The sequence below is a fragment of the Alexandromys fortis genome, unplaced genomic scaffold (assembly GCF_014885135.2).
Source record: "Alexandromys fortis isolate MF-2015 unplaced genomic scaffold, M_Fortis_MF-2015_v1.1 scaffold_7, whole genome shotgun sequence".
NCBI classification, from domain to species: domain Eukaryota; kingdom Metazoa; phylum Chordata; class Mammalia; order Rodentia; family Cricetidae; genus Alexandromys; species Alexandromys fortis.
In genome coordinates, this window is record NW_026067920.1 from 12,015,140 (window position 1) to 12,087,228 (window position 72,089).

The following is a 72,089-nucleotide window of genomic DNA, read 5'->3' on the forward strand; positions in this document are numbered from 1 at the left end:
TCATAACAGCAAGAAATTGGAAAAAACCTAGATGTCCATTAGTGGACTGTGAAAAACTAGCACATTTACACAATGAGATATTATTCAACTGTTAAGATAAAAGAAATTATGAACTTTTCATGTAAATGGGTGGAGCTAGAAATAATCATCCTGAGTGAGGTAACCCAGATCCAAATGGAAAAATACTCCATGTTTTTTCTTATATGTATGTATGATGATTTTAATAGGAATGGCCCCCAAAGGCAGATAGATTTGAACCACTTTCCAGAATAGGCCTCATTCCCAGGAGTCATTGGTCAATACCAAATGAATCTCATGGGTTTTATTGTAAAGTTTTGATATTTGGTTTGGATGGTGTTTATGTGTGTTTTTTCTTTGTTGTTGTTTTATTTTTGTTGTTTAGTTTTTCAGAGTCAGAAAATATGAAATTGGGTAGGTAGGGAGTTTGGGAAGAGCTGGGAAGACATTGTGAAGGGAAAGAATATGATCAAAATATATTACCTGAAAAGAATTTTTAAAAAAGTATAAGAAGTCATTTTTAAATAGACTTAAAAAGAAGAAAAATATGATTGGTTCTACTTTTTTAGTTTTTTAACTTTTCATTTATTTTTTTTGTGTGCATTCATACATGTATGTCATGTGTGCATGTTTGTATATGTCCATGTGTGTGTATGCTCATGCACGCGTATGCACACGCATGTTCCTTTGGCAGCAGAAGTTTCAGATTCCTTGGAACTGGAGATATAGGCATTTTGTGAGCCTTCCAATTGGGGTGCTAGTTTCTGACTTTGAGTCCTCTTTGAGAGCACATGCACTCTTAATCTCTGAGCCCTCTTTCTAGACTGTGAATCTCATTTTTCAGTCCAGTCCGTCTGCAGTACACTTTTGGGGAACTAAGATCGTTTACAATAATTTTATTAGTCAGCATTTTCTAGTGGAACATAACTAGTAGAATTAATTTTTATTATGGAAGAGTATGTATTACTTACAACATGTAAGACACACACCCACACCTTTTAGCTATAGAGAGCACACATCTGGAGGCCATGCAGTTATAACAGGGCTCTGAAAGAAGTCTGAGGTATAATTTAGGAATTGTTGGTGTTTCTTTCACTTTGGAGAGTCAAGAAGTTGGTTTCTGATGATGGCCAAGGATGGCAGTAATGACAGCAGCAACCATGGAACAGAGTAACTGACAAGAACAAGCAAAGGCAGATAAGCAAGCAACACTACATTTTCTTGGGGTCTCTTTACATCTGAATCCCCAAAGTGGAAGGTGCTATCCATTCCAAATGAGGACCAGCATCCAGTTGGACATTCCAGATTAACCCTTGCACATCCTCGTTTGTCAGTTCGATATGCAAACACACATTCTTTATGCAATGCTTGATTTTCAAATGAAGACAACAAGGACGTCATTCCTCCTAACATGATTTAACAATCAAATGTGCAGCCAGAACAACACCATTGTTCCCCGAGAATACATGGCAAGTCCCTTTAAGAATGGTTATGGTTAGTTTTCACTATCTCAGGACTCAATATAATAATATAGACTTAACAGCACTCAACAAACACAGTGGATGCTATGTTACATTGTAAAAAAAAAAGTAAGAGGAAAGGAAACATAGATGTCTGATTATTATGCCTATAAAAATGCACAAATAAATTATTAACAAATGAGGACAGAAACACTGGGCCAATTACAGTCCTCATTTCTGTAGCTGGTCTTGTAGCCTTGGCAGGTGTTTGTAATTTCCTTTCTCTACTACCCATTCCAAATTCCCTCTACCTTCAACAAAACTTCTGCTTGCTTGTATTTTATCTGGAGTGATGATCCACATCTTTCTTCCTGAAAGCACCCATCAAAGGTGCCTTCAATAGAGAGTGAATTCGATAGTGGATAAAATACCATGGTCCATTTTTTGGAGAGCAGTCAACCTCCTTCCGAGTCATCCCTGTTATTCCTAATGGGCCTATAAATAAAGTAGCCCCAGTGGAAGAGGGAAACTACATACGGGTTCATTTATCATCCTCACTGGATTGTGTTATAATTTACAATTGACCTTAATCTCAGGACATGTAACACTAGGGGACACTTTAAAGGATCTCCTGAATTCCAGAAATGTAGTCTTTACCTGCACCATAGAAATGCAGTCTAATTTTTTTTTTTCTTGATAGATTGGATCAATTTGTTGTGTTAACACTGTAATTCTTCCTTTGGTTTGATTCAAAGCATCAAAGTAAGTGGAATTTCACAAGGGGAATTATTAGCTTCTAGTTCAATGGAAAACTTTTCATTGCTCCTGACAGAAATACCCCACCACCAGAGAAACCAAGACTTGTAGATCATCAGCCATGGGGGAAGCTGTACCCTATGTCAGGTTCTGATATACTGCATATAAAGAATGCTTCTCCAGGCATCCACACTACTGTCATCTACCCAACAACCTAATGCCAACTTTAAAAGTCCTTTCTATCATTCTATTTGGTAATTGCTGCAGAGATCTTCCACATACTTCTCTAGGGTCTTGCCTGGTGAGTCTCGCTGACCCTCCCTATTCACACAACCTATCCAACTTGTCAGATCTATTCCAGGTCTCATATCCAGTTCCATGGCCTCATGTGGCTCTGTCTGCACTACAATTTCTAGGCTTCTGCCAACATTCTCCCTCTATAGCCTCCAACTCATGGGCAGTATCTATCTTTTTGCCCATTCAGAAATAGCTCCATACTGCAGGCTTGGATCAAATGGTGAATCCTGGGTACCAGTCTACTCTGCCTGTCCTCCTGACTTCATTCCATCTCTTACATTTTCAAAATCTAGACCCAACCCTTGCCCATACTCTCTTTTCTGCCCTAACCTGTTCTGTCCACATCAGATTTGCCAATGAGAATTACCTAGATCAACCTAGGGCTCTGAATTTAAAAGAACAACCAAACATTTTATTGAAAAATTCAAGGAGTTTAAAGAAGACACAAAGAAACAACTCCCTGAAATTAAGAAGAATGAACTTAAGGAGAACAAATCCCTGAAAATTCAAGAAAACACAATCATTAGACTGATGAAAATGATGAAGATGATCCAGGACTTGGGAAAGGAATTTAGTCAGTAGATAGAAACACTGGGGATACTCAGGCTGAACTGGAGAACTCAGAGAAAAGCCTTAAAAATGGAACTAATAAAACAAAAGATATAATATCAGGATTCAAAAAATAGAGGTTCCACATCAAAAAAGCAAGGAATATGAAAAGATATTAACAGCAAAAGTGAAGAATATATAGGAAATGTGGGACACCAATAAAACACCAAGCTTTCTAATTATAAGAATAAATAAGAGTCAGGAATTCCAAGTCAATAACATATACCAGATCTTTCACAAGACAACAGAAAAAAAGTTCCCTGCACTAAAGAAACACACAGCCATACAAATACAAGATGCACACAGGACACAAAATAGACAAGACTAGGAAATATAACATATTATAGTCAAAACATTAGTTATACAGAACTGAGAGAATGTAAGATACAAAAGAGAAAAACATGAAACATAAAAAAGAAAATTCCTCAGACTAACTGCTGATTTCTCAATGGAAACTTTAAAAGCCAAAATGGTAAAGAGCAATGCATCTAAAGTTCTAAATGGCTTTGACAGTTAGCCTATACTAATATGCCCAGCAAATGGTTGAAGAAGAAATAACTTTCTGTAAAATAAACTAAAAAAACAATTTAAGAAACCAAACCTAAAGAAGTTACAGGATGCAATATTTCAAGCTGAAGACAGAAATGAGCATATCCCAGAGACTATGCAAAGAAGTATGAAGATATACTTTGAAACACAAAGAACCACTGAGAACAATAACAGAATCAAGAACACAATGAGCATGATTGACACACACTTCTCTGATGGAGGTGGGTCTTGTATCTTATCTGTTGCTTTCATTGGTTAACTAATAAAGGAAACTGCTTGGCCTGATAGGACAGAAAATTGGGTAGGCGGAGTACACAGAACAGAATGCTGGGAGAAAGAAGCCGAGTCAGGCAGTCGCCATGATTCTCCCACCCGACACAGAGGCAGGTTAAGATCTCCCTGGTAAGCCACCAGCTTGTGGTGTTACCTACATTATTAGAAATGGGTTAGATCAATATGTAAGAGCTAGCCAATAAGAGGCTGGAACTAATGGGCCAGGCCATGTTTAAAAGAATACAGTTTCCATGTAATTATTTCGGGTAAAGCTAGCCAGGTGGTGGGACGCAGCCCACTGCTCCTCACAACAGAGTGGCAAGATAGCTGCTCCTTCTACACTTCTCAATAATAACTTTTAAAAATCAGTGGCCTCAATGTTCCAATCAAAAGACATGGACTGACTGAATTGATCAAGAAACAAAATCTATCTATCTATAGTCTACAGGAAAAACACCTTATCTAAGATAAGACCCACTTCAGAGTGAAAGGATAGAAAAACTGTTCGAATCAAATAAGACCAGAAAGCGAACAAGTGTTGCTATCCTAACATCTGACACAATAGCTATTAAACCAAAACTAATCAGAAGAGATAAAGAAGTGCAGCTAACCTAATCAGAGGAAAAATTAACCAACAAGACATAACCATCCTAAACGGGTATGCACCAAATTCTAGTGCACTCAAATTTATTTTTAAAACTGGATTTAAAAACACAGATTAATATCAATCCATTAATAGTAGATGGTTCTCCAATAGACAGGCTAAAAACAAATAGGGATGCATAGAACTAAGTCTAGTTACATTGAGAGATGCTAGTCAAAGCTTAATTTTTGTTGTTTATCAGTTGGTTAATTGTTTATTTTTCCTTCTTCTCTATTGGTATTGGTGGTTTATTTGCTTATTTTGGTTGGACATGATGGATTGTGTCCTAACTCTTCTTTGTTTATCAGTTCCTTTTATGAAACTGATTCTTTCTTGTCCTGTCATGATTGTGATTGTCTTTATTCTTCCTCTGGCTATAGCATTCCTTTGAATATCTTCTGCAGCATTCGCTGGCTTGGTAGTTACAAACTGCTTAAGTATAGGCCTGTCTTGAAATACCTTTATTTCTCCAGGATTTTTACGAGGTAGCTTTCTTGCACCTAGCAATCTTGGTGTACAGTTATTTGTTTTCAGGGCTTTAAATATATAATTCTTTACTTCATTGGTTTTAGAGTTACTGATAAGAGATCTGATGTTTTTCTTATGTGTTTCCTTTTGTCAGTGAGTTGACATTTTCCTCTTATAACTTTTAATATTAATAATTTATTTTTAAGTATTTTCCTTAGCACTTAGAAGTATATTTAGAGATATATTTCATTATCCCATCGCAAGATTTTCTTCTGGGAAACTTTCTAAATATTCAGCATCCTGCTTTATGGATTATTTGCATTTTAAAGCCATACTGTCTGATACAGGAAAATAATATCCTGTCTGTTGATTTTAGCATATCTCTTGTTTTCACAACTTTCTTCCTAAATGGTTTGGCCCAATATCAATCTGAGCTGGAAAAAGAGAGCTTCTTTATCTTAGATTAGAATTTAAACACTAGACTTCCAGTGTTTTGCCCTTGAGTACTCAATATAAAAAAAAAAGTATTTAGTTATTTATTTAGGGGCCTCTATACTTGGACACAATGTTTTACCCTACTGCATCTTACCAACAGTAGATATTTTAAAAACACAAAACTTGGAGCAAATCTAGTACATTCAAACTTTCTGGATGCCTTGCCTAAGGCACATTGGAAACTTGTTAAAGCAGTGGGACACAAATCTATTCATTCTGTCCACTCTAGCGTGTTAGGATTCAGTATATGGTTGGTTGTAGTTTGCTTTTCTGTTTTAGGTTATTTGACTCTTTACTTAAGAATGGAATAGGTTTCTAATGCCATTTGTATTGAACTTTAGTTTTCAAAATTATTAACTTTTAAAAAAATTAATACACCATTTTTTTATTGAACTTACTTAGAAGTGTTTATTTTTCTTTAACATGTGGCACACTGTCTACGACATTATGTAATGTTGGAGTTTTTCATAAAAACATTTTGATAATGATTTCTTTTTCTTTGACTGTAGATTGGTTTCAATTTATCTATTTTTTCCCCTGAATTCCTATAGTTTTAAATTTTGTTTATTGCACCTAAGATAGTAAATTAATGATATGAGAACATCTGTACTCAAAAGCAGTTCAGATATGGGCATGTATGGAATAGATTTCTTCAGTAACTATATATTTTTCTAGGAAGTACCTCCAGAATTTGCTCAAAGTCAGGACAAATATAGTTTTCAAGATGCAATATGAGCAAAAAGAGATCCCCTGCCTGAAAAATTTGCTTTTGATGTTATAAGTTTAAATCTTCCCAGGTGAAGAACAATGAGATTCCAAAAGGGAGCATACAATCTGTGAAGATCCATCCTTATTTTCTTATTCTAGAAACCCAAAGAACGTCTACCAATGAGATGCAGAAAAAAAAATAGTAGTATCATGTGTACCAATATTGCAGGTCAAGGTTGGCTTTGCACTGGGCTCAATGACATCATCACTGAGTATTAGACAGATTAAGTGACTGGAATTATAGACTGTTACAGAAAACCCGGGAGTATTATTTAGCCATAATAAAATGAAAATTTGTCATTTGCAGCTTGAATGGGCCTTGAAGACATAATGTTAAGGAATATAAACTAGACGCAGAAAGATATATACAAGATGATATCACTCATATATTTTCTCAAATTTTGTTCTGGAAGTTCTTAGAACTCTGCTTAGTAGATAGAGCCTAGAGAGAGACACAGGGAAGGAAATGAATAGAGCTTGGTTACACAGAAAGCAGTTGTGAGGAGAAACAAAGTCGGTTTGTAAATTTGGTCCAGAATAACATGACTATCAAAACTACTGTAAGCAATGCCTTTTCATGTTCTGAGTACAAAAAAATGCTGAATGATTAAGATGGTAGATAATAACCCTGATTGAATTATCACACATTATATGGAAATGAAAACATGTACCATACCCCAGAAATATATATAATTATTATGTGTTAATCAAAGAAATTAAAGCTCACAATCAAAAAAGAAAAACAGAAGACTCAAAGGAGTCTTGATTTTTCATTAAGAAAAATGAATCTATGGGTCATTATCTGTAGAGTTTCTTTTATTTGTTTTATAGGACCATTTTGTGATGGACTAAGACTTCTAAAAATATGAACCAAAATAAATCGTTCTTCCTTTCAAGTTGCTTCGGTGAGGTGTAAGTTAAACTAGCACGCTGTGAGGTGTGGGTTAGACTCGCACAATCAGTCAGCCCTTTCAAGTCTATCCTGTGAGGCGTGGGTTAGAATAGCACACTCAGTAAGCTTCCTTATTTTATTTCCAGTTTCATGGTATCTTTTTCAATTCTCTTCTTGCCTGTTATTAATTTTAAAACTGTAATCCTGATACTTATCTTCTGATGGATTTGAAACATGAAATCTTTGACTTGAGCAATATTAAAAATAAGACTATCTCAGAAAGCACAATATTCCCCAAATTTATGTGGAAACTTATTACTTTAGGTTTTCTCATCTCTTTCCACCAAAGATGCTATTTTATTGTATTAAATTTTTACAGATACATAATCTTGGTATCAGGTGTTTACTATTAAAATTTTATGTTCTACACAAATGAGATTATTTTCAGTTAATTTTACAAATCAAGGCTCATTATTCAAGAATGTGTTTCTCCCATTCCCTGAGCTCACATAGAGCAAAATTTCCAAGACTTTTCATGCACAGAAGCTGCCAGGGGTCTGATGTCGTTGGTGAATCTGTATTCAGTAAGCCTGGGCTGGGCCTGATCTTGTATTCATGCAATAACAATACAGCTGGATGGAGGATTGCCTGGGTCACAGCCCTTCCTGTTAAGAATTTTTCCCCTATTATTCATGAAGAGTTTTTTTCAATGGCTTCAAAACGAATTATGTGAGGGTGAAACTATTCAATAAAACCACTTAGGGGGATCTGTCATAATTCAGGCTTCATAGTTTTACAAGGTATAAACAAAGAGACAGCTGTGAGCCTAATACTGTTTCAAACTCTGAAGATACATATCAGACTACAATCTGTAGAAGAGAAACTCTTTATGAAGCTTAAAAATATCTTATAATTAATTCATTGGTTATAGAGTTGAAGATGGTTGTATTTATTTGGATGTTATTAAGAAGGCTTAGAAAACACAAACTACTACTCTTTTAGTCCTTTGGTTTTGTAAATAAACTTTTACAGTATGAAATTTACAGTTTCATATTGTAAAATATTGTTTATAAATTTCTCTGACTCCTTTTTGTCAGTGAAATTACATTTGATTTTTAAAATATTACATTTGATTTTTCCAGTTTACTTAAAAAACGTTTTTTTTCTGAACCATAATTTTTTGATGTTTAAACAAAGAAGTCTTCAGCTTTTTGTGTATGCATTTTCTATCACGCTTAGGAAACAGTATAATTCTGCATAATTTTTGTTACATTTAGGTTGTGTGAATTTTTTGAAGTAGTGTTTTGAAGCACCCTTAGAATTTAATGCCTACAGTATCAAATTACATCCTCTATTCCTTTCTGATGATTTTAAGCAATGTACTAATTTGCATTTATTATATCTTTTAGTCAGGGGATTAAACTTAGACAAGTTTTCCTGATGCCGCATGTGTTATATCATGAGGTCAACTAAATCAGTGCTCATGCTGGTGTATATGATCTACTAGTAAACCATACCTAATTTATAAATAAAAAGTTGAAAGAATAGAAATGTTTTAATCAAATGATACAAGGTTGTGCAGGACCTGGTTTCATTCTTTTATATAGAGACATACAGTTTTCTCAGCACTATTTGTTGAAGTTTTTTTTTTCTCTGTGTAATTTTGGTACATTAAAAATGAGACATTATAATTTTATGGACATATCCATGTCGTTTATTCTATTCCATTTATCTACATGTTTGTTTTGTTCCATTGTCATACTGTTTTCTACTATGATTATTGAGTAGAACAATGCTTCCAACATTTTTTAAATATGTTCAAGTTTCTGCCAGCATTGAAATATTACTATTAATTATTTTTGGCTTTTTATGAGAAAATAGTCTGTCCACTATTTGACAATATGTCCCCACAGTCCATTCTAGATGCACATGAGCTCCAGGTATCTTCCAGGACTTTTTAAACATAAAGTGGTTGCATGTACCTAGATTATTCCTATAGACTATTTTTTATATTTTCTTCAGAAGTAACATAAATATTGAAGAGTCCTTATGTCAGAATTTATACATGCTTAAGAAAGCTTTCACTTTGAATTAGAACAAATACTTTTTTCATTTTCATCTATTTTCTGTGCCATTTTCAAAGATTTTATCAATAGAGCAATTTCAGAAGTTATAGGGATATTTCAGTCTAGACAGCTTGCACTCCTAAATACTTTTTTTTTTGTTCTTTTGAGATAGGGTTACTTTGGGAAAATGGTCTTGTACACTGTAAAGATTTATCACTTGTATTGGTTTAATAAAATGCTGATTGGCCAGTAGTCAAGCAGGAAGTATAGCAGAGTGACCAGAACAGGAGAATTCTTGGAAAAAGAAAGGCTTAGTCTGTTGTTGCCACCCAGATACAATGGGGGCAAGATGAGAATGCCTCACTGATAAAAGGTACCAAGCACATGGCTAACACAGACAAGAATTATGGGTTAATTTAAGATATAAGTGTTAGTAAATAAGAAGCCTAAGCTTTTGGCCAAACAGTGTTGTATTTCATATACTCTCTGTGTTATTATTTGGATTTGGGCAGCTGGGAAATGGATGAACTGTCTCTGCCTAAACAGGGATTATCTGTGAAGCCCTATCTATCCTGGAACTCTCTCTGTAGACCAGGCTGGCCTTGAACTAACTCACTGAGATCCAGGGCCTCAGTACTTTTATCAGTGCTTTTATCACTTGTCATGGGAAAAAAAGAGAGCTAGAAGACCTTTGTTGAAGAATGTATATTACAATATTTGTAATAAATTTAATTTGAAAAGATTATAGAATTTAATGTTTATATGACATTGTATATTTTGTGCTTATTTCTTATTTTCAAAATCAGCCTAATAAGTATGTACTACATCAATTGAGGACTAGAAACCCAGAGAAATAGATAGGTTTGTATGTATATTTTTGGTGGACAGTGTTGGCTTTACAGTCAAGGAGCCTGATGTCCATTGTTTCCTTTTTCCCAAATAATGTGATTTCCCCCCATAACTCCTTTCTATAATGGCCAAAACAAGCTGTTTTGACTATAAAACTAGTCAAATTCTCAAATTCATAGTTTAAGCTTTATTCAACTAATGAGAGAGAATTCAGGCAGCTGGATTTCAGGTAAGAAAAAGGTCTCATCTCCAGAATGATCTTCATGGTCCCCAGGATTTTGTGACTGAAACCAGCAAGTAAGGAGAAGGAGTTTGTCTTTGAAGACATCAATTCTAAATTAGTCTTGACATGCAGAGGAGACCTCATTCCTATCTCAAGCCAACCACTCTGAATTCAGTCTTTCACTGGTAATCTCGCAGAATCTCTAATATCATACACCATCAGACAGTTCTATATGCTAGAAATGAGTATTTGGAATTTGTAGATAAGAAAAGTGAATCTCTATGTGGTTAGTGCTCCCACAGTGACTTCCTAAACATAAGTGGCTGAGTGAGAATTTGACTGTAGGACTCATGAGTGTGAAGGCACATCTTCTATGCCAACACGGCAGGTGGAGATGGTCACAGCAGCCCCATGGCTGAAGTTTGCCTCTGCTCCAAGTCCCTTCTTTATTATTCCTATGTGCTCTGCTAGTAAGACTTCTCTGATTAAGGACACCTAAACCACAAAATCGGGATTTGTCAAGCAGCTACTGATTGATTTTTTTTTTTTTTTTTGTTTCTGAAGCAGAAAAATGCATTTTCTCCTACCCATACGGATCTTGCAGAGGAGCTGTGAAGGTAATAAATTATTGGTGTATTTAGACTATCAGTGAGGGCTTTGCACCTAGATTCTGGGAGTGTTACAGACAGTCTTCCAAAGATGGGAATTCAAAGCACATTTGCTTTATCCTCCAGCTAAGGTGATACATCTTCATGCATCCTTATAATCCTGTAACAGAAACCCACAGAAAGAGCAAAAATAAGACTTGTAAATTCCTATAAGCTTAAATTTGTATGTGTGTGTGTGTGTGTGTGTGTGTGTGTGTGTGTGTGTGCAAAGAGCAAGGAGAAACTGCATAGCCTGCAAGTAGGGTGGTGATGAGGTTAACCAGAAGAAAATAGAGTTAAATATTTGAAGTCTTCTTTTCCAAAACCAGCCTGAAGTTTAGGGTTGCACTGATGTTGGAGAGACAGGAGAAGCCATTTCAGAAAACAGTGCCCAGTAAAACACTTGCATTTGTACAGAAAAGGTATCATTTTTCTCCTGTGTTTCTTAACAGGGCCTCTCAAATCTCCCTAATACAGGACTCTTTAATACAGTTTTTCCCATTGTGGTGACCCCCAACCATAAAATTATTTCTATTGCTACTCCATAACTGTAATTTTGATACTATTATGAATCATATTTTAAATATTTTTGTTTTCTGATGGTCTTAGGCAACCCCTGTGGAAAGGTCATTAGACCCCCAAAGGGGTCGTGACCTACAAGTTGAGATCCATTGATATAGGATCTTTTGCAAATACTTCTGTCCCCTTAGGGGAACTCTGCTAAGCTTTGCTGCCATTTTTACCTCTTTATGAAAATATTCAGAAGAAAAATATTTCAATGCCCATTACTTCTTCCTTCACACTAGAAAAAGAATAAGTACTCATCCCAGAATTCAGAGTGGAACAGGGAAGGCCCCTTTCCATGTGATACTTTTTGTTAACCTCTTCCACCTATCTTACTAAAGGCAATGAGGTTCTAAAGAAAATTTCTTGTATTTGTTTATTGACTAGTATGTTGAGACTAAGTCAGTCATGGTTCTCAAGGAAGCTGGTTGGACTAGTACTGGCTAGGCATGAATAGCCCCTGCTGGCTGGACATGACCTAAGAATATCCCACTAACCCTAAATATCTGCTCCACAATCAATTTTATCAAAGAGAGAAGGTTCTATATTGTGCTCATCCTAATTTCACTTTCCAGACTGGTCTTGTCATCAGCAATGATGACATTTTTATTCTCATTTGACCATTGTTTATACTTATTATTCAAACATTAAGGTTGCTTTGTCCACATTAAAGATTTATTTTTATCTATAGGTACCTCTGTGGATTGGGGAAGAAGGTATGTACACATTAATGCAGGTGTCTTCTGATGGTAAATGAGGGATAAGATCCCCTAGATCTAGGGTTACTGGAAATTGTGAGCTGCCTGACCTGATGCTGGAGTTAAATTCCTATTCACGGGCTTATTTATCTTAGGCACAATAAGCAACCAAAAAAGCCTATTTTAAAGCACAGATTTTTCCTATGGGTTGTTTCTAATAAAGATCTTTGTTTAACACAATAAGATTTTAATCACTTTTGTTATCCATTATAATAATAATATTTTTTATTCTTTCCAAAATGTTTTCCATAAATGGATGTGTCTTGGTTCTCCAAATGACCTTGTAAAGACAGATCAGACAGAATAAATAGATGGAGGGGACCATTTTAGTTCTGTATCCAACATATGCCACAACTTTGACTAGAACCCAGGTGCTTAGAAGAGTTAAGATTTTCTTTACCCATAAGGCCGAAGAGAGAGGGGGAGAGAAAGTGAGAGAGAGAGAGAGAGAGAGAGAGAGAGAGAGAGAGAGAGAGAGAGAGAGAGAGATGATATAAGGAGGAGATATTAGGAGACCCAATTAATGCCAAACTAGAGACTTTCCATAGCATCTGATATCTGATCCCAGGCATCCCAGCTAGTCTGTGTGTTTCTGTGCTGGTTAGGATCATATACGAACTAGATGGAGACTCAGCGTACCTGTATGTTCTGAGCACATCTGTGGAAAATGTTTTCAATGAGATTAGGATTTGAGTCAGCAGATGAAATAAAACCATTGCCTTTTCCAGTGTGAGTGGACCTCATTCATTCCACTGAAGACTAGAAGAGAACAAAAGACTGATAAATTGGTCTTCAATATGCCTCCATTTCTAAGCTAAAATATCTGTCTTCTGTTATCTTTAGACCTGGCGTTGATCTGGAACATAGATCATCAGCTGCATTCCTAGGTATGTGGTCTCTGATTGAAAGAAGACCTTTGGCTTATCTGGTCTGCCCTTAGCTGGATCCTCTGTCATTGTGAGCGAATTTACTCTCCCTCCCTCTGCTGTGTATTATAGAACACAGACTAATATCCCCACCATGCTGTTGTGCTTCCCACGAGAATCCTTCTTTATATTCCAAATCCTACTTAGCCCTAGAGCACACCTTACATCTGCAACAGTAAAAATCTGTCAAACTTTAAGAACCCTATCATGTTTCTGAAGTGCATTTTTTATATGTTCATTAGAAAGTGTCTTGTAATGGAGCATTCCTTAGAGTCTTGATTTACTGTTGGGAAAACCATATTCAAATTCTACAATGTAAGAATTCCTGAGGCATATCTGAGGACGCTTAGAGACTGAGTGTGGTTCATAGTTGTTCTAATTCTAGGTCACATTGTTTAGAATAGGTTCCATGCTGACAAGGAACATTTACTTTTTGTTTTTTCTTTTATACATTTAAAATGAAAATGTCATAACACACCTCCTTTTCTCCCCGAGCCCCTTTCACATTCCCATACTCCTACTCCTTCAAACATATCCCCTACTGTCACTCTCAAATTGACCAGGACTATTTTAGATACAATGCTCCCATCCTTCTGTCTTCTTTCATTTGCCTTCTGTAACATTTATGATTTTAAAAAACCGTTCCAAATCCGAATAATTGGAAAATTGCTATGAAAGGAATCGCTGTTTTTCCAGGTGCACAGCTTTAGCACAGTGCATTTAGAAGTGTGCTTTACCTTTTTTTTTTTCCCCATCTGATTTCTTCTTGTGGCTCACACTTTATTCATGATGTGTTAGTAAACGGCTAGTTCTGCAATTTGTATTTCCAGACCAAGGGTGGATATTGCCTTTAGCAAATTAAACAATACGCTGATGCACGCAGGCCATCACTGTTTGGAGGAACTAGGAGAAAAAAAGAATAAAAGGGCCCACAAGTTTATTTTACTTACTCTCCTGTTCCAGACTTTTAACTGTTTGCAATATGAAATTGTAAACTGTATTTCTGTATTCTTTTTTGCCTTTTTGTTTGTGTGCTCAAAATTTGGACGTGCATGCACACACACAGACGCTCACTTTGTGAAATTACACTATAATGAAACTCAGAACCTGAAAGAACTTTCCTTACTTCTAAAGCTTCCCGCTTGTTCTTCCTTTCTCCCCTACAGAGAAAAGCACTATCATCCATTTTATCTTAATTACCCTATTTTCTTTGTTCTCCCTCCCCTACCAGCAATACGTGCATCTCCAAGCAATCTATTGTTTGCATTTAGCAGGTTTGGGGCTTTTCCAAAGGAATCATACCGCGTGCATTATTCTGTAGCTTGGGTTTTTATTCAACTTGTTTTATAGATTCTTTTATATATTTGTCATATACACAAATTGGCCTCGAAACGAACAATTTAAAAATTGATTAGTAGTGGAATCATCCACTTCTAACTAAATGCACAATCCATATTGCCAGGAAAATTACCTGAAGCAACAAAAGCCTCCATTGTACTGTGCTAAAGAAAAGACTTGGCCAGCACACTCAAAGCATGGGAGCTCAGTCTCTGGAAGCTGTATGCTTATGAGTGGAAATTCTTTATGAACAGCTTGGCCACATCACCCACCTATGCCTTACACCAGCATCACTTTTCCTCACAGACTAAAAACTCGTGCTGCCTTCATGGTATACAGGTGTATACCCACAGGTCACAAAGGTTTCTAGACGAACAGAATAACTAGGGCATGTAAAAATATGCTAAAAGGGTTTTTATTCTTGGTCAGTTTCACACGTGTGTGCCTTCTGATTACTTTCATTGCTCACTATCTCTTAGCCCTCATTTGCAGCCTGCATTCATGGCTGGCTATGTTTTGTGACTCACTTGATTTTAGCCAGGGCTATCTGTGGGACCTTGGGTTTAGAACTCCCCACTGGAGACTGGCAGACTTTCCCCAGCACAGCAGCACTGCTGCACACACCCAAAGGCAAGGATTGTTCTGACATTCACCAGTAGTCCATAGCTGAGCAGGTAGAGGCAGGGCCGCATGAGTCCCCGCACCTCTTAGTTAGGGCTTCCATTTCTGTGATGAAACACTGTGGCCAAAAGCAACTTGGGGAGAAAGGGTTTATTTCACTTACACTTCAAGTTAACTGAGGGAAGTCAGGTAGTAGTTCAAGTAGGGCAGGAGCTGATGCAAAGGCCATGAAGGAGTGCTGCTTATAGGCTTGACTTGCTCTTTATGACTTGCTCAGCCTACTTTCTTTTTTTGTTGTTGTTAGTATTGTGTATTTACGAAGAATATTCCTCATATATATGATGTTTTGCAAAACAAGTTCTTTTTTTAATTTCACTTTACATCCCACATTACAGTTATCCTTCCACCCCTCCTCCAAACTCCTGTTGCCTCCCACCAGCCCACCCCCATCTACTCTTACCAACAGATAAGAACTCCCATGGGGACTCAACAAAATCTGGCACATTAAGTTGGTGCAGGACGAAGCCCCTCCCCCCTGCATTAAGGCTGAACATGGCATCCCACCATAGGTAATAAGCTACAACAAGCTAGCTCATACAGCAGGGATAGATCCTGGTCCTACTCTTAGGGCCTCTCAGATAGTCCAAGCTTCACTACTGTTTCCAGTATATTGAGGGCCTAGTTAGAGCTCATGGAGGCTTTACAACTGTCAGTAGAGTTCATGAGTTTCCACAAACTTGGTTGTAGATTTCTCGCTCATGATCTTGACCTCCCTTGCTCATGTATTCTCTCCTCCCTCTCTTTGAATAGATTCCTAGAGCTTGGCTTGGTGTTTGGTTGTGGATCTCTGTATCTGGTTCCATTAGTTACTGGATGAAAACTTTATGATGTTGAGGTACTCACCAGTCTGATTATAGGAGAAGGCAAGTTTGGGCACCTTCTCCACGATTGCTAGGAGTCTTAGCTGGGGTCATTCTTGAGGATTCTTGGGAATTTCCTTAGCATCAGGTTTCTCCCTAACCCCATAGTGTCTCTCTCTATCAAGATCTCTCTTTCATTCCTCTCCCACTCTATCCCTCTCCCCCTTGACCATCCCATTCCCTCATGTTCTCATCTCCCATCCCCTCCCCTTTACCACCCACACTTGACCCCAGTGACAGCCTATGTTTTTATAGAACCCAGGTCAACCAGCCCAAGGTTTGCCATCACACACAATGGGCTGGGTCCTTCCTCACCAGTCACTGAATAAGAAAACTGATACAGGCTTGCCCACAGCCCAACCTTATAGGGACATTTTCTCAATTGAGGGTCCTTTCTCTAACATGACTTTAGTTTCTGTCAAACTGTCATAAACTAGTCAGAACCCCATTCTGTGGCCTGTGGACGTCCCTGACATTGTTCTATAACTTACACAGGCCCAGACTTGTATAGTAAGCCCAGTATAGACAAGGAATGATATCATGTGGTTATAGAGAATGGCAAAATCAAGTTTTCAGTGCAGGGACACAGGGTGGAGACCCAGCAATACACATAGTATAGATAAAGTTCACTGGGATTGCCCCATTCCTTGGGGGGGGGGTCTTGCTCTACATAAACATTCAACAGATTGGATCAGTCTGACCTGTGTTACAGAAGATAATTCATAGTGATGTTTGTTTTAATTACATACTTGAGGGGAGGGATGTAGCATTACCTAGGAGATGGCATTCTGGGCATGTCTATGGGAGGTTATCTTGATTATGCTAATTGGCATGGGAAGACACAACAGGACCTGTTTCTTCAAGCTTCTCCTGCCTTGACTTTGAACTGTGAGTTAAAATAAACATTTTTTTTCCTTTAAGTTGCTTCATCACAGCAACAGAAAACTGTCTAGTTTAACATTCGTATCATTTTCCTTAAAATGCACACTGCAAACTGACACAAATTCAGCCATCACCACATGTACTATCAAACATCTGGATGTTTTAAATGCCCGTGTGGAATTATCTTTCCTGACGAGGCAAGGATCTACCTATAACACCTTCTCTGAAGCACGCATCTCTTGGGTCTCCTGTGGATCTAAGGAAATACTCTCAACTCTCACACAGTGTGACACATTAGTTTGTCTTTCTTTTAAACAAAGCCAAACAATTTCAAGCCAATGGGTCTCACTCATTCATCCAATCGTACCATACAATACTCAGAATGTACAGAGAGGTTGTACCTACAAGATGCAAACCAGCATCCTATTCATTTCAATACAGGAACACTGAATAAAGGAGAGCCTTTTGAACAGAATGCAGTAGGAGGTAAGAGTCTTTCTGAGCCTTTTCCTTCTGGCTTTGAGATCTTGACTCTACGTTCATGGACTGATTCACCCTGTGACTGTGAATAGCGGGCCAGTCTAGTGGGTTCTCCAGAGTGCGGTCGTGCACAAAGGGCAAGAGGATTTTCACACATGGCTGAAATCAAATTGGAGGCAGCAGTCTGTATGCTTTGTCTGCCAGCAAGCTGAGGCAGAGCTCCAGGTCTCCTCAGGTGCACCACAGCGCTTTCCTCAGCCAGCGAGCCCAATGATCACTGGGGCTAAAATGTGGGATTTATTCTCATGTGACTCTTTTTGTCAGGTTGTGCCCAGCCACCCTTAACGAGGACCCAAGTCATGGCTTTGAAAGCCCACTCTGGCTTAAGGCCTCTTGCAACCAGTTGCAGGAAGTCTGCAGTATGCCTGCTCATTTTAAGCACCCTGAATTTCCTCTTTTTCCTCCATCACCCTCCATGACAGATTTTACTCTCCAGCCGCACTTCTCAAAATTCATGTGAGGAACGCTCAGGCTTCTCTTTCTGGCCTCATCTCAGCAGTTGATGTGGCTGTCGCTGATCCTCGTAGACCTTTCTTTCTCAGCCATGAGAACAGTAAGAACAGAGAAAGACTTTGGGGTACAGAAGCGTGCATCTGTGCCAACTAATTCTTTATTGTGTGGACCAGGAAAAGCAGTGAAGAGTGGCTCATATTTCAGCGCTCGGTTCTGTTGATCCACAACAAAATCAGATCTGTGGTAAAAGCAAGCAGACAGGTGGAGAATGAATAGAGTTGTGGGCGTGTTTTGTTAACTGTGAGGCCATACTGAGCAACTGTGAAGCAAATAGGAGAGATACTGGGTTAAGATTTTGGGAGACATTTATGAATTGTGTAACAAAGGAGAATTATATACACGTTGAATAGGTCACTAGCAGTATGCAGAAACTCAAAGGGCCAGTGAGAAGCCAAAATGAAAATATTGATGAAAATATTAATATAAAAGAAAAACCTTCTAAAACACTATACTTTCTAGCTTCACTACAAGTATTTGTCCTGTACCCACAGATCAGTGTAGCTTTAACTCCTCATCAAAGATCTTTTTATAATTCACAGAGACCTTTACAGGAAGCCGCACAACTCCTCAAACTGCAGAGAACACCTGACCCTGACTGTTGGGTTCTCACACCCAATTGATAGATCCCTAGTGCCATTCCTACAGATAAAGCTCTAGGAACATGGTGTGAGAGGGGGTGGGAAAACTGTAAGAGTCAACCAGCACATCTGCTGGGAAATAGCTTCCACTACCGAAGACCAGGAAACCATGCCCATGAATAATGTGGTTGTAAGAAAAAGACTTGAAACTCTGACAATACTACATGGCATGTCAACATGAATGGGAGAAACCTCATGAGTTTCCACCCTCAGATGAAGAGCTACAAGTGATTAATGACTGCCAAGTAAGGGAGAAACAGCCTTTCTCAGGGCTGAGCTGCCTGGTGGGTTACCCAGTTCCATGGAGGTAGCCCTAAACTCATATTCATACAAGCAAGGCAAAAGGCACTCAGCAGCATTTATTTATATATTCAGATATATAAATAAGAGTAATAATTAAATAATAAGAGACCATGAATTTGAGAGGAAGTGGGGACAGGATGGGAGGAAGAATGATGTAAACACAGCACTCATGCATGAAATTATCAAAAGGTATATTTTTAAAAGACCCTTACTTTCAAGTAAGCCATTGAAATCATTAAACTTGTTGCCTAATATGCTAAAGCCAAAAAAAAAAGTTCTTTTAAAAAAACATTCTTTTAGAAACCATTCCTTCTTATGTTTTCTTGAAACAGGAGCTCATGTAGTCCCTGATGGCCTTCAGCTCCTGCTGTCGCTTTGAACTGCTGATCTTCTAGCTTCCACTCTCAAAGTGCTGGACTCGTGGGCCTGTACCAGCACACCAGCACTTTTCTATTTTTTATTGGATTCCTTAGTTTTGGACGTTGAAAATTCAGTAAATATTTTAGATGTAAATTTTCTATCTGGTATATACTTTATAAATATTTTCTCTCAGTAAAGGCCTTGAATACTTCATTCTTTAAATAGTGTCCTTTTACAGAGCAAGAAATTTTTATTTTGACGTGATATCATTATATACATATATTGCTTTTAGGCTATATAAGAATGCTTTACTTAACCCTGCTATTATTTAATAGATTTCCATTTTATAAGCTTATCTGTGTTTCACTTTAAGGCAATATTTTATGTAAAATATCAACTTTAGGTTAAGGACCAACATTTTCTTTGCAAGTAATTTTCAGAAAATTGATTATGGTGTGATAATATGAGCATCTTTTTTGTTTTGTTTTTTCTATAGCCTCGGATAATGAAATGTGTAATTATGTGCTTGTCAAGTGTGGAGAGATTTAAAATCTTGTACCTGTAAGTATTTTTGTTTTTGTTTTTTTACCACGATATTCACTCTTTTTTTCATCTGACAGTGAGGGCATATTTGCCAAACAGTCTGTGGTTTATCTTCTAAATTTATGAGAGTCTGCTAGATTCTCCATTCTTTTTTCTCTGGTGTTAATGTTGGGCTGTTTTTATAGATCACCTTCTTTGACTCTTTTCTCCAGTGGGTCAACTGGGGAGATCTTCTGTTTTATTATATTTTGGGTCTAAAGTTTTCTCCTGACTTCTTGCATGTCCTTCCTCTGGCTTCCTCTTTCTCAATTCTTTCTTTCTTCTACCTTTATATACTGCCCCATGACACCACCTCCTAAAATACCTTCAGAAACACTAGCATGTAGCTGTCTCCTGCCATGATAAATTCATTTACTGGATCCACTGAAGACCTTCCCAAGGCTGTCATTGGGAACTGTCACTTCTGTTAGTGACAACATGCTAGATTGCTTTTTCTTTAAATAGAATTGACTATAAGCAGATGAGGCCTGGTCCTCTACAAATGAGAATATTTGGATATTCTGTTATGTTTTCATACTTTTAAATGAACTTTCTGAATTACAGAAAAATTTTCTGGTATACTCTGTAACTCTTGGGTGGGAGTTGGGTAATCATTATACATTTTCTTCTTCACGGCTTCCTTTTCTGTTACTTCTTCGTGAGCTAAGCATTATTTGTTTCAATTCTATGATTTTCCAAACCCACACTCCTACAAGCAGGCTGTCAGTGAGAACTGATGGGCCACTGTGGAGAGCATGGCTGTACACAGAGGACAAATGAGGATGAAAACAGCAAAACAATCACAAAATATAACCCAAAATATACCCAAGAGAAACAGCATGTTTTATCTTGAAATTCTTATGCTTCTTTGTTTTCTTCATCTTTCATGTTCCCTCTGAGGCATTGTTCTAGTGGATACTCTCTAAAGGTGTTGCACTCACTGAAACCTGGAAAAATCTGATATAGATTTGCTTAACCTTTATTTCAAAGACAGTAATAAAAGTCATATATAAGTTGGAAATTCTTGTCTCTAACGAAGACACCATTGGGATTTGCAAAAATCTAGAGTCAATCCAATTATATAGTAAACCTGGGGGTGGATCATGTTTCTTAATGGAGAGAAGGATAGACTTGTCAGTAAGAATGCATCTTTGTTCATCTATAAAATACATTTTTCTAGACCTGTCATCTCTTTCTATTCCTTTCTTTTGACTTAGATATTGAGGAAATAATCTTCTGATTTTAGAATATGAAGGAAGATTATCCTTCAGAACTCTCTGATTTTTTGTTTTTGTTCTCATAGCTGAAGTAAAAACTAGCTCTGTATGTTACTATCACCCTTGAGTTTCTGGGGCTGATAGGTCTACACAGTGTGGAGGCATCTGACCTTTACAATCAACTTATATTTACTTCAACATCAGAGTTCACTCAGCAAACAAAATGCCTTGTATTGTAGCAACATTGCATTTGCCAGATAGTTGCCTTAGGTCAGCAGAGAAATATAATACGCCTAATAGAGAATGTACAGAATATTTTCGTTCTCACGGGAAGCTGGTGAAAAGCTTACAGTCAATAACTTTCTTTATTAAAGTTCTTACTTATAATTGAACACATTCCTAGTTCAGATCCTAAGACTTCTATTTCTATAGTATGAATGTCAAGGGGATCTTTTATCAGTCTGTTTAGAGAAAAGCATACTTGGAAGAACAAGGTTCCCAGAGTCAAACTAATATGACTTTAAGTTATGTTTAGTAATTAAACTGTTAGATGTATAACATGTCAATTTACGGTACGCTTTTGAGCCCCGAGTTTATAATCCATTAAATAAACACCAAGTATAAAACTACTAGGAGAGTTTAAATAAAACAAAAGTATAAAAACAATAATAAGAACTATCAAAATTATTTTCCATTTGGAATCAGAATGAGCATAGGTAAAACCAGGGAAAGTTCTGAGATGTTTGGTTTTCTAAGCATGATATCTGGACACTTGTGTTGCACTAGATACATCACATTCAACCTGTAATTGTACCAAGTGCTTTGGAATATAGGCAAAGGTTTGTATCAGCATTTGTCAGATCTTCCTGGTGTCAATAAATCTATTGTTTTTCCCTTTGAAAATCTTTCCTAATCCACATGTAAGGATACCCTACTGCTGGCTAAAATGATTCACAAATATATTGAATAAATTCAAAGAGAAAGTGGGTTCTAGAGTATCTTTTGACTAAGTTCTGAAAATACAGATTGAATATTGCTCTTACTATTTTTATTCTAATCTATTCAAATCCAACCCAATACCAAAAAATGTATAATTTTTACAGAAAAAAAGGTCTCTCTTGTGTAAATGGCAGGTAACTCTTGTATATGAATTTAATTCCAGGTTTTGGTTCCTGCCCAGAAAAATTAGACCCTCAAATATGTTCATGTCCTGGTCTATAGACTCAGTAAATTAGTTTCTGAGACAGAAAGACCTTTGTAAAGAGAAGATGAAGGATGTAGACATGAGATTTTCTGGGCATCTGGGAGAGAGAAAGATCCCCTAAGTGAGAGCAATGGGAAGACATACAAACTTTTGAAGAGGACTTGTGCTTTTTATAAAGATATAAGACATGAAGTAAGGAATGCAGGTGGTCACAGGAACACAGTTATGAATTCTCTCCTTGGATTTCCCTTCATCCTTGAATCACTGTTATCTAAAAATTTTAAGAAAATAGATCTGTGTTGTTGAAGACTCTAGGTCTGTGACAACAAGTTTCAGTAGCGACAACAAATGGGTTCCTGTGTTGAGAAAAGCTTCCTTCCACCATGATCTGATATTGTATGGCAGAGTTTTCCATGCCCTTTGCTGGTGTTAGCTGCTGACAGGGAACCTTGTCATCTAACAGTTTTTCATGGGGTGCTTTAAACTGATTCAATGTTCACAATAAATCAATACAACATGATAATTAGTTATCACAAGTTTAAAATAAAAGAAACATGAGATTCAAATAGAATAAAGAATCCATCCTACTGCATGAACATAGTAGGAGGCATGCCTACTCCTTGCCCGGCTCTTTTGGGTCTTCCACATCTTGACATGTGTACGGACTCACTTTTGAAAGTATTTTCTAGAACTGTGTTTTTCATCCTGTGGGTCACGACCCCCTTTCAAGTTTATTGGGCAGTTATATTGGCCCACTGATGACAAACACAATCACAATCTTAACTTTAGAAAATAAAATAAGGTGAATGATTCTAAATCATATTTTTTTATCAGATTGTGTCATTTACACACAATGGAAAAGCCCAATAAATTTGAAAATGGATGTTATGACATTTAATTGAGAAAAGTAGTAGAGATATTAATTTTATAGACTTTAGATGCTTATTTCACAATTATTATAAAGTATTATTAGCATCACTTTAGTCCCATATTTCCACAGAATTTCTAAGAGCCTGAATTCACAAATGGTGCATAGCCATGATTAAAAATAGCAATATCTGTGAATCCTAATTATATACTCTGGAAATTTAGTTCTTCTTTGGAATTAATGAAATACTGGAATACCCAATTAAGGAGAATCTTAAGTTCATCTAACAAGCATTGTCTCTGCATTCAGTGGTTCCTGGGCAACACAGGTGATTTCACTGGATAGTTACAGATGGCACACAGACATGTGCAGCTGCCTCGGAGAAATCTTCATGAGAGCTGGACTGAGCAAGCTCATCTCACTATAGTTATCCCCTCTGTCAGCCTCAACCTGAAGAGTATCATGTGGCCACGGTACTTGAAGTATTTATGGTATATTTTAGTAGAATTTCTTTTCCGATGAACTTTTGGACCAGGTTGCTAAACATGTTAATTAGCTGGCAGTTTTCTCAAACTGGAAGGTTCTCCTGCATTTTTTAAACAAATATTACAGCCAGGATGTAGATAAGGACACTGGGAGCAAACTGCTCAGCTCTCAGACTGACTTCAGTGAGAGGATGTTGTCACCAAAGTGGGCATTATCACAAAGATGGGACACAAACACTGGAGAGGCAGCTAAATTTGTTTGAAGCTGAATAATTTTGCTAACGAAACAGGCTTAGCATAATTGTGTCAGAAATTAGTAGGTATAATGGGAAAACATTGTATTTCAAGTGACACGCACTTAAAATTTTCTACTCGAAAACTGGATAGAGATACCCACAGGGATGAAATGATCAGAGATGGATGGTGATTGTAGACAACATCAGAAAGGTTAAATTGGAATTCTGAATGCACGTTAGTACTCTTGGGTACTTGTTCACCTTCATCTGAGACATGGAGATTGTGCCGTGTGTCAGTGAGGAGTGTGGAGTGGCGCCTGTGTGTCAGTTTTGAAATAATAATGGAGTATGTCTCCCAGTACATGTTCAAAGGAGAGACAAAATTGATAGCACTTGCTTTTGTTTAGTTAGTGCCCAGTGAGGAAGAAGATGCTCCACATTGGTCGGTTTGTCTTTGTCCGTACCCATGCAACTAGAAGACAGGCCTCCCATAGGCTTGCACAAAGCATGGCACATCAAGTTGAGGCAGGACCGAGCTTTTCCCCTTATGCTGAGCTGGGGGCCAGTTAATCTAGCATGGGGAATAGGTTACAAAAAGCCAGCTAAATGCTAGGGAGAGGTCACTGTTAGAAGCCTCGCTCAGAGACCAAGTTACACTATTGTCACAAGACAACGAGGAGAGTCCAAAGAGGGGTCTATGGATTTCCCTGGGAGGGAGAAGTAGAAAAGATCTCCTGGGTAAACTGGTGGGGGGGGCAGGAGAGGGGTGGGAACATACTAAATTCTTGATATGACCCCTTATTTGATGGTTTTTTCCCCCTCATTCCTATCATTCTGACTTCTTTGGTGCAATACTGTCTTTTATTCTGTTCTAACATATAAAAAACACTCAAAGTATTCCTTTTTTTCCTAAGCAAAATAAATGTACAATAGAAAATAAAGTGGTAGATATTAATAAGAGCATCTGGTATTTCCTGGGTTTGGGAATGAAAATACAGGTTTTACAGTAATAGCAACAGCACAGAGATCAAGCAAGAGTATAGGTTTGGGGTCCAAGAGGTGAAATTAATATGCTTTTTCATGACTTCCATAGGTTCCAAAGAGAAGATGAAGTCTGGCATCCCCGTGAGTATTGCAGGAGGCTCAGAAGGCGATGTGTATCACAGTCGTGTGGTATCCATTGAGGTTTGGGAAAGGTTTAGCACCATGAGTTGAGGGTTCAAGCATACTCAGCTCCAGATGTCCTGGAAGAGAAACCAAAGAGATACTTGTGCATATAAAAGTATTTTGAAGTTTAAAAAAATTTTCATAACTATTATCTTATTTATTCTCCTAATTCTGCTAAGAGATATTCATTTTATCTATAAAAAAGTGATCTATTGAAAATCTGTGTGCTTTGTTTAGCATAACACAATTGCCCAGGGCTCTTCGAAGAAGAGTCATGCTCCATTAAACACACAAACAAAACCGAGGATGAAATTTATAATTATTCAATGACAAACTTCAATCACTGGGAAGTTGCTGGGGGGATTTGTGGTAGATCGTTCAATAAATAAACTTCACAACATACAGATCATATAATTTACTTGACTTCTGATGAGTCATTGATTCAGTAAACATTAAACGAGAACAATTATTTTAAACATTGGATATGTCTATGGATACATTGGCATTGACATGGTTCAGAATATAGACACAAGACACACAAGAACAGAAAATATGTGGTGGTGTTGAGTTCACAATGAACATGATACTTCAAATTCAAACACTAGTTATCTGTTTTGTTGTTCTCTGGATTCTCAATATCCCTTGACTTTGCTACATGGGATGGAAAATAGCAAAACAAGGAAGTTGTATCTTATGTGGAAAAGAAAACAATGAAAGAATGGAGAGAGATGATACTGACCTTTGTTTTCTGTCTCTACATGCCAGTGTCTAGCCTATCATCATGCGATCTTCACAACATTTGTGTGAGTGGATGTTATTGTCCCATTTGACTGAATACATCATCAAGACTGAGGAAAGTTAAGAATCTGACCCAAATTCACATCTACCAGAAGGATATATGTGATTCCTTATATGAATCCAAAAGGAATATGATTTAAGCCTGGAATGCATTTTATCTGGTGGTTGAATTGACTATTCCTATTGAATGGTATTAATTCAGAAAGGAAAAGTAATTAAAAGCAGTAAGGGACATCTTAAAAAAGATAAAACATCATTCTAAATGGGATAGCAAAGTTTTAGTTAATCTACAGGAAGAAAGGAATGCTATTTTTCCTGTGCCAAGGGATCCTGGTGAAGGCAGAAATTGTACCAACTGGAGAAGACAATAGGGATAATGCTGAGTAAGAATATTATAAAGCTCTGCTGGGATGAAGTCTCCTGGAATGCACTTACTTCAGGGGATGCTGTCATCTGACCCTCTATGTATGCAGTTTCCTAACTGATGCTTTTTTGGCCAGGAGTCAGAAATGTCAGGCAATTTGACAAAATGAGAGCCTTCAAGTCTCTGGAATCGGATTGAATTTTTTCAAAGGTTATATTAGAAACAGTAGTATGTGGTTATAGCAAATGTCACAGCAGGCTTGTCAAATTTCCCCAAAGTTCCTGACAATTGGTAACTTGCCAGCAGTTAGCGACTTAGGAAAAGATGGGGAGAGCTGCATGATGCTTCTTTCCATATGTCTCTTCCTAACCTAGTACTTGACCCTTTCCCTATCAACTTCAGGCACAAGGCTGAGACTTTGTGGCTTAACCTTCTGCAGTTTTATTCCTCTCACATATGGTGTGGTAATTTCATTGTATTGCTCGTCAAGGGACTATAATTCAACATCAGTCAAGGCAATCATTGATTGTTATTATATGAAGTGAACTCGTTTTCTTAGTGTCTAGAGTTCTGTACATGGCCCTGGCTTGCTCCTGCTTTCTCACATGGAGTTCTTGGAGACATTAGGCTCGTATTATTAGATGTGCAAGTAAGTGCTTCTATACACCGTGTTTTAATATACTGTCCAGTGGAAAATTTGGTTTCCAGGAGCTATTGGAACTGGAGATGCTCTTCATCCTTTGAAAGTTACAATGCCTCAACCGCCTCCTAAATCATGGCCACTATCAGAATTTTCTTCGTTAATTCTCATCATAGTTCTTTTTTCCCTGTACTTGTAAGGTGACAGAGGTTTCTTGAACCCAGAAACACTGTAAATCTTTCATTTTCTTCACCCCAAATCACTTAACAAGTGATCCAGCATTTTGAGTTCTTCACCACTGAAATCGTATCCCTGATTCATCAAGAATATGGCTTTTCAGCATTCTCCAGGACGCTTCTTAAGTGCCGCTCTACCTCTAGCAAGAAAGAGTTTCATCTGGAGCAGCTGGGCTAGGGTTAAAGCGCAGGCTTTAAATTTTGGGTTTGGAGTTGTCTCTCCACTGTCTTCTGTCATTGTTACCTCTGCAGTAAACTTGACACAGATCTAGAGCCACCTGGGAAGAGAGAACCTCAACCGAGGACCTGTCCCAGTCAAACTAGCCTTTGAGCATTTCGGTTTATGGTTAATGATATGGGAGATCCAGGACACAGTGGGTGGTGCCATTTCCCCACTCTCCTACCCAGCCCTAGGTAACTGGGACCAGTTTGTTAAAGAAAGTTATGTGAGCAAGCCAGGTGAAACAAGGTGATAAGCAGGTTCCTCCATGCTCCCTGCTCCAGCGCCTCTCTCCAGGTTCCTAACCTGACTTCCCTGAGTGGTGGAGTATGACCTGTAAAAATCTAATAAACTCTTTCCTTGCCAGCTTGCTTTTGATCAAAATTTTTTATCAGAGAAAGGAAAAAGCAAATAAGACACCTTCTCATTGGTTACTTAGGTAGCCATTGTAAACCTTATTTCCTCTTTTCTGTAAAGAGTATTAGTAATCCCTTGCTTTGAAACATTTCTGAGTCACTGGTCATGGTAGTGTATACCTGTAGTTGTAGTACAAGGAGGCCTGAGACAGGAAGATCATGAGCTTGAGGTCAACCTGGGCTCACACACACACACACCTTATTTCTCTTACACCCTGTTTTATCAATGTTTTCCCTCTGGGAGCGTCTCTCTAAGTGGATATTTTCTATGAATTACTTTCTTTACTTACTTTTCTTCTTGTCAGTGTATTTTCTCACAATAACTCGGTGATGCCCATTGGTAGTGTTTCTATCTCTCTGAATGTAACTCTGAAATACAGAACCATCTTGAGATTCAATTTACTGTATCTAACTTTCCATTTAATCTTCCCACTACTAACACACACTGAGAAATCTAAGAAACTCCAAAATTCATAAGAAGTAAATTGTACATCATCAATAAGTGTCCTTAATACCCTCTTCTCCTCCAGATACAAAGAATAAACCATTGTGTTTGCTTGACAGTCTCACCCACTCTCAGGTTCTAGGAACCAGCCAGTAGCTTCCTTCTTGGCTTCACCTTCTCTTAGCATCTGTCTCAAACTCAAATCTTTTATACTAACATTTCTGTGTCAATGTCTTACCATATGTTTAGTAAGAATGTCTAAATTAATTTGCCTGCAATCCACCTCTACATCCCCTTCATATTTTCACTTGCATTATGGTTTATGTTACGTTGTAGTTTTCAACATCTTCTTCCTCTATGTGATAACTAGGAAATCCTCCCCTAGGCTTTAAATAAAAGTCAGACTCCAATATCGCATTCCTTTGTCTAAATTGAACATCTAGATTTTAATTTTAAAATGTTCTCTCTGTCACCAGCCTAGAATTTTCATCACAAAAACATTCCAGTCTCCTTGTCCTGAAAATTCCTTGGTTTCCCTCGAAGCATGGCTCCTAATATTTGGTCTCTCTGAAATACCCTGTCTTTTGCTTCACTGTGTCTCTCTCCCAAGAAATATACCACATCTCAACTAAACCCACTGTTTCTAACAGATCTTGCAGAAAGAAACAAACATGTCTTCTTGCCTGCCTGCTTCCCCTGAGTTATCAGTGTGTATGAATCTGCCTTTCATGACTATAAGTCTAGGACCACATCTTTTTTAAACTTCTTCCTTGCTTGGTATTATGAGTAAGGGAAGATTTTAGTTGAGGTTTATTTTGTTGAATTATTGACTATGTAGAAAATGTAGAACCAAAATATCACATGTAGTTATGAATATAGAATTCATTAATTTAAGAAGTGATGATTGAAACATTATATGAATGGAGCTAGAAATGCAACAGGCTTTGCCTCCTGTGCTGGACAGTCTCTGCATGTTTACAGAAGTCAAGGTGAGATTTTTGGCATAATTAAGAACCCTGGGAATTCTGTAGAAATTTCAGAATTTCTTATTTAATAAATCTGGGATGAACCTCAAGAATTTTCAGAACTACAAGTTCAACTGGTAGTGTAGATGCTGCTGGTACATGGCCTACAAACTGATTCCTCTTGTTGTAGAAAACAACTCCAGAACCGATGTCATCACTTTGGCTTTAGGAAAAGTCAGTGTGTTGTGAGAATCTTATTCTCTGACTATATAAATACAGTCACCAAAGAATAATATACCCAGCATTAGTGCTCTGTATTAAACCATGAATAATATACTTTAGTAAATAAGTCCATTCCAGAAATATTTGTATCTGATAGCATTAATGTAAATGCTAATATGAGGATGTGGTAAGTAGAACCATCTTTGGTGCTTAAGTTTCAGGTTAATTCTTCAAGAAACCTCGATTTGTCAAAATGACAAAAAGTCATGCTGGACATAAATTGAAACAGGATGTTTTTTTGACCACATGTAGGTGTATTACTGATAAGACAGGGTTGGTTTTCCAACTAATTTGGAGTAGAGTTCATTTGGATTTTAACAACTGTCTAGGTGTGATCTATATAATATAACACCTACTTGGCAGATGGTGAGCTCTGGACCATAATTTTTGTAGCATCATCTCAGAAATAATTCTCAGAAATATTTGAGGTGAAGCTGGAAATAAATAGATTTGACAGTAATCTATCCAGCAAGATTTGGACATGTTATAAATTGGGTAGGAAGAGGGCATGGTTCTAACTTTTGATCAGTGGTATAGAATCTTGGAAATTCAGAACTTCTGATAATTGTTATCCTCAATATTTAAAGTTTTTGAAAATGAGATCAAAGTCTCATCATTGCATACAGCTGACCTCACTCCTGACTCAAGTGCATGTGTCTTTTCTTTACCTGAAGCTCTCGAAAAAATAATGAGAAGGAAGCAAAGATTATTTTTCCCACTTGCCATTTTATTTTTCATTTCTTAGAGGACAATAGAATTTAGCAGGGCCTTCTAAATTTAGGGTATCCTAAAAGGTATTATACAAGGGCCGGTTAACAGCACTGGATATTCTTCCAGAGGACCTGGGTTCAATTCCAAGCACCCACATGATGGCTCAAAGTCATTTGCGATTTCAAATTCTGGGGATCTTATGTGCTCTTCTGGTTATCATGCATGCTCCATGTACATGGTGCACAGACATGTGATCAAACCGGACTCTTAGAATGTGGCTTACCTGGGGGCTGACTGAGAAGTCAATGATAATGTCACTGGGATTTGACTCTACTGCATGTACTGGCTTTTTGGGATCCTAGTCTGGATGCACACCTTCCTAGGCCTGGGAGGAGGGAGAGCCTTGGATTGGAGGGGGGTGGGGAGGGTGAGTCGGGGAGCAGGAGGGAAATGGGAGGAGAGGAAGAAGTGGAAATATTAAATGGTATTATTTATAAAGCAATCAAAATTTTAAAAAAAGAATGGGAAGTGGACAGAAAAATCTAACCCCTAACCAAGAATCTATCTTCAGCTGAAACCTGCTGCAAAAGTGAAAACTTGTTTTATCCAATACAGTGTGGCTAAGTATATCAACCTGACTCTAGGGCAGACCCGCTGTTTACAAATAATCGGTCAAGACAAAATGGACTGCATGGTTCTGGGGGGGGGGGGGTGTTGTGTGGTTTTTTTGTAGTTTTTTTTTGTTTTGGTATTTTTCTATTATGTTTTTCCCATTGTTTTTAATAAGAAAGAAAGAGAAAGAACATGAAATTGGGTGGGTCTGGAGATGGGGAAATCTGGGAGGAGTCAAGAGGAAGGAGAAAGAATATGATCAAAATATATTAAAAAAGATTTTAAAATAAAAAAAAATTAAAAGCCAATGATTTATAACCTAAAGACTTTAGTGGGAATTGTAGACAACATTGAAGAAGAGATTCACAATATAAGTATAGAGGAAAAAAATCCTAAGAAATTAACAGAATTTCTGGATTTCAGATGGGCAAGTGAAATGAAGAAAGCCTATAATGGCCATAACTGAGGCAAAAACTGAGCCACAGAAACTTGTAAGATTTAAAAAGTATTCAAAGCAATACATTTAAAAGATCAGGAGGTTCAAGAACTGTGTGAACACTGCAAATGATGTAAGAAATGTATAATTAGGATATCTGGAGAAGTTGGGAGGGAAGAGACACACAGCTTCAGAAACAGTGAGGAGAACTTTCCCCAAAATCAAAAGTAGAAACTGAGCTAGGAAGATCACAGCCCCAGTAATCTCTGAGAATACCAATGACTCATCTAGGTCCATCACAGTTTATCATCCGGGAATCTATCTGACCCCAGCTCAGATAATTGTTTGTTTTCCTTTTATTTTAGTCTTGCCTCAATGTTTTGTAGGAGACTGAATATGCTCTCCTAGGGAAAAAGAATTCAACAGGCAGGACTTCATGTAAGGCAGTAAGATTCTGGGGAGGAAGGTAGGACAGGTTTTAGTATTTTCCTGACCTTTAACCTCTGAAATTGAACTTTCCAGCCTTTCAGGGTTTTGCTCAAATCCTCCCTACATGGGATAGATGTCCAGAGATCTATAGTTGGGTGTTTGTCCCTCTCTGGGTCAGCTGGACTTTTGTGAAACCTTGGGAGCTGGCCTCTGACCTGGCTCTTATGAGACTGGCCTCACAAAGTAGAACAGCAGACTCTGGTATACTTCACAAAGTTCTCCACTCTCTCCTGGCTTGTAGCACAAAGTGAGTTTTCTGCAATATTTAGTGCTAAAAGCAGGTAGGTCCAAGGGGTAAAATTCATAAACATACAGGCATTATCCTTCAACCAAGTTACTTTAGGGTGGTTTCTCAGAATTTTTCACAAGCCAGCAACAACAGTCCTGGTCTTCTTACCCAATCCGAGTTTCTACCCTGCAAGCTGAGGTTCTGTGGTTCTCTGTATCTCCCCCTTCTCTCCCCTATCTTGTAAAGATGACAGTTTTCTCTGTGGTTTGGCTATATATAAGCAGAGCTATCAAACACTCAGTCTGCTCAACTCTCAGACTTCTTGAGAGCCTCGGTGCCTCCAAAACTCTGCCATACTGGACCCCCAGATGCTCTCTTGTCATGAATGGCATCCCATAAATTGTATTGTTAATGTTTAAATAATATTTATAAAATGAAAGCATTAAGGCTAGAGTGATGCTGCATTTTTCCCATAGAGGATTTGCTTTTCTTTTTTAAGTACTTGTACAAAATCACTAGTGTCTTTGTGGGTCATTTCAATAAATGAGCTTATTGGAAGTGGTCTCTCTAGAGAGGGCCTGCCCTGTGCTTCCAACACTAGGGGTGCAGGATTCACTAGATTGCACTGGAATCCTGAATGCTTTTTTCTCCTCAATGCTCAGGGTTGTGAACTCATCATTTAGTTCTTTTTTTTTTTTTTCACAGAAACCCCCAGAACCTGTGGAACAGAAAATTCTTATGCTGTTTTTTGTCTTTCTATTTTTTTTTCCTCAATATTTTTAGTACATCTTATGACTTCAATAATTGATTTTTGCAATCCTCAGGAACAGCTCCACAGCCTCCAGAAGTATAGGCATATATTACACTGTTTAGCTGTTTCCCTAGCCTAGAAATTTTCTAAGACATATTTTTTTGTAGGCCATCATCTTAGGGTTGATACAAATCATCTGGTCTACCATCACCTAAAGTGCCAGCTTGAATTATGTATGTGCTTGTCCACATGACTCCCTGACTTCAAGTTATGTTAAACAGTCACCGAATTGTATCCTTATATATTTCCAGTATCTAGAAACATTTCTAGAATTTTATGGACACTTCACAAATTTGTGTAGGGACTGTGAGGGATAAAATAAGTAAAAGCAGACAAAATTATCTTTTTTTTTTTTCTCCCACAAGGCTCACAGGCAATAGTACTCATATTGATCCACAGTAAGATTCTTTGCTTTGGGTTATCCAGGTCATAGTTGTCTATGTGTCTCTGAAGAAAGATCCACCCTTCTTTAATACACACCTTCCTGCCCCAACCTGTTTATATCCATACTGAAGAACCTCTCTGGTCTTCACAGAACACTTTCTTACTAATTAGGTGCATGAACTTCGGTATTTATTTCTGGTCTATAATTACTCATTTAAAAAAGAAAACCCAAAACCTAAAACTTGAAACCTTCTTCCATTTTCACATAATTATTTTCCTGGAGGATTGCTAATAATGTTTTCACAAGGCTGTAAGAATAAAATGAAGCATGTCAAAACCACTCTCAACCCAATCTCATTTGGTGTTGCTGGTGTGAAAACTAAGCAGATGTCTCTTAATAGATTATATTTCACAGGTGAAAGGAAAATGCACCCATGTTTTCCATCAAAAGTTCGTAATTGTCCTGTTATTTTTGTTTAGCAGTTGTTACACCTCTATGATATTATCAGCCTTTTGATTCACCTCTTTCATTTGACAGTGTCATCCCCCTGCGTCAAAGCTCAGGAATATTTGTTATCCCCCATGGCAAAGAAAAGTTTTCTGGATAAGTGGCAGAAGTTAAATGTCTATAGTTTAGGCTGCTACAAATAAGGTTTGCAGTCATGTTTGAATCAATATGGAGGCTACAGGTTACACGGGTATGTTTGCAACATTTCTGACTTAATGAGGGAGTTAAAATGGCCCTGCTCCTTTAAAACCGTAATTCAAAAAATACCCCAAGGTCTTTAAAGATTCTAAGACACGGAGCTCATAAACTTTTCATTGTCTGGAATCAAGAGGAGCCTCCAGCATACTTTGACTGATAGGTTTCTACATTTCAAATACCCATTCGGTACCTAACTCACTCCTGGCCGTCAGACTCCCCTTCCATAACACTGTCATGTGTGTGTGAAAAACTACTGCTTCGGAAAGCTGCAAACAGAGTGTGTACAAATTAACTCTTTCCTACCATGCCAAGCGTTGTGTTTCTGTCTGCTTAGCAGCTGCATTAGAATCTACTAATATTTTAACACTACCATCTGTACCCTGCGGCCATTCAGTCAACACCCTGCCGCTCAGACGGAGGCCTGGGGGGATTTCTGGTCCCAAAGGCACTGGCTTGGCTGCGGTCACCAAATGTAGGCTTTTAACTAAGTATCTGTCATTCTCTTTATACATCAAAATTTAGAAGTTGGGTGTTGGTGTGAAAACTTGCTAGATCTGAGAAGCCAAGAAGCAGGCAGCTGACCTTCCTTTTTGGCCAGAGACCCAGCAAGAGAAGCAGACCCACAAATCTCTAAGTCTCTCCATATGCCTTCCTATTTGTCTCTCTATCCTTATCCCTGGTGGCTCTGTATTTTCTATGGCTAATTCCTGTCAACTAGTCGCTGGTTCTGGCCCCAATCCAAGGTTTATTTTATTAACACAGTCTGGGAGTTTCACAGTGCAATCCAATATCCTGCAGCAGCCAAGCAGAGTTATAGCACAACAGGTGTGGAAGAATTATGTGACCCACCCATCCAACAAGAATGCACTGATTGTCACTGCTGTACTCCTGAAAACATGGTTATAACTCTGCCCTCATGGAACATTTCCAGTTCAGGGACCCAGAAAGGAAACCAGCAGAAAAGTCCGCACTTAAATGCCCAAAGAGGCTTTAAAAGAGTTCCAGTGGAGCTCAGGCATAACTGGCCAATGGCTGGTAACACTGGAAAAACCCAGGTAGACACATGCACACAGTGAGAGAAACAGCCAGGATAGTAACGTGTCTTTGAAGCTGGAGGACAGGGTGTAAGATGAAGCCTGAAGGGGCCATGCTGGATAGTTTTGTAGACCTAGGAGAAGGTGTCAGGCTTGGCTCTAATAACAATACTTCCTTCCATTGTTAATAAGAAGCTTGATGTAGGAGTTCCTTTTGTTTATGTGTTGCTTTCATTGGTTAGTCAATAAAGAAACTGCTTGGCCTGATAGGACAGAACTTAGGTAGGCAGAGAAGAGAGAACTGAATTCTGGGAGGAAGGAAGCAGAGTCAGAGAGAGCCGACATGGAGACACTAGGTCAGACATGCTAAATCTTTCCTGGTAAGCCATGACCTCATGGTGGCATACAGATTATTAGAAATGGATTAAATCAAGATGTGAGAGTTATCCAGTAAGAGGCTAAAGATAATGGGCCAGGCAGTGTTTAAATGAAAACAGTTTTCTGTGTGATTATTTTGGGTGTAAGCTAGAGAGGTGGCTTGGATGACAAGCAGCCCACTTGCTCCTGTAACAGAAGCTAAAGGTGTTCTGAGCACCAAGCTCCTCCTAGCTATCTGTGTTCAATGTGCTGTGAGTTTGACAGGATACAGATGGGGGATGGAGCACCAACTTAGGGCTAGAAAGGGCGATGGTCAATTGTATGTATATAGTTGACTGGATACCTCCTTAAGAATTTGGAAAAACACCTGTGTAGATATTTTTGCAAAACTTATTTTTACTATAGGGTTAACATTTAAACCAGTGAAGTTTTAGTAAAGCTGAGTATCCTTCATAATATGGACCACCTTGTCCAATCAACGAACAGAAGACATTAGGAGAAAAAGGCTGGAAACACAGTGTGGAAGGAACTCTTCTTGCCAACAGTCAGAAATATCAAGTGTAGAACTTACAGGGTTTCCTCCCCATAACCCACACTGCAGCACCATAATCCTGTGAGTGAAGTCCTCAGTCAAATGCTTGGCCCTCACCCCTCCTTCTCCCCCTCCTCTTACTACCATGTCTCCATTCTTCCTCTCCCTACCATGTCTCCATGTCTTCTTGGCTCTCGTTCTTTAGAAAATCCTAACAAACACAAATGCAAATTTTCTCTGGAAAATTCTAATAAATACAAAGAGTTACAGAGAAATGTAAAGGATGTGCATTTGCAAGATCTGTGGGTTTAAAAGAATAGAAATATATAAATAAATAAAGATATATATGTGTTGATGTCTTAGTTATGGATATCAGAGAGAAAATATAGGATTGGTTTCAATGTTCAGGACAGGGGACTTTCAGAAGTCATGGAAGACATTTGCTTAGCTTGAGCAGACTATGCCAGTGGGGTTAGGAAAACTATCAAAGATCTTATACTAGACATAATGATCTTGAAATGCTAATCATTCTGTTTCTGAAAGAGCATACAAAGTGGTCACTTCCACATATAGGCTGAATATATCAGGAAGCATCCCAAACATTTGGAAAGAAAATGGAATTTGGAATTCATCACAGTGGATTCAAATCTTGGCTGTGATAGTTACAGAATCTGAGCAGATTTCTTAAACCTCTTGGTCCCAATTCATATACATATATATGCATGTATATGGCAAAAGCACATAGATGTCAATGATATATTTTAAAAAAAAATGTAAGCAAGTTGTATTTTAGTGTAAAAGGATTTGGAAAGCCATATAAATGCCGATTATGTAGACATATTGATGCTTGATTTGATGAAATGTTTGTTATTGGATATGTCCTGTTTCCTCCATTTAACTACTAAAGCTAAAACATGAATTCTTCCACATGCACTAATTCTAACACTTCAGCAGGTGAAGAGGAGCCTCCAACAAGGAAAGCAATAGATGCTTAATGACCCTTGAATTATTGTCAGGGAAGAGCGCTTTAAGGGCATTCATTGCTCTTTGGAAAGCTACGCGTGTATAATGAATGGCTATGGGCCATGACTCTAAGAGCCTGGGTACCAGGACTCTCAAAGTCCATTACTGGATAACTGGCCTGAAGGCATCAGATGCCTTCCAGTGTTCCTGAAATAAGGAGCAAGGGAAATAGTGGATGGAACATAGACAGGTGGAAAACAGTCATCATTTCCCACCTCTAATAGAAGTTTATTCTTTGTTTTTTCCTCTTAGTGTAGATGGATCAATGTTTCGTAAAAGACTGAAGGAATGTAAAGCACATACTTTTTTAAAAAAATCCCAAAACTTCTCTAGACAGTCCTAATTATGGCTGTGAAATACATAATGAATAATGTACCTCTGTCTTTGTGTTTGTTTCAGATGTAGTCACAAGTGATTCACAGCTTACGAACTCTGGGTCATTTCTATGTTGGCGCCATTGCTTAGGGAATTTTCAGAAATACTGTAAAAATGCAAACACCACAAAATAGCAGAATTTGGGTGAACCTGGTCCCTAAAGGCTTCTAGCTGATGAAACCCTAGGATTAGGGCCTTGCGCTTCCACTAGTGAGGGTGGATCTTTCCACCAGTGGGTGTGGATCTTCTCGTGTAGTGGGGCAGGAGCAGGAATGCACTTGACATTGATTCTTACTTCTACCACTGCTTTTAGCTCCATGTTCTTCTTCTGAACAAATTTTCACACAGTTCTTTATCCAAAGGCCCTTTGTAACAAAGTAGTTTTGAAAGGCAAGAGATATTTATTTTCTAAAAATGGAAGAGTTTCCTGCAAATATGGTGTATAAGTGCGTGCGTGCGTGCGTGCATGCGTGTGTATGTGTGTGTGTGTGTGTATGTGTATGTGATTATTCATGGTCCTGAAAGGCAGTATTACTATTCAGAAAACAGTAAGGTACATTTTGTTTATTTGTTTAAAAATATTTTTAAATTGCTCACTTTAAAGTTCCTCTTCTAACTCTTTTTCAATTCAATTATTTTATGTAAAATTTTACTTAATTTGTTAGTGTCTATCCATTATATAAGATAATATTTCATTATGGCTTTTCATGAATGCAAATAATTTACTTGGCAACGTTTTAAATATTTTGCTCCACAATATCTCATTAGTGTGTTGTCATGTTTTTCTTAAAAGCATTTGAATGCATGACTACATCATCATTTATTTAAATTTCCACACGTTACCATGGTTTCTATTTCCTGCTTTCATTAGAATATGCTGTGACGTAGTCATCAATTGTGGCTCAGCTGTAGCTCTCTTCCTATGCTGTCCAGGAGTGGGCAATAGTCCACAAACAGCATTGATGTGGTGGGAAATAGGTCTGGGGAAGAAGGTCAAAGATAAAGTGTTTCCCTAGTATAAGTTAGGCCAGGTTAAATACCTAGTACTACATCAAAAGCAAAACAAAAACACAAAAATAAGGACATAAGAGGCTGATCCACTAAACAGCTATGAGAGGCTTTGCAAAGAAGGGACTGTCATAAGTGTCCCTATCATCCTACTGAGTGTGGCTCCTCATATGGCCAAGTTGGAGATCACTGTGGCTGAAGTTAAGGCTCTCACTCTCACACAGCAGCAACTACTCAACCTCGTAATACAGTTGCCATTGCAGGTCTCTACTGTTTCTGTCAGACAGAGCAAGGATGTTTACTTAAAGACCTGGTGTGTGCGTGTGTGTGTGTGTGTGTGTGCGTGTGTGTGTGTGTGTGTGTGTGTGTGATCTATCTTCATTACTTCTCAGATTCTTTAGTGAAAGCAGTTTGGACAAAGATGCCATCATTTAATGCTCAAAATTTATATTGAATATTCCCAGTGAGCTGTGTAGATGAACTCACTTAGTGAATGATCTATGAACTATTCTAGGTCTAGAAACAAAGTGTGGAAAAATGGCGTTGCAATAACTGCATTAGAGAACTATTCATTTTACAGCTATGTAGAAACAAACGTGCTTAAAACTATATCCACAACATAGTGAAGTCGGTATTAAAGAAACTAGAAGGCAAATGTTTGTCTTTTGTGTGCTAGGGCCACATCCTCTTTACTATGCAGGGATAAATTTTCCACGTTCCAGCAGGAAGCCCCTCCACTTGCTAGCTTGGACTGCAGGTTCAATTATTGCTAAGTTCATCATTCGGACTCCTGGGACAAACAATGATCAGGAAATTATGTAATTTGTTGTCAATGGACGAGCACTATCTGGGGTGTATATGCAATTGTTCAAAATCTTATTGTTGAGTGAATACTGGGGCTGAATTTCCCAATAACCCCATTGCTGGGAGCTGCCATTTGTTTCTTAATTGCTGGTAGAGTGTTTTCCTTTTCAAAAACTCCTCTCCAGGCTAACTACATGTTCTTCTGAAGTTTTCTATATCCAAGCTGTGTTACTCGACTTTAAATTAACTGTAGCAGTCAGGAAAATGTAATACTTTAAAATATAATGCTTTACATTTTAATAAACATGTATTTTTTATTTTTCGATTATAATTACATCATCTTAGCATTATTCCAGCTGGTAACGTGAAAAATACTCACCTTCTTATCTTTGTATGTTGTTGCTCATGTCTAAAATATACTTCAAATTCATCCCAAAATCCTCCCACCCTTGCTGTGGTTTCCACAGTCTCACCTTTACTTTTCCTATATTTATATGTAGGTTTTACTTATTCATAGCTATTGTGTGACTAACACTTTTATTTTCATTTTGTTATTTGCCCTACTATAAAGTGTTTTTTGCTATTTCTCTGTGGTCTTTAATACCATTCATAGCTACATAATATTTTACCAGGTCAATTAAAGGAAAATTTACTATGAATAAATATAATACTGTCTTATTGTTGAAATGTTGTCTTATTTCCATTATCTAGTAACATAATAGTATACATAATATAGAATGTTTCCTCTATTTCATTTTTGTTTCTCATTTCTATTCTTGTATATGGGGCACTCTAGAAGTGAATTCCCAAGAGTCACAGCACAACTTTTGTCTATTTTGTAGACCTTGATATTGGTGACAAATTGCTTCTCTAAGAATATGCACCACTTCCTATCCACAAGCTATTTGCTTGTGGTATATATATGCAAGGTATTGAACTATTATCTATCTTAATTATTAAAAATCTCCATATATACTGTCCAATGTTAATAATTCAAGGTTTTAAAGATGTTTTGAGGAGCTGGTGGGTTCACTTAGTGGGTAAAGGCACTTGCAACAAGCCTAATGACCTGAGTTTTATCCTAAGCCTCACATGATGGAAAGAGAGAACCAATTTCTACAAACTGTCTTCTGACTCATACACAAATCCTCTGACCTCCTCACGCATGTGGGCTTGCGTGCACACACACACACACATAAATAACAAAAGTGATAAAATTAAAATTCATTTTCTATGTAATAAGGTCTTTATTATTGCTGTCAATAGTGACATCAATATTTTGGGAGGCAACATTATGTCTCACATGAGCCGATGTACCTATCTTGGGTCTCTGCTAAATCAAGTCTGCTTTGAGTTGTACTTAGGCTTCATCATTTTATGCACTTAAGTTTCTCACTTTGAGCCAGGCGGTGGTGGCGCACGCCTTTAATCCCAGCACTCGGGAGGCAGAGGCAGGCGGATCTCTGTGAGTTCGTGGCCAGCCTGGTCTACAAGAGCTAGTTCCGGGATCGGCACCAAAGCTACAGAGAAACCCTGTCTCGAAAAACCAAAAAAAAAAAAAAAAAAAAAAAGTTTCTCACTTTGTTGGTCTATCATTCAGAAGGAAGAAACTCTTGGGAATCCTTTGAACATATAGAATTTAATATTGGGTCTCATCAGGTACAACTATATTAACTATTAAATGTCAGGAGGGGAGCAATTAAAGAAGCCATTCTCTCTCCTGAAGATAAGTAAAAATACTCAGCAAACAGGGTGTTTTGAGTGGCACTGAGACCTCAGTCCCATGGGAGGGAAGAACAGCTCGGCCAGGGCTGCAGTTTCAGAGACCAGAGGAGACAATATGGGCTTGTTGTCTTGGTCTTTGGAAAATCAATAGTTAATGGGGTACAGATGAGTTACCATGGTGATGCAATGAGAATGATAGGGAAATAAGAAATCAAACTCCAGCCTCCAAGTCCCCATTAGCACCTTCTCCTGGAAGAACATATCAAGACAAGCTGTACTGAGGAAATGTGGCAATAGCCCAAATAGGGCATAAAATAATATGTTAAGGCAGAAAGGCAAAAGATTAGTGATTATGTAACATACACAGTCATCTGTTCATATGCATGGGCTACACATCTGAGGATTCAGTCAATCACACACACAAAAATGAAACAAAACTATATATACATTGAGCATGTACAGTTTTCTTGCTGTTATTCTATAGCCACACAGCATACCAATTATTTGAATATCATGTACATGACATTATATATCATGTTATCTAGAAATGTAATATAGAGGAGAATGTACATAAGGTCTGTGTCAATAGTGACATACTATAGATGAGACTTGAGTATTTGAGTACTTCAGTATACATAAGAGCCTTGGAAGGATCTTTCAAAGATGCTGAGGGATGATTATACTAGAAGAAGTTAGGGTAATTGCTTAAAATTCCACTGAATAAAAACCTATTCTGACACTTTTAAAATAGTAAGGAAACTTCATTCAAGATTTGTAATAAAAGGGAGTGATTATCTCAACTTTTAACACAGCAAGGAGATGTGAAGATTGGGTCTTTATGACTAACAAAGTAAGGGGATTGGCAGATGGAAACAAAAACTAAGAGAAGGCATCAGAGATGGACATTCATGCTAAGTCAACTCAACATGATTCTTTCTTAAAGCAGGTCAAAACCTCAGAGATGGGAAATGATGAATTTGAAGACCTGTACTAGGCCAGCCAAAGATAGCCAGAGGCCAAGATTAACATGTAGTTGAGAAATGGGTTCAAAGAACCTTAGCAGATAATTTGATTGGGGTGACCATCAAACATCTGAAATGTTATATGCCTGCAGTGTGTGTGTCTTCATCCTATAAGGAGATGGGGATATATGAGAACTTAAAATTGCATTACTTATCTTATACTTTAATAGATTTGGTGTTACTTACCAATATTACTGGAAGATCTTACAACATTAGGTTAATATTATTTTTAAAAAAAATGTCTAATATTCAAAGTAGAATTCATTTAAACACAGAATGTTAAGATGTCTAATATCATAAGGGTGCATGCCACCAAGCCTGACCATCTAAAGGGGCACTTTTGGATAAACAGTAAACAAAGACAGTATAAAAAATTTACAAGAGGTAGATAGAAATCCAGCAGGGCCTTTGAAACCTACAGCTTCCACAAACAATTGAGTACAACTGATCTTTACAGGCAGATCAGAGTGAAACTAATCATCTTTCCTAGTACGTGCTATGGTTCACCTAGCTGTTGAGAAAAAAATTACAAGTTTGTAAAGAAAGCAGAAAAGATGGTCTGAAGATTTTAAAAAAAAAGGCCACCACCATCAGGTACATCATGGGATTGTTCAAATCAAGTAGGCAATTAAAAAAAAATGAACAAAAACTATGGTAGTAGGAGCTTTTGTGGTAAATATAGATGGTTTGGAAAAAGTGAAGAGTGACTTAAAGGTAGGTCATTTTTAACTCACCAAAAGGATATTCAAAACCCAGAGCCATTGTCCTTGGCTTCTCAGCAGCCCTCATTATCCACCATGTTCAGAGAGTTCGGTTTTATCCCATGCTTTTTCAGTCCCAGTCCAGTTGGCCTTGGTGAGCTCCCATTAGATCAGCCCCACCTTCTCAGTGGGTGGGGGCACCCATCGCGGTCCTGACTTCCTTGCTCATGTTCTCCCTCCTTCTGGCACTGGGTTTTGATCCTACTGCATGTACTGGCTTTGTGGGAGCCTAGCCTGTTTGGATGCTCACCTTCCTAGACCTGGATGGAGCAGGGAGGACCTTGGACTTCCCACAGGGCAGGGAACCCTGACTGCTCTTCACACTAGAGAGAGAGGGGAAGAGAGTGGAAGGTGGGGAGTGGGGAGAGGGGGAGGGAAAAGGGAGGCCAGGAGGAGGCGGAAATTTTTAATAAAAAAAAGGATATTCAAGAAAATGAATAAATTAAGAAAACCAAGCAAAATATCCAAGTCTGCATGGATTTAACAGATGTAAAATTATTACTGGAGTAGTAGAACAAAATGATGAAAGGGCTGAGAAAATATTTGAATAATATATCTTTCAAAATTGGTGAAATGTGAAAACACAAAATCAGGTTGCTGAAAGAATGGTGAGCAGGATGGTTCCAGAATATTTAAGCCAGGTGAAACTGTTTGTTTGCTTACTTATTTTCTGTTAGCTTATTATAATAATTGACAACAATTAAAGTTTTATCATTTCCCTATTTTACAATCTATTGCTATGATAAAGACCATGACCAAAAGCAACTTAAGAAGGAAAGAGTTTGTTTGGCTTATGTGTGTGGATCAGAGTTGATCATTGAGGAAAGTCAGGGCAAAAACCCAAGGATGCTCAATTGTGCCACAAGGACATGTGCCTAACTATGTTTATAGCAGGATTGTTAGTCATAGCCAGAACCTGGAAACAACCTAAATACCCCTCAGCCGAAGAATGGATAAGGAAAATGTGGTACATTTACACATGGAGGACTACACAGCAGAAAAAAATAACGACATCTTGAATTTTGCAAAAAAATGGATAGAGCTAGAAAACATCATTGTGAGTGAGGTAACCCAGACACAGAAAGACAATTATCACATGTACTCACTCATAAGTGGTTTTTAAACATAAAGCAAAGAAAACCAGCCTACAAATCACAATCCCAGAGAACCTAGAAAACAATGAGGACCCTAAGGGAGACATACATAGAGCTAATCTACATGGAAAGTAGAAACAGACAAGATCTCCTGAGTAAATTGTTAGCATGGGACCTTTGGAGAGGATTGAAGGGGGAGGGTAGAGTCAGGGAGGGGAGCAGAGAAAAATGTAGAGCTCAATAAAAAATACCATTGTTAAAAAAATACTCAAGGTAAGTACATATAACTGAAACAGAGGCCAGGGTAACACTGCTCACTGTCCATGACTTGCTCACCTGTTTTTTTGATACTACTCAGAACCACCTGTCCAAGGATGGCACTGTCTATGGTGGGCTGGACCCTCACACTCCAATCATTGAACAAGAAAATGCTCTACAGACCAGTCTGATGGAGGCATTTTCTCAATTAAGACTTCTCTTTTTCAGATGGCTCTAACTTGTGTCAAGTAGACAAACAAACAAGCAAAAGAAAGAAAGAAAACTCAGCACAGCACTAGACATATAGTTTGTGCCATATATATATATATATATGTTAAAATGATTAAATCAAATGAACTAACCTGTCTGTAAATGAATATAACACATTTTTGTACTAGAAAATTTCAGATCTCTCTTGAATTTCCTCTCCTCTCTTTCTCTCTCTTGTCACCTGTTTCTCCATCTTTCCCTGCTATCCCTAGCCTATTCTCCCTATGGAAAGACAGGGGCTCATGTAGCTCAGGCTGCCTGAGAACTTATAATCCTTCTGCTTCAAGCTCCTGACTGAGCATGTTCACTTGTGACACCATACTTGACAAGTGATTTTCAAGCACACATTCATTATTATTAACTGTTGTCACCAGGCTGAACACTGGATTCACAGAACTTAGTCATAGTAAGTGTAATTTTTACTCATTGATTCCGTGGCTTCTCAGGCCCTCTCTGCTGCCTCTATCAATCTACTCCCTGCTTCTGTGAGTACAGCTTATTAAGAATTCAGGTGTAAATGACAACAGGTCGTATTTCCAATCCCGGGCTAGGCTTCCTTTGAAGGCAAAGTATATTGCAAATTTATCTGTGTCATTCTTTGTAGCAGTGTTTCCTTTTAATACGCAATGCATTCTAATATACAAAATACACATATGTGTGGCTTGTACATGCACACACACACACACAGAGAGAGAGAGAGAGAGAGAGAGAGAGAGAGAGAGAGAGAGAGAGAGAGAGAGAGAGAGAGAGAGAGAAAACATTTCCTTTATTCATTTACCTGAGGATTATTTTAAAGATGAATTAGTTTTCAATATGTGTTGTTGTTTTGGTAGAAGATTTGTTGTAAGAAAATATTTGATTTGTCTCTAGTCTGCTACACTGACCTGTGTGTCCGGTCTGTCTGAGTGCCACTAACAAGGTGTTTTGATTTTTCAGCTTTGATGAATTCGGAAATCAAGTGCTAAGATGTTTCCATCTTTGTTTTCTTTGTTCTTAGTGCTGCTTTTTCTCTTAGGACCTTGCATTTTATAGGCAGAAATTTTCTACCTTTATGAAAAATTCCATTAAAATTTCAATAAGGGACTTTATGGAATGGGTAGATCAGACTAGAGAATATATTGGTTTGATATTGATTTTTATAATCCTAAGAAATACAGAATTTTGCCTTTGCTTAGTGTCTCTTCGTTGTCTTTCATAAATAATATGTACTTTTCAATGTAAAGACTTTCGTTAATTTATTTTCAATTACAGCTATTTTTCTCTTATTCAATCCGTTTTATATTAAGACCTGTAGTGGGTGCTTGTAGAATACCAAATCTCACATATATTATTTATCTTATACAGATATATCATGGATTTTAATTTATAAGTAATTCAAGTAAGATATGAAGAAAATAATAGCAAAGTAGATTTTAATGGTGTGCTATGATAAAATTTTAAATGTTATCTCTGTTTCTCTGACAAAATATCCTTTTTTCTTGAATGGGGATGTTGGGTGACTGGAATATTTCAGTGTAAGGTGGTCACTCTGCATATCATCGCCAGTATGCTTTGATATCTGTGAGATGAAATGGAGTTAGATAAATGACGAAGCACTTATCACATATTGTGGCCATAATTGAGCCTTGAAACGAGGCAGTAAAACTAACTTACATTTCATTCCCTTCTTCAATTTTTCATGAATAGAAGACTGATTCTAACCATATATCTTAGCAACTTAAAGGTTCATTTTTCTTTCCTTATTAAATTTAAGATTTGCACTTTTTCACTTAAATAAAGCATATTACAACTGCTCTTGGCATATTTGAGCTTTGAACACCACTAATCTTATATTTTCAGTCTATTACTGAGTAAAATAAGAGTCATAGGAGTGTCGGTACTATGGTACTCTAACACATCATCTGGAACTGAAATGCACATCGTATACCTAACTAACTAATAGCATAGACAGTAAGGATACACTGGTCAAAACCATAATTCACTCCCCTGCTGAGACAAAGCTGGATGCTGTAAATATTCATTATACCACAGAATTCAAAATTTATGAATTATTTATTTCTGAAATTTTCCATTTAATTTGTTGAACTTTAGTTTACCATGAATAGCTGAAACTGTGGAGATTGATTCGGTAGATTCGGATCAGAACTCGTTTAGAATATTTTATAAATAGAATTGTTTTCCTTTAAAGACTTAAACTTCTTGTCATACAGGCATTTCACTTGTTTGATTAGAGTTACCCCAAGATATTTTATGTTGCTTGTGGCTATTGTGAAAGGTGATGGTCCTCTGATTTCTCTCAGCCTGTTTATCATCTATATATAAAAGGGCTATTGATTTTTTTTTGAGGTAATCTTGTATCTTGCCACATTACTGAAGGTGTTTATCAGATGTAGGATTTTCCTGGTAGAATTTTTGGGGTCACTTACGTAAACTATATCATCTACAAATAGTGAAAGTTTGGCTTCTTCCTTTCCAATTTTTATCCTTTTGATATCCTTTTGTTGTCTTACTGCTCTAGTGAGAACTTCAACTATTATATCATATAGATATAAAGAGAGTAGACAAATTTGTCCTGTTCATGATTTTAGTGGAAGTAAATTCAGTTCTAGCTGGATATGAAATGGACTCCAAAATGCTGATCTGACACTACTATCATAGAAAACTGTTAGCAACCAGAGGTGTATCTCAGTCCACCACAGAAATGTTCTTAGACTTACTAACTCTAAACTGTCCACATTTCTACACCCACCAGCCTATTCATTCCACTTAATTGTCAAATATACATGGGGCAATTGCAAAAGGAACCAGAAGTCTTCTTTTACTCCTCACTTAACACAAACAAATTGGCTGAGTGCTGTAAAAAGAAATCCTAAGGATTTACAGTAGACGCTTCTTGTAACAATTACAGTCTCAAAATAGTAATCCTAAAACCATAGCCTATAGTCATTAGTAGTAAGACCATCATTCCAAAGCCAAAAGCCACCTGCCTTCCATTTACTCTCAAATGAAAAATCAGATGTTGCTACCTGCTTTACATTTGCTGTCAAAGGAAATAAAGAATCAGATATTGGGCTACAAATCACTGTCTTTATTTACTTGTTTTTTTTTGTTTGTTTGTTTTCATACAAATTTTCCTAAAATTATCTAAAACATGGTTTCAGTGTCAAATCTGCAGCTCTCTGTTTCTGCAGTCCTGTTGTTGTTACAGCCCTCCCGACCTTAGTATGACCGTCGCCATGTTGGCAGCACTATTGTGACCTTAAGACCCAGAATGTAGGTCCTAACACCTGCCAAAAGTGGAACAGAGACTTAGTCCACAGCTTCAGAAAAGTTCCAAAGTAATAAGTTTATAAATGTGCTAACCTTGCTTTTCAGTTTCTGTAGTTCTGCTACTTGCTAACTGAAGTGTGCCAACCACACTATCACTACACAGAAACCAAGTGTATATATATTGCTGGGTGGCGACTGCACAGGGAACTTGCCCAAACCATGCAATCACAAGCCTCAGAGCTCTTCATTTATTTCTGTGTAGTGATAGTGTGGGTCTTCTAATTACTGTTCCCTTCAGTTGTTAAAGGGTCTTCTAATTCTGGTGATTGATGTAAGGAGTGCTGTGGTGGCAATGCAATTAGCACTTAATATCAAATCGATGCTCAGAACATTACTGGGAAAAAGAAGGTAGGTTTGCTTTTGCTAGCATCATGAGTGAGTACTGTATCCAATCCTAGTACCCACAACCTCCAAGCGGCAAAATCCCTGTCTTTCATATGTAAGGCCATACACACCTGGCACATGGCAGCCTGCATTCATTTACTACATAATATTGGTAAATTTGTTTTCCCCTAAGCTTCTTTATTTGCCTTAAATCTATACCAGTACTTTTTAAGAGGCACCATTTCAGTAAGCAGTGACATAATTTCCATTGAGTGCCTGAACTATTTCCGTTGCCTCCTGCTGGGATCACACAGAATAGAGGAAAATGTTTTGGAAATAGTAATAAGCCCAAGACCTGAGTATGGATAATGGAACAAGAAGGGGATGGATAGTCTTTTCTGGGTTTGAAATAGAATGGATTTATATACTCCAGAGGAGAACCAGCAGAGCCAATGTCTTTGCTTGTGCCAACATAAGGTATCTGGTTAAGGCACATGTAAGGATCCAGGCTCAAGTGTTATAGTTGTGGAAACCTGCCTAACTATTATATTGGATTAAAATCTAATACAAAAATATTAGGAAAAAAATTAAAAATAAATAAAAATAAAAAAATATTAGGGAATTGTCATTGTACTAAAAGACAGGGGAGATTTGAAAAATCAAACCATAGGTATTTATTGTGATTTGAATAAGAACAATCCCCATAGATTCATATATTTAAATGTGTAGGGAGTGGCACTATTTGAAAGGAATAGAAGATGTGGCCTTATTGAAGGAAGTGTGTCACTAAGGGTGAACTTTGATGTTTCAGAAGCCCAAGCCAGGCCCACATGTAACTCTCTCTTCCTGCTGCCTGTGGATCCAGATGCAAATCTCTCAGGTACTTGCCCAGCACCATGTCTGCCTGCATGCTGTCATACTTCCCACAGTGATTTCAATGAACAAAATCTCTGAAATTGTAAGCAAGCTCCAATCAAATGCTTTCTTTTGTAAGAGTTACAATGGTCATGGCATCTCTTCACAGCAATAGAACACTGAGTAAGACACTTATAATCAATATATAATTAGCTTGGATTTAATAAAATTTTGTCTTTGTGTTGTTTCTAGAAATTGATTTCCAAGATTATATATTTTTAAAAAATTGGAAAAATCTGTATTTTCTATTTGGTTTTAAATTTGACCCATCATTTCTTTGGCCCTTTTTTACTTCAAACAGTTTGATCATGCACAGAAGTTCCATTGGGCAGATGGGCTGTTGGGCAGATGGGCAGGTAATCACCATGGTGGTAGGGACAGAGGAGCTAAGGCTCCCGGGCTGTGTGGATTGATAGGTGTGAGCTGACAGATCAGCTATGGTGAAGGGGACTTCTTCTTGGCTGTACACACACACACACACACACACACACACACACACACACACACACACTCAGAGAGAGAGAAAGAGAAAGCTTATACAGAGCACTTGACTTAAAGGTAGACTCTTGAACCCATGACTATATTGGAAGGACTATGTGTTGAGATTGGAAAAATGAAAAATGAAATGAGTGGGTTTTGTTGTTATTGTTTTTTGTTTTACTAACTTGAAGAACTCTATTCTTATTCAAAGGCTCTTTTTTGCTCAATATGAAAAACATACTGAGAAATTAGAGTCCAAACAAACACAGAACCCGGTGTGTTTTGAGTTCTACTTTGTGAGAGATGCGATTGGCAATTGTGTTTAATCATCAAAACAAGTCAAATTAACTCAAAGAAATCACTGGTCTAAATGTACGATACAAAATCATAAAAGCATTAGAAAAAAATCATAGGGTGCTTCTTTATCTCCTCGAGCTGTTAAATGCTCAGATGTGACAGCAAAACCAAAAGCAATCAGAGTATAAAAATAAATAAATTAAGCCTCATAAAAATTAAAACTTTTGTGAATCAAGATATGTTATCAAGAGAGTAAAATGAGAGCCAAAACAATTAAGGAAATACTTACAAATCAAAATTCAAATAATTTCTTAAATAAAGAATCTAAGAATCTGTTCAACTCATTGACAAAAGGATCATTCATAATTGCAAGCTGAGAGTGAAGAGCTGCTTCTCCCTAGGAAAATACTAAAATGGCCAGAAGAATGCACTGTAGGTAGAGAGAAAGGCAACAAGAAAATCACAGGCATTAACAAGGGTTGGAAAGGACAGCAACACACTGCTGGTGGGGCTAGAAGGCACAGCACTATAGAAATGCTTGTTGCTTTCTCTAAAGGTTAAATATGAGATTATCACAATCACTGCACTTCCAACTCCAGAAATAAAAGCTTCCTGAATTTCTGTCTTCACAGAAACCCCTCCATAATTCACAGCACCATCCCTCTTCCTTTAGAAGTGAAACAGCCCAGGTAAACAAACCACAGTGCTCATGTTAAGTAGGGCACAGAGAAAAGAAGTACTGATCCACACCACAGCTCACATGAACCCTGAAAACAGTACCTAAGTGAGACGATTCAGCTCAAAATTTCACACACTGCCTAGAGATAGAACGATTAGTGTTTGCAGGGCAGGGTGGGAGGGAGGAATTAGAAGTGGTTACTTAAGGGAATACAGTGTTCCTAAGACAGAATGAAAACCTCAGTACTGAAAGAAGATGAAAGTTTGTGATTCCTACTTACCCATGGCCCTATAAAGGTTCCTTTTACTTCAATGCAAACAGTAATTGTATTTCAGTGTAAAACTTTTTTAAAGAAAAAAATGTAGCTACAGTATTAGAAGTGGAAATATTATTTGTTAAAGATGAATACACGCTCTTAAAAGAAGACTCAGCAAGAGATCAACAGGGAGGTAAAGGAAGATGCCTTCAGGTATCAAGAGGGTCTGAAATCTTGTATGAGAGTACTAATGGTCAAAGACTGTTCTTCCCTGAAGACCAGCACCAGAAAGGGGCTGTCTGTAGAGCTCACAGGACCAACAGCTTGAATAAGGATGCAGCAATGGTGGGAAAGGAACCCCCGTGGGAAAGAAATCAGCAAGGGAATCCCTCAGCATTGGCAAGAAAAAAAAAAAAGCTGGTTTGAATAGATAGCAAATCCACTGAGTCTGCCTCAGGAAGAGCTCAGCAGCACACTAGGGTACCTTTTGTAGATGTTGCATTGCTGCAGGTTTAGCAGATTCGGGTAAGGGATTGTCATTGGAAATACAAAGATTTGGAGTCCATTTCAGGCTTCATTTATGATCATCTGCTCCCTGCTGTGTGCCTAGAAGGACAGTGCCACATTAAATAACACCATGATAATTACATCATTAATGGTGCTCCTGCAAGGCATGAGTAGCCCAGGGAAGAAAGAAGCTGTAGCCAGTACTGTCCTCGCATCAAAAGGCACTATGCTTGGGTTTCAGAGTCTGTCTCACTAACACCAAGGCCATCAGCTTTGGACCTGCTTCCCACCAGGCAGCCCACAGAAAGAAGCCTTCCTCATGCAGAAGGAAGCAAATGCATCTCCAGCTCCTGGAACTTATCCCACTGAACACCACCACATAGTGGTCCCTGAAATTAGGTACCGTGATGTCTAATGGGGATGCTGCTGTAGGGCCTCATCATCTCATTGGAACTGAGATGGAGACACTGCTCCCTCGCTGATAGAAATGAGACAGACCGCCATTTGTCACTTAAAGAAACCTGTCTCAACCTTTTACCCATGTGCTGGCCCCAGGGGATCCTTCCATTCCTCAGCTGACACCCTGCTGACTTGAGAGCCACCACCAGCTGGGAAGTGTCTTCTCATCTTCACAGCCAGAGACTCATTTTTCTCTATTTTAAGTTGTATATAAGTTCCCCACCCTGTTCTATTATTACATTTTAAACCTGCTATCTGAACCACAGAGCGACAGTAAGTGCCAAGGTGTGTTTAACTGATGAACCACATGGTAGACCAGCTAAGGCTGACAATGTCATTGTTGAGTGGATGGGTGAATATTAGTTGAAGAAGTGAATGGAAGATGACGTACAGTACCATTTATTTCTCTTTCTGAGGAGTGAAGATCACCAGATTTGGTCCAGTTGGAATTTGATAGAGACAGGCCAGAGGGTTATTCTCTAACGGCAACCTCCCGACCCTGGGCTCTGCCCTGGGCCTCACCCATCTTTACAGATCGTGTGCTTCTCCGACTGCTTTTCCTAAGACACAGACGAAGAGGAAGTGGATAAACTATTTAATACCTGATGCCGATCCAGTGGGCATGCTCCTTCGTTCTGCAGGGCTGTCACCTGTCAGTGCTTACACCAGCTCCACCTTTTAAAGGGACAATGCAGTACTGCCAATGTCTGTTAGTAGTTTTATTAATGTCACCAAGGCACAGGGTAGATCTCGCTTGTGAAATTCAGTGTGGCCCTTTCTGTATGTGGACTCCTCAAATCAGTGTCATAGTTTCAGCGGAGTCTCACTTGCCGTTTCTCACTTCCTGTTGTTGCACTTGTGTTATCCTTCAGGACCCATGGTTTCATCTGCCAGCCATAAAAAGAAGGAACTGATACCTGAATATTATTAAGAACACATTGGGGCAGGACAAAGATTTCTCCATCTTGTCTCAGCAGGAGCCGTCTTTCGTTTAACCTGAAACTGAGTCCCCACACAATCCACTTCTATCCCAGTTGTGAAAAGTCACATTGGAATGTGCCCAACTCTGTTCTAGAAACTTGGGGTGAGATGCCCCAGGTAACTTCCTCTCTATGGCTTCTGTTAAGCTGCTAACTTGCTTTACTCCTCCCTATAACTTTACTTCTCCTTATAACTGTCAAGCAGGAGTTAGGTTTTTCCTGTGACCTTTGTCTTTAAATGCTCCTTGCAAAATGCAATTGAGGCTGCTCTGCGTGCTGTGCAGTTGCCTACTGGCTTAATAAAGATTTAAAACTCAATTTGGAGTTAGGTTGTGTTGAGTAGTAGTCTTTGGGTCTTTCCCCCACAACACATGTCACTGTTAATGCCATACAGGGTCATGATCCAAGACTCACTACCTTCCAGTCTAGACCCTATTTCACCTAGACCTTTGTTCACTGATGCCCACTTTAAGTTGAATCAGATAAAGGCAAAATTTTGGAGCTTATCTTTTAAAATTGAAATAAAGAATTTACATTTGCTTGCAATTCCTGCATGTAGACCCTTAAGTTGCCAAGAACAAGAGAGTATCTATTGCAATGCAAGGCGTTGTAAAACAGGCTTCCTGAAAACACACAGATAAATATGTCTTCCTCCCAAAACCACAAGAGAAACATTTAATTCACTGACCATAAAATGAAAGGTTTGGAAGTTCCTCAAGAAAAATTCTGGCCTAGGGGAGATAGAAAGACCTAGAAAAAACAGACTCTATGCCACAGTAAGGGTCCCTGGGGATAGATTCACTATCCAGAAAAAAAAAATCCTCTCTCTCAGGTCCCCAGATCTTGGAGTCCTAAGAGTTGTTCAGGGCTTTGACATAGCTACTTGTGCCAAAGGGCTAGAGTCCCACCTCTCACTGTCCAGAAAGTTGAGGGGTTACAATCCCTTCTTTCTATTCTTTATAAGGTCCACCTCTTAGTTAAGCATTCCCAGTCAGAAATTGGCCAGGATTGATGGTTATACGTAAGCCCTCAGCCCAATGTACTACACAGAGATAGCCAGACTGCCATTGTGATGGCAGAGATGGGGAGAGTTCAAATTAACATTAGAAAAGTTACAATGGGCCAGAACTTGTCTAATATCCAAAACCTTTAACTTAGGCACTTCCCCTTATACTAATGCCTGCTGTTCCGCCTTTCATGTTAACTCATTTGGACAACAGCAGTGCTACTGATCACCTGAAACCACTAATGGCTTGGTTAAATGTGCCTCTCCTGACACTTTCCAAACAGAGAAACCCCTTTTATACATCTTAGTATACATTCAACCCCATGTATAACTACATAATGGGGAATAAATGAGAATATATTTTAATATTGACCCTGACCATTGTGAGGGACAAAAAAAAAAAAAAAAAAAAAAAAAAGAGATGATCCTGTCCTCGTCCCTCTACTGGTTGGAGCTGGCATAGTTGATTCAACAGTCATAGGCACAACAGCCTTTATCATGGGAGAGAAAAACTTAAAAAAACTAAGTAAAGAGGTTGACTAGGGTGCAGAGGTCATGAAAGTTTCCATTTCTGAACTAAAGCAATAGCTAGATTCTCTTGTGAAAGTGGTCGGGAAGTGGCCCAACAAAACTGGAGAGGCTTCAGCATACTTCTCATGAAATGGGGAACTATGTATAGTTCTGGTAAAAACCTGGTGTTTCTATGCTAATTGATCAGGAGTAATTAGATAAAACCCTGTCTTGGATGGGGAATATCTCAAAAAGAGAATGACATAAAGATCTAAATAAGATAGCTGGTTGGCCTTGTTCTCTTGGTCCCGCTGGCTACCTACTCTGCTATCAATGCTTACTAGCCTTTAACTCTCATTCTGATTGGATTTAATGGTGAAAGATTACAATGCATGTGACCTTCCTCTCTAAGTATCGGGATACTTACTGCATGAACACATCTTTGAAACCACAAACACTGTCATGATTTGCACCATCCCCACATTCTGTACCCTCCACTCCCACAGAACCATTCCTGATGCCCTCAATCTGGTCTGAGAGCTAATGAAAACTGTGTTCATCCTAAAGAATCTGGAGGCATAAATGAGTGGAGAAATGTCATGCAATTCCAAAATCAAAACATGATATTTGTCTTTAAAAAAATCTATTTGACCTTCTAGAAACCACATTTCCATTTCTATCTATATGTGAATCTTTCCTCAGAATTGGGGTCACATTTTGCTTATAGTTTCATACAACAGCTGTGGACACTTTCATATCCTCTTCCTGCTTGTTGTCCAAAAGCCAATTGTCACCTTTTCCGGCAGAGCTACTAAGAGGACTTTCCCAACTAAAACTACACAATAATTGATCTTGATGCTAAATGAGATCTAAGAGGATTTCTTGCTTTTATTTGTGGTAAATATGGTTATCTTTCCCATTTGTCTTCCTGTTGTGATTTGTGACTTAAAGTTCTATCCAGAGAAAAGGAAAACAGTAGTCTAACTTTTGCTCTTATTTTTGTTGCTGTTGTTGGAATGGGTGCTGTTTTGACAGCACCTCCCAGGCCTTTTTGACACTTGGGTGGGAAGCAGCTGGACTGAGGGCCAGCGATAACTGCTGCCCCATTGCAGTTCCTTTCCTCCCTCCATGCACAGAAGCTGAAGGACAGAAAAGATGGCGAAACCTTAGGTAGTGACTTTTCCTCGCTCTCAGTTACAAATTCAGCTTGTGTTGAAATTGGAGTTCCAAATGAGAACTGCTGGTTATCACCCCATATTTGTTTAAAGGTAAATTGTGCCTACATGGGAGATGGAAAATGGGTCATAGCCGTGCCAGAAATCACATGGTGTCTTCACAGTTTAAGTATACAAAGCCAGAGGGTGGAGGCTTATTTCAGGTCTTGCTTATAGGGCACTTGCTTATGTATGCCTGCATAGCTACATAAGAGGACAAAACAGCAGCATCTGTAACCCCCAAATAAACAAATAAGAAAACTAAGAATGCATACCAAAGATATAGCATTAAACATATATCTTTCAATGGAATGCTACATGACAATGCTGCATACATGTGTACTTGGATAGAATCAGTGGGACTTGAACCCAGGCCTCTGACATAAAGTCCACTCTGCTTAACCAGCACACTGATGATGGAGGAAGACTGAAGAAAAGAAGTACCCTCAGAGTAGCTATGGAGAAGATTCTAGATAAGGAAGCAGGAACTCCCTCCTTTTTTTCTTGAAGCATGCCTGGTAAAAGAAAGACATGGATAGAGGGCACGAAGTTCCTTCCTAGTGTGCATGTGAAAACATGAAGATGAGTATGGATAGTACAAGAGGGGGATGGGTTGTGGGGATAGAAAGCACGCTTGTGAGTGCCAGGCACTGTGAAAGATGTGAGTCTGGGGCCAGAATGCAAGAGTGTGAGCAGGATTGGTGAGACAAAGGCACAATGGTGGTCTAAGGTGCATGCAGTGTGTATTCAGGTAGTGAGATTTGTCAGACTGCTCTACAGGGGGTGTGAATTCAGGTGAGTCACCACCTGTCTTGTTCTTGAGTCTTCTCCAATTACCTGTAGTGGGCACCTCCTCTGTGGAAATGTTTGTGCCACTATTTCCTGTGATGGAAATTTTGGGCTTAGCCCTTGTACTACCAATAGAGAAGACAACAGCCCCACCCTCATAAACTAACACAGCCTAATACCTCTTCTTAGAGTTTAGTCACAAATGCATAACACTATTTACCATTTAGTGTGTGGAGGTCCTATTATTATTACTGACAGCCGTCAAGCATGTGTAAGTATGTGTTCAAATGAGTTTCCTTTTGGTATTTTCTTTCTCCTAAAATCAGAAATGATGAAAAAAAAAACCCATATTTCTTAGGTTTGTTAAGGGTAAATACATTACAAGATCAATATGCACACTTTCATTTTGCTATGGCTAAGTTAAAATATTAATAATTAATGTGTATTTCTATAAGGGTCTGGTGAGTTAATCAAAGAGCGTTTTCTATTCTTACGATTGGATAGCCAAAGGGGTTATAAAAATAAAGGGACTCACATAAAATCAATATGCATGTTATGGCTTTTGGGGAATATTTTTAAATTTTAAAGCAACCAAGCACCTTGAAATGTGAGAAACAAGCTGCTCTTGTATGTAAAGGTCAATCAGACATACAAAGTGTGATGTGACATGTGTTTCCACGTTCTCCTAAAATCCACCTTGACCTTTTCCCTCAGCCCCAGATGAAGAATGCCTTGGTTTGCAAAATACTTTTTGTGGAGATTTTATATTTTATATCTCTGTGAAAGGTGAACCAATTTGTAGGTCAAAGCAAACAACAATTTGATTGTCAGAATGATTTTGGTAAAAGTCATGTCTGTGAGTTTATCAAATAAGCAAGTTTGCCTCTTTATCTTGGCCCTGGTTTATGTGAGGGGACAAGGTGATAACAACCCTGGTTGCAATAATGCTGTTATGGCACTTTCTGATTGCACCAAAACTCTGAATAAATGCGGTCCCCAAATGAACGGTGTGACTTTAATAAAATTAAACCAAAGACTCTTAGATACTCAGAAAGAAAAATATATTGTTGAAAATTATCATCCCATTTATGACCGACACATCCAGGACAGCCAAGGCTATCCAGTAAGAATATTCCAAGTGCCCCAAGGGAAATAGTCCACTCTTTAGTCGCATTTGTTTTTCTGCCAGTAGAATACACTCCAGAATACTGCATTATTAGTTTTTTTCAGTAGAGAGAGTTTGAGACATCCTGCCTCAACCCTCAGAAACAGAAAAATGTCATCTTCCCAGACTGAGCATAACAAGCTTTTCAGACTAATCAGAAAGTCCCACTGTTTCACCCACAAGGGAATATGCAATTCTCTACAAAGCCATGTATCTAAAATTGTATCATTTCCCTTGTTTGCCTTCATCTAATTGTCTTCTCCTCCCAATCCAATTTAATCTCCATACCTGCAAAGACTTTTGTCTCCCCGCCCCCTGTGCTTTGTTCCCAGAGTCTAAAACTGTTTCCTGCATAAAGCTCTGCTTCCTGGATACCTGCTGATTCACAGGGCTGCTGAGATAAGACAGAGCTAGTTTGCTCTCTGGACTCGTGGGTGGTCAGTCAGAATAACATCCTTGCTTCAAAGACTCCACTGCCTTGCACATCCACCAAGGAACACTTGGAGGTGAAGCAACAGAAAGGAGCCGAAGTGTGCAGAAAATCCTAGTGATGGAGGATGTTACTTGTCAGGGATTGGATTTTGGTCCTTTCATTTTCTCAAGGGTTTTAAAAATTCTATGATCTACACCATGGACTACTCGGTAGTGGAAGGCCTGTGACTATGTTGCTCCTTGGTATCTGAAGTATCCTTTCCACTGAAAAATGTCTTCTCCGGTCTCCCAGCCTTTATGTATGAAAACACACATTACAGAATCATTATACAACTTTAAGGAATACTCTAATAATTTCACCTAGATATAAATATAAAATAAATATGAAAGAAACCTTTATATTAGTAAAATAAATATAAAATCCCTAAGCAATGCCCAATGCAACTCCTTCCCCATCCCCCTCCCCCTTTTTAAAGGTTAAAAAAAAGTATGTAACAAAAGGAGAAGGGTTTCTCAATATTAAAACCCATTTAATCAGGATGATCATAACAGGAAGGGATATCTTTATAGCAAGGAGTATATCCCAAACTGACAAAGAAATGATCTCTGTCTTTTAGTTTGCAATCCCATGTAAGCAGTCAACTTTTATCCCAAGAAGGGCAGGAAAGTATTTGGAAGAACTGTGCTGCTGTGCAGTGAGGCCCACCACTTGCCTAAGCAAGGAGGATTTCTGGAAATCACAAAAGCACAGAAAACTGCAGATGAAATGATGCCTTCCCATAGGGGCACAGTAGAAACTCACTGGAACATTCCAGATATCGTACCGTTCCATAATGCAGTAATGCTGAGAAGGGACTGAACATCTTGGGGAGGTGGTGAAGGAATTCTTACCTCATTCACATAGAAAAGTGTAACTATCACCCTTTATCAAAGAAGCTTTATTTTTTTCCTTCCAGAAAATGGAAACCATTACAGAAAACCCCAACTGGACACAGTACAGAAATCAGTGACTTATGGGCAATGGCAATGGATACATCTGCATTACAGTGATGCAATTATATTTTAATTTTAAAGTACAAAAAAAGAAAACTAAACTTGGGAGCATGTGTGTTTGGTTTTAGTTTGTCAATGATTCTTGTATCAGTTTTACTATATCTATGTGGTGTACCCTGGCTAATTTTCATAAAAAAGAATCTGAGGGTCTTGGTGACTTAGAGAAGTGTAAATTTTATTTAATTTGGGAGAATGGCTATCTTAAATTCTGTTCCTTCTAAAACCTTGTGCTAAACAGTTCTATGGTATTGTCATTAGACTACAAATGTCGTGGAGAATAACCGAAATTGAATATTTTTAATGTGAGCCATAGTCTTTCATCAATCATTTCCCTAATGAATTTTACATTTGATCACATGTAATGTGATGTGGAACTTGATTTGTATATGTTTGTGTAAAAGTGTGTACCCAATCATTTGTATATATGAACATGTTTATGTGGTGTACATGTAGTGTGGAGGCCAGGAGTTGACACTAGGTGTCAAATGCAGTGCCTCCTCCACCTTATTTTTGAGACAGGATCTCACTGAACCTGGTGTCTATTGATTGGCAAGATTTACCCGCTACCAAGCTCCAGCAACTGGGTCCCTGCCTCTCCAGCACTGGTATTGCAGGCACTAGCCACCAGGTTCTCTGTTCTTCTGTCTTGGAATTTAAGATTCAGACTCAGGTCCTTCTGCTTGTGTGGCAAGCACATTACCAACCTAGCCATCTCCCTAGCTCTGATGTGAAACTTCTATTCTTCCATCAGGAAAGTTAACACTGCGTTATTAAAAACACATAGAAATGTATTTTATCTTTTTTATGTCTTTGAGATATTTCAAAACAAAATATATCCTGGAGTGAAGAAGTATCCAGTGTTTAGAAGAATCTGTTGTGATGTTTCACTTCCTTTTGCTATTTGTCTCTTTTCAGTGGATATCTACCTACCTTTGAACTTCAGATATTTTTATGCACAAGAAATAAAAATGAGCCGGGCAGTGGTGGCGCACGCCTGTAATCCCAGCACTTGGGAGGCAGAGGCAGGTGGATCTCTGTGAGTTCGAGGCCAGCCTGGTCTACAAAGGGAGTTCCAGGACAGGCTCCAAAGCTACAGAGAAACCCTGTNAAAAAAAAAAAAAAAAAAAAAAAAAAAAAAAAGAAATAAAAATGATTGTTCAATTTTATAGAGATAATATCCTTTCCTCTGTTTTATTTGGTTTGTGACCTAAATAAAATCTACTTTCTTAACACAAACCACAAACCTCTAATACAATCTTATTGCCTACACTCATCATGCTGCGTATTGGAGCACTGGATTTCTTTCTTTGCATATCTCCAGCTCTATATCTTTAACTACATCTCTCCAGACTCTCATTTCATATACATTGTTTTGTTCTAAAGTTCCATGTATATTTGAAGCCATGCAATACTATTCTCTGTGTTGAGATTATTTTACTCATTGCAATTTCTTCTAGAGCAGCAAAACGCCAGCTCCTTGGTTTTAATTGTTATTGCTATTAGTGCTACCCAATAACAATCACATTCTGCTAACACTTTTTTTTTTGCATAGTTACCAGGTACTCAAAAACAATGCATTTGATATGATTCTAGCCTATAAGCTAGCTGTTAAAATATCACTGTAGGATAACTTACTTGTGGAAGTTTGGTATTAAAATATTCAAATAACTACAATGAAATCAATAGAAAAGTTGGATCACACAATTAAAACAAATGTGGAGACACTTTATTTCCAGTACTTGCGAGATAGACACAGGTAGATCTCTGTGAGTTTAAGGCCAACCTGATCTACAGAGCAGATTCCAGAACAGCCAGGACTTTATACAGAAAAACCTTGTCTCAAAAGCTCCATCAATTAATCAATCAATAAATAAAAAGACAGTGAAAACATTAAATATTTCTCAATGTGGTGAAGATGGGACTCCGTGTTTAACATGTGATTTGGGGTGCTTGATTATCCTTGAGAGGTTTCCTAATTTCTAAATGTTGACAGAGATTTTGAAGAATCCAGGAAAAGCTTTATCTGGAGTGATGGGAACAGGCAAAAGTTAGGAATTCAGGATTAATCAGGAAGTAGAGGATATGTCCAAGACCTGGACTTAAGGATCTTAAAAGTTAAGATGAAGAACCATAATGCACATTATGTATAGCAGCCTTACAAGCAAAGCCTCAGCTTGAGATTGTGCTGATCTCTGATTATAAGGAGATTTTGGACTCTAGCCCTTGAAAAAAACAGAGTCCTGCACAGCCCTATCTCACCTGTACCCTACCTCAGACACAGTATAAAGTAAAACAAATTGAAAATATCAGTCACTGGGAAAATTACTACATGGAAGAACACATGAAGAATAGACAGTGAGGAAAAAAAAAACATGGGGCTCAGCAATGAATATCAAAGATACCAGTTCAAAGTGTCTGGACACCGGAAAGAGCAGTAGCAACAGAGCACCAGAAAATAAGCCAGCAATAGAAAGTGAGTCAGTTGAAAATACCCATGTTGATGTCTAAAAAAGCAAGAACATGAAACCCTCAGAGTAACAGCACTAAAAAGACTTTGGGCTGTGACTGTGAATATTGATTATCAACTTGGTAAGATTTCGATTCACCATGGAAGCACTTAATGGTCTGTCAGTGCGGGAGTTTCACAGAAGGCTTAACTAAGTGGGAAGACTCACCATGAATGTGATCAGTACCAAATGCTGGGCTCCAATAGTGACCAAAAAGAAGACTAGATGAGCCTCACCAGGTTTGGACGCTGTGCTTACCGGCTACAAACCCAATGTGGCCAGCCACATCATAGTTCTGCCCCCACGCCTTCTGCATCATGTGGATAATACCCTCAAATCATGAGCTGGCATAAACCCATCTTTCTTTCTGGTGCTTTTGCCAGGGCTTGTGTCACAGCAATGAGAAAAGCAATACAGCAATTTAAAAAAATTAGTACATGTCATTTAAAAGTATGTCTTTAGGATTTTCTGGATTTCTTCGGCATCTGTTGTTATGCCCCCTGCTTGTTTCTGATTTTGTTAATTTGAATATTCTCTCTCCATCTTTTTTGTTAGTTTGAATAAGTGTTCATTTTGCTGATTTTCTCAAAGAACAAAATCTTTGTTTCTTTGATTCTTTGTATTCCTCTCTTTGTTTCTATTTTATGGATTTCGGACCTCAGTTTGATAATTTCTTGCCATCTACCCCTCTTGGGTGTGCTTACTTCTGTATGGTTCTAAAGTTTTCAGGTATGCTGTTGAGTTGCTAGTATAAAATCTCTCCAATTTTTTTTTTTTACATAGGCACGTAGTGCTATGGACTTTCTTCTTAGCACTGCATTCATTGTGTCCCATAAGTTTGGGCATACTGTGTGTATGTTCATTTTCACTGAGTTCTAGAAAGTCTTTGATTTCTCTATTTATTTTGACCAAGTTTTCATTCAGTAGTGAGTTGTTCAGTTTTTATGAGTTTGGAAGCTTTTTGTTGTTTCTATTGTTGAAATCCAATCTGTATCTGTGGTGGTCTGATAGGATGCAGGGAGTTATTTCAATTTTCCTATATCTTTGAGACTCCCTTTGTGCCTGAGCATGTAGTCAGTTGAACACTTTACTCCTAACACTTAGAGTATAAATCATCTGCTTCTCTGAATAGAGTTGACTATTCATGAGGCATTAGTCTGTTTTATTTATTGGCTTCATTCTCCAGGGTCCCACTGCCTCGAGAGCAGTGAACAGATAATTGCTCAGAACTTTCTAAGACTGTTAAAAAGTATTATACTACCTATTTAGCAAGAACTAAGAATTAAAAGAAGGATATATCTAAGAACATACTACTGTTTGTAGCAGCAAAGTTAAGATTGAGAGTATCATGCATAAAGACAAAAAAAATAAAGCCTCTCACAGATCACAAAGAAGAGACGCTGGTAACTCATGTGCAAAACAGTGAGGGTGGAATAAACTAAAAGAATGACTTCCAAAAATTCCGGGAGGTAAAAATAAAAGAGCATCAAACTGAAAAGTCAATGTCAATGAAAAATGTAGCCAATATCAATAAAATTAAAATAAATGTATTTCAGACAAGAAAATCTTGATGGCTTATTATCTTCAAAAAAGACAGAGATATTCACGTGGAAGCTCCACAATATTTAAGTAAAAGGAGTTATTAATTAATGAATTGTTTATATATCTACATATATGTGTGTGTCATATCTTGTATAAATTATATGTTTTATATGTTTCTAAATGTCTTACTATAAATATAAACACATAAGATATAGTCTAACAACAATGAAGAGATATACTAAGTAATAAAAATAATGTAGAATTCAGAGAAGATAGAATGTCAACATATAGAAGAATGCAAACAGATCCACATCTATCCCTATGCAAAAAACTCAAGTCCAAATGGATTAAGAACCTCAATATAAATCCAATCACACTAAACCTGATGGACGAGAAAGTGGGATCTAGCCTTCAATGCATGGACATAGGAGACATCTTCCTATATAATACCAGTAGCACAGACACTGAAAGCAACAATAAATAAATGGGACCTCCTGAAACTGAGAAGCTTCAGTAAAGCAAAAGGCACAGTCAATAAGACAAAAAGGCAGCCTACTAAATGGGAAAAGATCTTCACCAACCCCACATAAAGCAGAGGACTGATCTCCAAAATATATAAAGAACTTAAGAAGGTAGACATTAAACTTCCAAAAAAAAAATCCAATTAAAAATGGTGTACAGATCTAAATGGAGAATTTACAATAGAAGAATTTAAAATGGCTTAAAGACACTTAAGCAATTGTTCAACATCCTTAGCCATCAGGGAAATACAAATCAAAACAGCTCTGAGATACCATCATATACCTGTCAGAATGGTTAAGATAAAAAACACTGATGACAGTTCATGTGGGAAAGGATGCAGAGTAAAGGGAACACTTCTCCACTGCTGGTGGGAATGCAAACTTGTACAACCACTCTGGAAATCAGTATGTTAGTTTCTCAGAAAACTGGGAATCAACCTGCCTCAGAACCTAACAATACCATTCTTGGGCATATACCCAAAGGATGCTCAGTCATATTAGAAGGACATTTGGTCAACTATGTTTATAGCAGCATTATTAATAATAGCCAGAACCTGAAAACAACCTAGATGTCCCTCAACCGAAGAATGAATAAAGAATGAATAAAGACACATTTACACAAAGGTAAAAAAATAATGACATCTTGAAATTTGCATGCAAATGGATGAAACTAGAAAAAGGCATCCTGAGTGAGGTAACTCAGACCCAGAAAGATGAACATGGTATGTATGACTCGTAAGTATTTACTAGCTGTAAAGTAAAGGATAATGAGCCTATAGTCCATGATCATAGAGAAGTTAAGTAACAAGGTGAACCCTAAGAGAAACATATGTAGATCCCCCTGGGAAGGGGAAATAAACACGATCTCTTGACAAAATTGGGAGTATCAGGATGGGGAGAAGAAAGGGCACAAAAGGAGGAGGGGAGAAGGGGAAGGGGGAGGAGAACTTGAGGAAACAGAATAGCTGAGATGGAAGAATGACAGAGATAGAGAACAAGGAAGGAGACATTTTGATTGAGGAAGCCATTATGGGGCTAGCAAGAAACCTGGCACTAGAGAAATTTCTAGGAATCCATATGATATAGAAAGTTGAGGTAAGACTAAGTACCTCCCCATGTAGTGCTTGAGCAAGGTTGAGCAAGACAACCCAGTATGAGAAATAGTTCCCAAGAGCCAGTCAAATCCCTAGAGACAGCCTCTGCTCCCACTGTCAGGAGTCCCACATGTAGCCCAAACTACATAATTGTCACATGTACGTGACCTAGGTCAGCCCCATGAAGGCTCTCCGGTTGTTGGTTCAGAATCTGTGAGCTCCTAAGAGCCCAGGTTAGTTGATTCTGTGAGGTTTCCTTGTGATGTCCTTGAACCCTCTAGCTCCTACAATCCTTTCTCCCTCTCTTCTACAGGTTTCCCCAAGCTTGCCTTATGTTTGGCTATGGGTCTCTAGATCTGTTTCCCTCAGTTACTGGATGAAGGCTCTCTGACGACAATTGGGGTAGTCACCAATCTGATCACAAAAAAAATGGTCAGTTCAGGCTATGCGTCCACTATTGTTTGGAGTCTTAGCTTGGGTCATCCTTGTAAATTCCTGGGAGTTTCTTTTGCATCAGGTTCCTAGTTGACCCTGAAATGTACCTCCTTTCCAGTCATCTCTTTCAATACTCCCATCCTCCATCAACCACCCAACCCAATTCCTCATGTTCCCATCTCTAACTGCCTCCAGTCTACCCAGGAGATCTCTTCTATTTCTCCTTCCCAGAAAGATCCAAGCGTCTGCTCTTGAACCCCTCTTTAAACATATATTCTTAATTAGTGACCCTGTTAGACAAAGGAGTCTTTTTCTGTCAGTGGTTGAGGCATACTCCTCCCTGCATAAGAGGAAGAGTGGGGCCAATGGTCAAGTGGAGATTAATACATAGCTTAAGTGAGCAGTTAGTTACTGCTACAAATTAAGGTGGAAGTGATAGGATCGGCCAGGGGACGATGTCTGGAAGACTCCTGAGAGGATTACAAGCTGAACACAAGCTTATATAGGATTTAGTGGTGAGGTTGCGGTACAGTATGAGTAAGAGCTCAAGAAAGACTAAGGACTCTGAGATTTCGGCCAGCTTAACTTATGTGATGTGAAAGATGTTGGAGGCGAGCAGAGTGAGAGAACTGGGGAGAAAGATGTGTGATTTAACTTTGTGTAACTAGAATTTGTGACACTTGAGGAAAAAGTTTGGCATAATGTGCAATACTGAAATTCAGTTAAGGAAATATTTAAGTTGTGATATTTTATAAGAATCTAAATATTTTCTGAAACTTTAATCAAATCATAAAATATTGGTTCAAGTAATTTTTCATTCATAACTCTAATGACTATCACATAATCTTTTATTTTCTACTATTTTGTCATCCATTTGGTCAATTTTTATTCTTTTATAATTATTTTAATTATCACTGCAGAATAAGGAAAATGACACCTAGATAAAGTATATGACCATAACATGTTCAGATTGTCAATTCAGTGCAAAGGCTGAGATTTCCCACATTTGCTCAGCTCCTGGTTTAATATTTCCTCCTCCATATCTAATTTCTCTAACTATAGTTCTCCAGTGAGGCCATTTTAAGTGAGAAAAATTTTATTTTAGCTTTATTCTTTTATCCACCAACATCAATTTCCCATTTATACCAACTTTATCTTGCTGTGTGTTGGAGGTGGGTCTTGTATCTTATCTGTTGATTTCATTGGTTAATAATAAAGAAACTGCCTCGGCCCTCATAGGACAGAAAATTAGGTAGGCGGAGTAGACAGAAGAGAATGCTGGGAAAAAGAAGCTGAGTAAGAGTCGCCATGGTTCTCCCGCTCCAGACAGACGCAGGTTAAGATCCTCCCTGGTAAGCCAGCTCGTGGGCTACACAGAATATTAGAAATGGGTTAGAACAATATGTAAGAGCTAACCAATAAGAAACTGGAACTAGCCGGGCCAGGCAGTGTTTGAAAGAATACAGTTTCCGTGTAATTATTTCTGGGCATAAGCTAGCCATGCGGGCGGCCGGGTGCCGGGGACGCAGCCCTGCCGCTCCTATTTCAACAGATGGCGCCCAGACGTGATGGGCTAAATCCACTTAAAAACCTGAGAAGGCTTAAAAATAAGGGAGAGAGAGTTTAACACAGATTTTTGCTGTTTTGTTGGTGGCGTGCTGTAGAGAGATTCCTGATTCAGCTACAACAGCAGAAAAATAAGCTACATCATTTTAAAGCGCGGCTTCCTGGGGGCTGTGCTGCCAGCATGAACTCTGGCTTTAAAGCATTTCAAGGCTTTTATGGGACTGGATGTTTGTGTTCCGCTTGGGATCGGAGGAGAGTGCTCTGAGACCGTGCAGATGGCTCAGAGCTCCCCGCCTGCACCTGGGCAGAAGGCAGAATCAGGCTTAGGCAGGCGGAAGAGCATGGCGGATTCCTGCCGCTATACAGAGACGCATTTTCAGACTGCGCAGTGCTCTGCATGTCAGATTTGGCTGTAACTTGGATGAAAAGAGTTTCTGTGCTGCACACTCAGTCTCAGAGTTAAACTGCTGAGTGCGGCTCCAATGTGGACTTGCTGTGTGCCTGAAACTGTGAATGGTTCAGGGGCACCAAATGACTCTGAGGCAGGAGCGGCTGCTCCATGCTGAACTGTGCTGATCTCAGGCAGGAACTACCGTAATTACCTTAAAACCGTGCAGTTAAGGTTTAGACTGGGCAGGACACAGGCAGTACCGTATTACCTGTAAATGGTGCAACTTAAGTTTTTAAGAAATGCTTAACATTTTAAGAAATGCTCCTGTATAGTAAAGAAATTACAGATTCACAATAAAACAGATTCAGACACTGTTGGATAAATGTACGTAGGCTTGGGAAAGAGAAGAAAAAGAATATAAAGAATAAAGTTAATGTCTTAAAAAGAAAAAGGGTAAAGTCTTTAAAGAGACAGAGTACAGAAGTACAGAGAGTTATAGATTAAAAGAAATAAAGAAATATAAGCCACGTAAAAATGGAAAATTCACAGAGAGTCTGGATTATGTACATTGTGTTTTCTTTAAAATTTTTGACTGTGAAGGAGCTAAGTACAGAGAGACATTTCATTACATGGGCTGCCAATCTAAACCAAAATGGATATAAGGGTATTATGATTTCAGAATTTGGGTCTAAGGATATGATGCTTTGGAGAGGGTCTTCTTTTGTTTTTGCAGAGGATGAGACCCTGTGGATTGCATCTATTCCGATTTGGTATGATAGACCACGCCCTCCTGAAAGGTTGCTGTGAATACCCTCAAAAAATTGCTTCGCTCAATTGCCAACTGAGATGAAACTAGCATACAGGTTATATCATGAACAACCTAATTAACGACGCCCCTATTCAGCAGGAAGCAGTTTGTAGAGAAAAAACTACGCCCATGTTCCCAAATATTGTTTATAAATGTTCTTTTACATTTAAAGGGGGATATGATATAGATATGAATAATTTGCATTGGTATGGATTTTATGGTCAATTTTGTTATATGTATATGTATTTTTGATCTTGATTAAGGTATTGTGATTGTGTAGTTCATTTAAAAATGTAATGTATAATTAGGAAATATAGGTTGTTAATGGATAATCATCGCTAATACTTAAGCTTGTAGTCATGTTAGTTAGATTTTCTAGATATATAGAGAGATATTTTAGTTAGATAGGCATTCTTCATATCTTTCAAAGGCTGCAGAATATGGCATTTAAGATATTTTAATAACTTAGGGTTTTTCATGACAATGAGACACATTTGCTCCTGGCAGCACCAATCTATTTCAAGAGGAAGATGGGCATCGAAGAGAATCCTTATGGAGTTTGATAGCCATTTGGGCAAGAAACTGCTCTTGCCTGGACTGTTGCATAAACTGGACACAGAGAACCCGCAGAGAGAGGACTGCTGAACTTGCCTAAAGGTGAGATGACCTTTTGGGGTTCCTGCTTCATGAAAGAGTCTGTGAGACATTCTGCAGGACACAGCAAAAAGTGACTGAACTGTCTTTGGAATTTCTTGCTTGATGAGAATGTCTGCTGGATACTATGGGCCTGTAGGCCGAAGATGGATGCCCCAACGGTACAGAGGAACTTTGGGTGACTGTCCAGGCAGCGAGATGTCTCTGTCATTTCTAGAGTTTTCTTATTTCTTGTTTGATAGGTAATATTATATCCTTCTGGAGTCTTTGATGGAGTTGAAGAATGGATAGTTATAGTTTTCCTTAGTTATGATAAGAGATAAAATAGATATAAATATTGTAACTGTAATTCTTACTTGATAACTGTTTTGTTATATGTAATTTTACTATGTTAAAGTTAAAGCCTTTCTTTTTTGTTTAAACAGAAAAAGGGGAAATGATGTGGGAGTGATTTCTTAATAATAAAGAAACTGCCTCGGCCCTCATAGGACAGAAAATTAGGTAGGCGGAGTAGACAGAAGAGAATGCTGGGAAAAAGAAGCTGAGTAAGAGTCGCCATGGTTCTCCCACTCCAGACAGACGCAGGTTAAGATCCTCCCTGGTAAGCCAGCTCGTGGGCTACACAGAATATTAGAAATGGGTTAGAACAATATGTAAGAGCTAACCAATAAGAAACTGGAACTAGCCGGGCCAGGCAGTGTTTGAAAGAATACAGTTTCCGTGTAATTATTTCTGGGCATAAGCTAGCCATGCGGGCGGCCGGGTGCCGGGGACGCAGCCCTGCCGCCGCTCCTATTTCAACAGTGTGTAGAAACAATTTGTCATCTTTAGTAAAGACTAAAAAAAGAATTATGGCTTTCTTGTAACTTCAAAAAAGTCTTTGAATGTCTGAGCTTAAACTAATCGCAGATACTTGCTATATGTCTTGCTATAGATGAAGAAGCAGATTCTCTAGGAGGAATTTGAATCTGAAATCCATATCTGCTGTCTGCTGGGAAAGTTCTTAAATGATTTTCAGAGTCAAGGTCAGAGAGCCAAAGAAGAAATATCTTTGTGGTTGCCAGAGATAAATCAGCTATCACGCACTAGCACATCAACACCACCATACCCTTCTGCAATGCATGTTTCATATGGTGATTGGAAACATTGATCAAAATAAAGTCAGTGTAGCCTAGGGGATGTAATTTCTTCTGTACATTTAATACAAAACACACAAATGCTTACACGGAATCCAAAACAATCCTTTATGCCACTTTGCAAATATCTTAAGACACACATGAGTAAAACCAAAGGCATAGGCAAAGTAGGAAATATAAACAGTTCAAATAGGCAAATTACAGGGGAAATTATTTTTTTAGCCCACATCCAGACCTGTCTCTAAATGTTGTTTGTTTACACCAAATATAGATTGTGAATTTGAGCACTGCTGCATAATCACCCATTCCTGTTGATGAAAGCTTCTAGTTTGTTCCCAGATGCCCAGACCCAAAATAATCACACAGAAACCATATTATTTACAACACTGTTTGGCCAATAGCTTAAGTGTATTTCTGGCTAGCTCATATCCTAAAATAATCCATCCTCATTAATATGTGTATTGCCAGGTGGTTATGGTTTACCAGGTAAAGTTTGGTTCAGCATCTGTCTCTGGCAGAGCTATATGGTGTGTCTCTAACTCTGTCTACTCTCTCTATATAAATATCTCCTCCAGCCTGGCTATATTCTCTTAAGCCATTGGTCAAACGTAGCTTCTTTATTAACCAATAAAAGCAGCACATATACAGAAGGATTTCTCACACCATTCCCCCTTTTCTGCTTAAATAAAAAGAAGTGTTTTAACTTTAATATAGTAAAATTACATATAACATAACAGGTATCAAGAAAGAATTACAATTTCAGTATTTATATCTACTTTCTCTTTTATCATAACTAAGAAAAACTATAATTGTAACTATCTATTCTTCAACTCCATCAAAGACTCCAGAAGGATATAATATTACCTTAGTTAACAGGAACTACATTGTACACAACTTCCAAAACTCTAGAATTGACAGAGACATCTCATTGCCTGGAAGTCACCCAAAGTTCTTCATATAGTTGGGGTATCCATCTTCAGCCTAAAGGCCCCTGAATTTGGCAGACATCCCATGAAGCAGGAAATATCAAAGACAGTTCCACCTATATTGGCAGTGTGTCAGTCACTTTTTTCTGTGTCCTGCAGAATGTCTGGAGATAATTCTTTCATGAATCAAGAACCTTGAAGTACCATCTCAGCTTTAGGCAAATTTAGCAGTCATTTTTATGTGGGTCCTGCATGTCCAGTTCATACAGTATAACATCAAGCAGTCCAGGCAAGAACAACTTCTTGCCCAAATGGCTAACAAACTCCATCAGGAGCCTCGTTGATGCCCATCATCCTCTTGAAGTAGATTGCTGTTACCAGAAGCAGATGTGTCTCACTGTCATGATAAGTCTTCAGCTTTTAAAACATTTTAAATGCCATATTCTGAAGGTCTCTGAAAGATTTGAAGAATAACTTTCTAACTGAAATATATCTCTATATATCTAGAAAACCTAACTACCATGTATACACCCTTGACTATTATAGATGATTATCTATTAACCTATATTTCTTAACTATACGTTATATTTTTAAATGAGCTTCAAAAACACAATACCTTAATCAACAACATAAATATACATATAAAAATTGACCTAAAATTTGTATCAATAGACCAAGATCCATACCAATGCAAATCTCTCTAGTATATCCCTCTTTAAATGTAAACAAACATTTATAAATAATCATTTAGGGAATTTAGGCATAGTTCTCTCCAAACTACTTCCTACTGTTTATTCGGTCAAGTAAATTTTGGGGGTGTTCATGGTGACCTTTCAGGATGTTTTGGTCCATCAAACCACATTAGTCTGGAAGAAATCCATAGGCTCATTTTCTGTGGAAACAAAAGAAGAACCTCTTTTCCAAAGCAACAAATTCTTAGACTTAAATTTTGAAGTCAAACCAGTCCCCAGAATCAAATGTCTCTCTGCAGTCAAAAAATTCAAAGAAAACACAATAGTATGCGCAATCCAGACTCTCTGAATATAGTTCATCTTTACATGACTTATTTTTTTTTACTCCTTGTAATCTGACTGTCTGTACTCTGTCTCTTGAAAGACTTTGTTTTATTTTTTTAAATGATTTACTTCTTTTTATAACTTTCTATACTCATTTTTCTTCTCTCTCCCAAGCCTACATACTTTTATCCTACACTGTGACCCATTTAGAGGTCCTTTTTTTTTTTATCTGAATCTGTCTTTATTCTGTATCTGTAATTATCTTTTGACCAGCAGTGCTTTTTTTTAGGCTAAGCGGGCATGTCTGGGACCGACTCAGTGGTCCTGCCTGTTGGCTCCACTCAGTTCAACATGGCGGAGATACGTTCACTGTCTCTGAATGCCATTCTCTCTGCCCCAGATGCAGGGTTGCAGTGTATCTGTGTCACCATTAAAGAATTTGTTACATGCTGCTCACAGACCTCATTCAAATGCTCCATAGCCAGACCTCCTAAAAGAGTCAGAATCCTTTGTGCTGGCAAACCAGTAAACCACCATTTTGAAAACATGTAGGGTCTTTTTTTTTTTTTCTACCACTGAATCAGGAAGATGTCTCTTAAAGGCACTGTGGCACACCACCACTAAGCAGAGTGCATCCGAAAAAAAAAAAAAAAAAACTTCAGTTAAACTTTGTTTTTTAGTGCCTACACACACACACACACACACACACACACACACTTCTTCATTGTGGAGAACTACAGATACTGCTTTGAAACAAGGTCATTTACTTGTGAGGACTGTTATCAGGTAAGGTGATGTAAAATTCCCCTTTAATGAATAAAGAAAACTGGCTTGGCCTGATAGGGTAGAATAGAGGTAGGTAGGGGAACCTAAAATTAACGCTGAGAGAAAGAAGGGCAGAGTCAGAGAGAAGTCATGGAGCCGCTGGAGCTAG